Source organism: Melanostigma gelatinosum, assembly GCF_949748355.1.
Source record: "Melanostigma gelatinosum genome assembly, chromosome: 8".
In the NCBI taxonomy this organism is placed as follows: Eukaryota; Metazoa; Chordata; class Actinopteri; order Perciformes; family Zoarcidae; genus Melanostigma; species Melanostigma gelatinosum.
The window spans coordinates 25872700-25944788 of NC_136641.1; the positions used below are offsets into that span (position 1 = coordinate 25872700).

General features: G+C 44.7%; 3 protein-coding genes across 3 annotated transcripts; 2 read left to right on the top strand and 1 right to left on the bottom strand.

The window, feature by feature from the left end:
• Positions 1–542: 542 nt before the first annotated feature.
• slc9a8 (solute carrier family 9 member 8) lies at positions 543–25194 on the top strand. The gene is made up of 16 exons (XM_079273343.1): positions 543–840; positions 1403–1584; positions 3172–3252; positions 6584–6642; positions 13226–13309; positions 14665–14766; positions 14937–14971; positions 16898–17041; positions 20058–20196; positions 20382–20487; positions 20583–20699; positions 21653–21735; positions 21823–21934; positions 22681–22901; positions 23012–23158; positions 24092–25194. The coding sequence occupies exons 1-16, from the start codon at positions 626–628 to the stop codon at positions 24203–24205; spliced, it is 1941 nt and encodes a 646-aa protein (XP_079129469.1). The 5' UTR covers positions 543–625; the 3' UTR covers positions 24206–25194.
• Positions 25195–36107: 10913 nt separating this feature from the next.
• spata2 (spermatogenesis associated 2) lies at positions 36108–38700 on the bottom strand. Its single transcript, XM_079274500.1, has 2 exons — positions 38341–38700; positions 36108–37468 (listed from the first exon to the last, which is right to left on the bottom strand). Exons 1-2 carry the CDS (start codon positions 38689–38691, stop codon positions 36137–36139), a joined length of 1683 nt encoding a protein of 560 aa, XP_079130626.1. The 5' UTR covers positions 38692–38700; the 3' UTR covers positions 36108–36136.
• A 2461-nt stretch (positions 38701–41161) lies between these two features.
• Positions 41162–47451, top strand: rnf114 (ring finger protein 114). Its single transcript, XM_079272776.1, has 6 exons — positions 41162–41314; positions 42215–42365; positions 42517–42623; positions 43500–43614; positions 44831–44938; positions 45027–47451. The coding sequence occupies exons 1-6, from the start codon at positions 41175–41177 to the stop codon at positions 45090–45092; spliced, it is 687 nt and encodes a 228-aa protein (XP_079128902.1). The 5' UTR covers positions 41162–41174; the 3' UTR covers positions 45093–47451.
• The last annotated feature ends 24638 nt before the right edge of the window (positions 47452–72089 follow it).

Genomic DNA, 72089 nt, shown 5'->3' on the forward strand with positions numbered 1-72089 from the left:
CATTTATGAAGCAATATATACTGTATATGGCCACCACTGAATAGGCCTATAAGTGTATGATTTAGATTGTTAACCTCTATCTATAGGGTATACACACTTGTATTCTCCCACTAATAACTCGTATGTATGTTATTCACAAATATCTCTCTATATCCATCTCAACTTGCACCCATCTACTCATCACAGGGTGACAAGTGTTTTAGTGTTTCTTACATATGCAGGTAATTTGCAGCTAGTGCAGCCTTCATTAAAACCACAGTACACGTTAAACAGCAGGTGGACACGCGACATAACAATGGCTCATGGGAAATTGAGGCCACAAGGATTACTGCGACACATTGACACTTTATTTAAACAATTAAGAGTGAAATAATACCATCTGTGATGGACAACGTATACATTTGTTTGACAGTAGTTGCATTAACCTGCTTTCTTTTGTTTCCTTGCTGTTCTGCGTTGTCATCCGTGCAACGTAAAAGACTACAATTCCCAACAAAACTGTCTTCAACCAGGAAGTGGAAGTAGCGATGTCAACACACTACATAGCGCTGTCGACATGGAACTTCCAGTCTTGTTTTAACTACAGCGCGTCGTTTTTTTGCGTGTAAATGCACCGCTTTCGAGAATGAGAGGCGTTCACCGTAACTTGTTGTTGCTTTCCTTGTTGCTGTTGCTCCTAAACACGTGCGTCAAGCCGTTGGATCTACGTGAGAGAGACGAGGACGGAGGAGACGTCAACCATAAGGTTGCTCCACTAGAACACCAGCAAACTGTACTAAGACAGGACAAGGAAGATGGACACGATTCAATGGACCATAATAAGGAGGGACAGTCTGTCGGGTGTGTTGAGACAAATATCGATATGTGTCCAAAATATCCAAATATTTAATGTATTGCAAGCTAGCTAACTAGCAACAGGAAGACACGTTGCTAAGTGAACCTGCAACATTGCTTGAAATGGTACAAAATATGGTTTATAAGGGTAACATCTTGACTTGACATAAGTATAATAGCTGCAAGGTATATTACAATTATTCTGTGTGTATGTATAATATTTTAGGTGATTTTTTACTGATTTACTTATTTAAATCTTGTCTTTCATTTGAGTCTCTAGTGTAGTCAGGTGTTATAACCCTTAAGATTAAAGTAAGAGAGGTTCAAATGCAGGTTTTGTGACATACAACCACTATACAACTATTTTACACTATATTTACCGTAGTATTAATGTAAAAGGTTTGCGGAGTGGTTAGGTGTAAATCAGGGAATTCTGCGCTCTCCAATTTATCAAATAACTTTTGAAATAATGTGATTTGAATGATGTGGATTCAGTGATTTGTGGTGTGTATTGAAGAGCTGTATCTTTTACTTCCATGTCTCGATCGACCGCTGTCTCTCCTTGCAGCAAGTCCAACGTCACGGACACCTCGAGCAACGAGACCCTCCTCTCTACGACACCCGCCGTCAAGCCCACGACCCCGGCACCGCCGACCGCCAAGCCCATTCTGCCCGTGCAGACGGGGGTCAAGGCCCAGGAAGAAGAGCAGTCCAGCGGGCTGACCATCTTCTTCAGCCTGCTTGTTATTGGTTGGTTGGCTCTCTCTCTCTCTCTCTCTCTCTCTCTCTCTCTCTCTCTCTCTCTCTCTCTCTCTCTCTCTCTCTCTCTCTCTCTCTCTCTCTCTCTCTGCTGTGGTTCTTGCAATATGGATAAGTTAGACGTCAAACAGCGCATAATGGAGGGCAAATGCACAGCCACTCTAGTGGGTCATCAAATCTGATGTGTGGGTTCAGGAGGAGGGAAGTGGATAAAGGAAAGGATGTGGCTTCACATTAATACAGTATGTGTCGGGTCACGAAAGCTTCTTGAGACACAAAGTCCCATTATGCACTTTGGTTCACTGCAGGTTAAGTCACATGTTGAACACTGTGAGGGTTTGTACCGAGCAATCATGCATACGGTTACCAATTAGATGCATTAACCACGTTACTTCGTTTTGACCCAAATGGTTTAACGTAGCAAACATTTGATTGGTTGCAAAAAAAAGCACAACATGCAGAAAATTATAATTTTCATTTTGTGTTGATGTTGGTGGTCCCTGTGGACATAAGTGGTAGTGTCTCTGAGCACCAGAGTCCCTTCAGAAAACCTCATTTTACACGGTCTGTACACGGTGGACCGGTCTCTGCTGGAGGATCTGATTTCACCAGAATCCGACCCGGTGACACCGATGACGAACATTAAGAATAACTCTATAGAAACAGACCATCTTATCTCTGATGGTCTCGTTTACTGATGGAGGTCATGTAGAGGACCAGGACTACACTGAGACTGGTTCATATAGAGGATCAGGACTACACTGAGACTGGTTCATATAGAGGATCAGGACTACACTGAGACTGGTTCAGAACCAGCTAAAGGTTCCTCACAGTAACTTTAATACCATCTCATTGTGGTTTGGCTGAGATGGTGGAGATCAATAAACAAGAGGCCACCGCAGGGAACAATATAGAAACTACACATTAATCCTAAATTGAACTTCTGGGAAACCATATTAACATTGTGTGCTTTAATAAGTTATTTTATTAATGTCATAGCTGGCTTTAGTGTTGCCTACCCTGTGTCTGAAGACTCACCTCATTTGCTGCGTTGCATTTCTGCCGTATGTTTAAATTGCCGTTTACTTTTCTTTATTGTGGCCTTGGGCTTTGTCATCATGATTATGCTAATATGCGTATGCGCCGATTCAGCACATTGATGTACAACACGGCCTGTTGTACTGTCACAGCTGCATGCCAAGTTTTAATTGGCGGCAATTATCTTTATTCGACCGTCTCAGAAGTACAATTTTGAATGTCAGGGAGCTGCTTTGTAGTCGTATTTATGTCAAGCAAGTGTATTGTTTACTCATTTGCATAAAATACTTTCATAGACGTGTATCCAGTTCGTTCGAGGGAATGAGGTCGCAGCTGTATGGTTTCTCAGAGACATCACCATTCTGTCTCCAGTCGTTTGTGTCGAGAAACGCAGCCAGAGGAAAGATCTTAACGCTGTTTGATGTGAGGGCTATTTCTGGGCTGATCTGAGTTCATGTGACGTGATGTTTGAGATGTATTTGTCCTAAATATTCATTCAGTTTTCCTTTGCCCCCCCCCCCCCCCCCCCTCTCACCCCAGGTATCTGCATCATATTGGTGCACCTGCTCATCAAGTTCAAACTGCATTTTCTTCCGGAGAGCGTGGCGGTCGTGTCTCTTGGTGAGTTCTTCTTACGTAACGAGCTGCTCCGCACACATTTCTGTATTCAAAGGGAGACATGACAGGTTATAGGGTAAAGCATGGAGCTAATAGATATCACACATTACCAGAGAGAAATGTGAACGTTGGATGAAGCCAGGTTCAAAGTTCTTGTTTCATGTTGTGGACATATTAGAAACAAAGGTTTTTACTGAGAGAATTATGGATATCTCTTTGTGTGACTCCATACATGAATAACGTGTGAACAAACATTCAAAGGAATTTAATCCCACTGATGCAAGTACGATTACAGTTACACAATAGAGTAAATTACTCCTAAGAAATATTACAATATTAACCCACTTTGGAAAAAACTACCTCTGGTCCCAGGACGCAGCCGTCCCAGGCAACCACACGCTAGAAAGAGGCAGAAAAACACTTTCTATCTCCTGCCCTCATATCCCTTCGCAAATATCCCTGGAGACCCCTCCCCTACTCGATCCAGGGAGAGGTTCCCTATCTATCTAAACAGTGGCAAACAATTCATGCATACAGATATCATTTCAAGTATTCCTATCCGGTCTGTTTCACCCTACGCTTGCCTCTCTAACCCAAAAACCAGTCGAATCCGTTGAAGTCCACTGCCTTCCATGTCTTGGGGCTGGCAGGATCAGGAGACAGTCTGTAGAGAACACATACTGAGAAGCCTTGACTGTTCTTTTACACTTGACAAAATTACATTTCTTAATCCTTACACCCTAAAATCCCCTTATAACCCAATTAAACAAACAAATCTCAAAATACTCATCCAAAACAACCCGTCTATTTCCCAATTTATTTCCCATTTATGTTTATGACTAATTATGAATTCTTAATTATGAATTATTAAACACTTATTATATCTACTGATCACACAGTTCTTTGCTCAAATTTCTTACACATTACAGACATTTAGAGACTACAGGTGAATATTCACCACTTCATCACTCACATTAAGAGACTCTACAGGTGAATATTCACCACTTCATCACTCACATTAAGAAGACTCTACAGGTGAATATTCACCACTTCATCACTCACATTAAGAGACTCTACAGGTGAACCTTCACCACTTCATCACTCACATTTAGAGACTCTACAGGTGAACCTTCTCCACTTCATCTCTCACATTAAGAGACTCTACAGGTGAATATTCACCACTTCATCACTCACATTTAGAGACTCTACAGGTGAATATTCACCACTTCATCACTCACATTTAGAGACTCTACAGGTGAATATTCACCACTTCATCACTCACATTTAGAGACTACAGGTGAATATTCACCACTTCATCACTCACATTAAGAAGACTCTACAGGTGAATATTCACCACTTCATCACGCACATTTAGAGACTCTACAGGTGAATATTCACCACTTCATCACTCACATTTAGAGACTACAGGTGAATATTCACCACTTCATCACTCACATTAAGAAGACTCTACAGGTGAATATTCACCACTTCATCACTCACATTAAGAAGACTCTACAGGTGAATATTCACCACTTCATCACTCACATTAAGAGACTCTACAGGTGAACCTTCACCACTTCATCACTCACATTTAGAGACTCTACAGGTGAACCTTCTCCACTTCATCACTCACATTTAGAGACTCTACAGGTGAATATTCACCACTTCATCGCTCACATTAAGAGACTACAGGTGAATATTCACCACTTCATCACTCACATTAAGAAGAGTCTACAGGTGAACCTTCACCACTTCATCACTCACATTAAGAAGACTCTACAGGTGAATATTCACCATTTCATCACTCACATTAAGATACTCTACAGGTGAATATTCACCACTTCATCACTCACATTAAGAAGACTCTACAGGTGAATATTCACCACTTCATCACTCACATTAAGAAGACTACAGGTGAATATTCACCACTTCATCACTCACATTAAGAAGACTACAGGTGAATATTCACCACTTCATCACTCACATTTAGAGACTCTACAGGTGAATATTCACCACTTCATCACTCACATTAAGAAGACTACAGGTGAATATTCACCACTTCATCACTCACATTAAGACGACTACAGGTGAATATTCACCACTTCATCACTCACATTAAGAGACTCTACAGGTGAATAGGGTCACAACATGACCTCATAGATATCGCCATGAAACTTCATCACTCACATTACGAGGAGTATTTATTGTATTACAAGTTTACTGAAATGTTATGTTTAAATATGCAAATGAGGCATTATGTGAAGGTAACTTTTGGTGAATTTAGTAGAAATCTACAGACGCAAACAGACAAAGTAGTGAAATAAACACCTGAATGTGTGTTTAGGATGTTTTCTTCCACTCGTCTGAAAGAAGACGTGTTATTGAAGCTAAATAAACCAAACGTGTAAGAAAGAGCGTTCTAGGAAATCCTGTTTCTTTTTAAAGGCACAGACTGTCTGAGTACAGGAAGCAACTGTTGAGACTGATTGGTGAGTTTGTCAGAGCTCTTATGAGTGCTGAACTTGATGCCTGTTCTCATGAGTTCACATCTTTAGCTTGGGCTTCTCTCACTTGTGTTTCAGAACTTTTTAACATGATTTCCAATGTGTGTCCAGCAGTGAATTAAACATATAGATCTCTGTAAGTTTACAGAACGAAGAATTAAGTCAAATATGTGTCCGGTATCAATGGCAGCTGAGTCCAAGAGTGCTTCTTGTGTGAGGTCACTTCAGGTTAATTCTACTTCCTCTCCTGTGAGGTCACTTTAGGTTAATTCTACTTCCTCTCCTTCCATTGCCTCCTCTTTGTGTGCTTCCATTCTGTCAAACCTGTCTCGACCCCGAAGGCCTTGTTCCTCAGGCTGCATGTGAGACACGGCTCGTCTCAGTGTTTGGACACTCTGCTGAGGAGAGATAACGCTCTGCTTACGGATCAGGAAGGACCGCTCTTCCTTCCTCGTCGCTTCCTCTCTCTTTGTGTGTTGTTTTTACTCTATGCTATCCCCTCTCTATCTTACGCTTCTGCTTGATTTATTTTTCCCGTCTTATCTCCGTCTTTCTCTGCCCTTTTACACGTCTTTTGTGTTTTCCTCGCCGTTCTAATGAGTGTTCTGCTGAGTGTTCTGCTGAGTGTTCTGCTGAGTGTTCTGCTGAGCTGTGGAACAAGAGAGCCGAAGGCCAATGTCTCAAAGACAAAACCAAGACAACACCCAGTGTACACTCTTCCTATGGACATTTGCCAGGCCACCAAAATAGCTCTTTGAACTCCATCTGTCTTCTGGCTGTAACATATTTAAACCGAGGTAGTGTTTCTGGTTTCTGCTTGCTCTCTCCAGGGATTCTAATGGGAGGCTTTATAAAGATCATCGAGTTCCAGGAACTGGCCAACTGGAAGGTATAGTATGACTCCGTGTTCACACCCTGCCTCACTGCTCTTTGTGTCCACAATAAGAGGCCGCAGGGTTGACGTATGTTTGTGAGCCAACCGGAAGTACGACGCACTAGTTCCCTCCACATAAAGCCAGTGGGATTGTTCTGTTAGATTTCGGATTAATCCAGAAAATAACCTCAGTGGCTACAAGCGTTTATGACACTTAAACGTTTCGTTCATCAAGATTATCTCCACAAATGAACTCCACTTTTCTGATGTTTGAAGTGTATAAAGGAACACGGTCACATGACCTCACGTCTCCTCCACTAAGCTAAAGGAGCACGAGTGGTCTAGGGAGGACGCTTCGTCTCATTTACACGCGTAGAAGCTTTTAAACTCATCAGACGTATTTCATATCGAAGAAAAAATGGTTTAAATCTCTTCAGCTCGTGTTGAACACAGACCTGATTTCAGGCATCTCACCAAAAACCCATCGAGGGAGCGGAAAGATGCAAAAATGCTAATTTGTGGGTATTTGGACTCCTTCCCGCGGCACTCTATTAACACACAGTTAATGCTGCTTAGTTTGCTTTCATTGGTTTAGCACGAGGCAACGCAGCCACATTCCTCCACACATCTCACACACGCAGACAAAACACAGAACATGTGCAATACGTGACGCACGAGTCACATCCAAGCTGCACCCACTGCATTCGTCATGTCAACTGCAATTTACAGGATGGGCACACACGTGTTTTTGCTTATAGAAAACATGATGCAGAGAGAGAATATCACCGCCTCCCCTGGTTCTAATGTGATGCAACGTCCCACTTCATACGGGAACTCCCACCCCCAACCCAATAACCCTCTACCGTCTCTGTGCTGTAGAATTCCATCTCTTTTTTTTCTGAGTCATTTCCTTGCCTCTGTTTTTTGTCACAAATATCATCTCCCCTCTCCACGCTGTTACCGACCCATAATGACTGTCTCTCCTTCCCCCCTGTGTCCCTATGAGCCCCCCTGTTTCCTCTCCTCTCGGTTCTCACAGCCTTTAATTCACATTCCTTGTTCTCCGCCAGCGAGTGAGAGAACGAATGAACAAGAGATGTAGATGCAGAGTGAGAGGGAGGGAGGGAGGGAGGGCAGAAAAGAGGACAGGTTGTGTCAATGTTTCTTGCACACTGGCGGCCATTGTTTTTTATCCTGGGGGCCCCCCGGGTGTTGCTGAGTCATCGGCCCGACTAGTAACCGGAGCCCCTCTCCCTTCTGTCCTGTGACTCTCTAGATCACCCCCCCTCTCTGTGTGTGCACACCAGGTAGACCTGCTAACCTGGTCACATAGTGTATCCCTGTTATCACCGCTGTTAAAGGAGCCCAGTCGACTACTTCACGCTACTGATCACCACTCGTTCCCAGGAGTGACCCGGATGACGTGCTGGTTTTAAGCCTGTACCGTACGTTACCATTTGCTGTGCGCATCTGCAAAAACCTTCTTCGTTTTTAGAATGACAATGCTTTTATCTGATGCCGTGCAGAAACACTGAACCATGTGCATTTGCTTCCAGGGACAGTCAAACGCACCACTCCCTCCTGCAAAAACGCGAGGCGCATAGAGCGGGATGTCTTAAAGCTGCATTCTCTCTAGTGTCCACCAGGGGGCGACTCCTCTGGTTGTATAGAAGTCTATGAGAAAATGACTCTACTTCTCTCTTGATTTATTACCTCAGTAAACATTGTAAACATGAGTTTATGTCTCAATCTCTAGTTTCAAGTCTTCTTCAATACAGCATGATGTTCATTTAGTACATTATGGTCCATTTAGAGTCACACAGACCATAAAGCAGGGGATGCTTTAGGGCGGGGCTACACGCTGATTGACAGGTCTCTACCAGAGACGTATACGAAGTCTCTACGTCACTCCTCCTCAGTCCAGATATGGCCGCTTCCCTTCACTGGTTGCAGAAAGCCAAGATGGTGACGGCCAAAACGCCGAACTCAAACCTTCAAATTTGCAGTCCACGAACCAATGGGTGACGTCACGGAGACTACATCCACTTCTTATGTACAGTCTGTGGTTCAAACACGAGACTCTCCACAACGAACAGCAGAGCGCAAAAACGCTTCACTCATTGAAAACGAATACAAAAACAACCAGCGCGCTCAGTCCGCTCAGGGCCTGATGAAGGCCCACCGTGATGTGCAGCAGCTTCTTTCTGCAGGAGCGTGGATATGCTAAGTGCTCAGGCCGGTGGAGACTACAAAAAGACCCCGGCCCGTGATGCAAACCCATTATGTCTGACCTATTTGTTTTGGAGAGAGAGAGCCCCGAAGAGCAGGATGCACCGCGTCACCTGTTGAGTTGGTAACAGCCGTCGGCAACACTGAGATTCTGTCAGCATCAGTTTCTTTCACCTCTTTTGATCTTGTGCATGCAGTGCACTTACTCTCAGCTCCATGGTTTGCCACCACAATCACGAGCTCATTTGGCGCTCGTAGCAGACCTCTAATGCTGGTGCCATCCTCCTCCTAGAACTTGGTTAATATAGCAAGGTCTCCGGGAACGGGCCCCCGAATACCACCACGGCTCGTAACAAACGACCCCCTCGGGCAGCAGCAGCGTCCTGTCTTCACTGCCGCCTTTCACTACCAATCTGCCGACTTTGCTTTTTTTTTTTTTCCTTGCTTACCAGCCCCTCTATATCTCCGGTCCTCTGCCTACAAATCCAGCAACATGAGAAGAAGAAGCTTTTCTGGTGCTGTTCACTGCTCTTCCTCTCATCTGACCATCTCTCCCCTGTGCTCTGACACGCATTGAAGAAGAAATGGCATGCTGGTTATGAAGTAACACGCTAGCAGCAAGAGAGAGACACATAGGTGGACATATTGGCATCTGCGGCGTGCGGAATATCGTAATTTGGTTTTCTCTCTGTACTGTATGACGTCGCCTCGTTTGTCCTCGCCGGCTGCGGCGGTGTGTTTTAAGCCCCAAAGGGCAGCACATGCTTTTAATAGATGTCTCCCTTCGCCGTGGAGAGAGTGACGCAAGGAGAAGAGCTTTAATTGTGGTTTCAGGGGCCTCTTTTCTCTCTCCCATGTGGGGACGTCGCTGTGTGTCAAAGCCGAGCCTCCAGGGAGCTCGTACTCTGAGCGAAGGTCTCTCCGTCGTTTCCCGCTCGTGTATTTATTTCCCCCTCTGGCTCGCGGCCCTCTTTTTAACCGCGGCTTCCTTCATCTTTTCTCATTCAGTTCAAGCACTGTCTCATCACTCCCCCCCCCCCCATGGTGTGCCCGTCCTCTGCTCTCCAGTTTTTTTTAATCTGTTTTATCTTTGCTGCTCGTACAACATATGTATTTCTCTGCTGTCTATCAATCTCAAGTGTTTCTCAAATGTCTTCGCGCCTCCGTAGGCCGCATCTTTCCTCGCGGTTTCGGGATGAGGTCAATCCAGTGGATTCTGGTCTAAAATCTAGTCGGCAATAAACACCGGTAATTAAATCAACCAACCATTTTGATATTTGATTCATAATTTGAGTCATCTATCGAGCAAAGATCCCAAATATATGCTGCTTTCAACGTCTGAAATGGTTTTCTCTCGTTGTAAATTGAATATCTTTGGGGTTCGAACCTTAAAGACGTCACCTCGGGGCTCTGGGAAATAGTATCGGACGTTTTAATAACTGAATGATTCATCAGTTAATCAAAGAAGTGATTGACAGCTGCGTTTACAATCATTCGAACCCTTAATTAGAGCCCTACTCGGCACATAATGCAAAGCACGAGCTTGCTGGCATTTTGCTTAGTGTTGATGTGCATATATGCAAAGTGCGTGTGTGCACGCTCGGTCGCTCCAGCAGACGTCCTCGTATGTGGAAGGGAAACATCGGCGTGCATGCAGGAGCACGGCTGTAGATTCTAGTGCTCGCACGGAATTCCTTCCTGTGTCTCGGGTGTTAATTCTCATTTCACCTGCCCTGAAGGGTGGAAGTGTGCCGGAGAGAAATGTCAAAGAAAGAAAGTGGTAGTGTCCTTGCCGGCCTACTTTTCCTGAAATTTGAATGCATAATAGGACAAAGTAAACAGGAGCATAGCCTTATTACCCCAGCATGCATGCTGTATAGGCTATCCACTATACCTGGCATGTTTACCTTTATTTATCCATCCTAATCCATGGAGGTTTTACATCTGTTTTGCAAGTGGTCAAGATGGCGGCGTACATAAAAACCACAGCAAACAGACTTAAAAATCGAACAGAGGAAAAGTTAAGAACAACATAGAAACATAAAGATCTCACACGGGTTCTAAGAAAAAACGCAGATTGCATAAATCAAAGAATTGTCCTCCCATGTTAGGACAAGTGCGTTCAATGATCCTTAATGCTGTTTTTACATTGTTGGATGCTTTTGAAATGATCTAGTTAATAATGTCTCTGTAGCTCTCACCAAGATCACCGTCCAGAAACTTACAATCGCGCGTTCATCAAAAAACGGTGTGGATTCTAGGGACCACGAACATCATTCGTCTGCTTCTGAGAACATGGATAAGGGGGCGGTTTGTGTAACGTGGCCCGAGACATAACTGCTGTTCATAAGGAGGACAAACCAGCTCGGACACAATGCAATGACGTGTGAAAGACCTGGATCAGAGACAAATCGTTTACTTGACACTGAACAGTTTCAAAGAAGACGTATTTGCATGCTTCTTTAAAATATCACCACAATCAAGTGCTGATAAAAGTGTGACTAGTGAGAATAGTGTTGGTTGGTTGGTGTCAACAAAATGTGTCATTAAAGGCAAAGTTATTGTCTTGACAGCCGGAAGTGGGGTATATCGTCTTTGATTAGAAACGTGCTATGGTGTTGTCTCATTAATTTACCAATCGCATCGTGCTGCTTTGAGTCGTAGCCCTGAATGAGAGAGAACATTATAAATGCAGAAGATTACGAAGCTCGTCATGTGATCATGTGTTTGATAAGTCACGCTGTGTCGTCAAATATTGGGCATTCAATGTGAAATAATGGAGGATTGCAGATTAAAACTCTAACTTGCAGCTAAACATATCTCTGAAGTATTTACAGAAATATATGGATATTTTTTAGGATGTAATTTAACAATCAGCGCCACAATATGAGATTAGATTTCAGCATGTCAAAGGATTATTTTAGCACCGTGTGTCTACTAACTAAAAGGACGATGGTATGGGCCAAATTAGCTGTTAGCGAGCTAATGCTAGCTGTGTGTTAGCAAGCTGCTGTAGTTAGCTAGAGCGCTTACGAACGTAATACTTAAAGCTTTCTTATTTATCCACATTCCACGATAACACAAGTTGCATACTGTCAAAATGCTTTAGCTTAACTTCCAGGAATACAGTGAGCCTAAAACTGACATTTGGACAGCAGCTTTTAGGGTGTATTTTTCAGACAAATGTTGTGTTCTAGCAGACGAAAGTGACAAAGAGGCACCAATACAAAGTCAATGGAGAGCGCGTGGGGGCGGGACTTCATTGCGCTCCGTGTCTCTACGTCAATCAGCCTGTGGTGGAGAGTCGGGCTCCACCAGCTGTCAGAACCGGCCCTCACAACACAATGAGGGAGACTGTTGACCGGATGCAGTAAATATTGACTTTTCCTCTTCCATGTTCCAGACGGACATCGATGCAGCGTCATCATGGCCCGGAAATAGATCTCTGTGTACATCCACGAATGCATGCCGTATACTGACTTTTACATTGCTGCCGTGGCTTATGCACAGAACACACACACACACACACACACACACACACATGACTTGTAGAAGAACACATGGGTGCATCGTGCACAATGACAGCCGGAGCGTAAAGCATGGGCACATGATGCCTACGCCTGATCTTAGAGGCTGGCCCATTTAGCTGAGAAGCAACAATGATTTCATTCTATCGCTGAAATAATCAGAGAGCTATGGTCACTGGGATACATACGTGTGTGTGTGTGTGTGTGTGTGAATGAAAGACTCAGGGATAATAAAAAAAAAGCATATATATCCACGTGTCCTGTGACTGTGTTTGAATGCATGAATGGCTGGCAGGCGGGCATTCCCCCTGATGAGCACCCGATGACTGTGTGTCTGTGTGTGTTTGGCATCCTGAAGTCAGCATCCACATCAGTGTTGTCAGATGAAGGGCCGTCAGTAACCGCTCACGGCCTCCCTCGGCACCTCCTCCCCATCTCCCATGACCAAGTATGAAGTCAGCTGACGGTCACTGACCCGGCCTTCAGCAGTCGGACGAGTAGAAGGGAATATTCGCTGAGGATTGCGTAATAATCACGAGCGCGTGGGGTTTTTTTTTTTTTACATCATTCAGTCACACGCACATAATTTGCTCATATGTAACGGTGCTGATTAGCATTAGCATCGTGGGCTCGTTGCCAGATGGCAAAACACGATGGAATGTGTGAAAGAAATGATTGTAATTCGTTGAATCACAATGTTTCCTGTTGTCTGTACTTTGTAATGACATGTTGCTACTGTAAGTCACAGTGCAGCGCCAAGCCAAGATTAGAATCACATGACTGTTAGCTTAGCACCGCTACATGTTTGGATTGTTTGTAACTTTGTCTCCGTCTCTAATAAGGAGGAGGAAATGTTCCGACCCAACATGTTCTTCCTTCTGCTCCTGCCGCCCATCATCTTTGAATCTGGATACTCTTTACACAAGGTACGGCTCACTGTGTGTGTGTGTGTGTGTGTGTGCGTGTGTGCGTGTGCATGAAGCTGAATGTTAGCCACAATATGAAATAAAAAATGAATAATATGCCTAAACTTTTTTTCATTTTTTTCATTGTTTTGACGGTAGATTAAGACATGAAAGCATAAAAGCTAAAGGGGCTGTTGAGATGTTGCGTTCTGAAAACATGCGGAAAAGTTGCAGCAAATTAAACAAAACAAACTGAAACGAAACAGTCAAAAACAAAAATAAATGGATGACCGGCACCGGTGAGTTCATCACGGTGGCTTTACTGCTCGATTCGTCACCTTTAGGTCGGCTGACCTTTCACCCGGATGTTGTGACGTCATCGAGCAGAGAGAGCGGGACGGATCGTAACGCTCTGTGTAGCGCTGCACTAAATCCATTAACGTCCCCATCTGTTTACCGTAGACTTACATTAACGGGAGAAAGTAAAAGATATCTGCCAGCTGTGATTGGTTGTTCCCCGTCACTTGACATGCACTGCGAGCTGCAGTCGCTCTCGCTTTTGAGCACGTTCTACAACGACAATGGGTTTGAGGATTCTGAAAAGTGAAGCCAAAGCTTCACGTGTTAAAGCTGCATTCTCTCTAGTGTCCACCAGGGGGCGACTCCTCTGGTTGTATAGAAGTCTATAGAAAATGACTCTACTTCTCTCTTGATTTATTCCCTCAGTAAACATTGTAAACATGAGTTTATGTCTCAATCTCTAGTTTCAAGTCTTCTTCAATACAGCATGATGTTCATTTAGTACATTATGGTCCATTTAGAGTCACACAGACCATAAAGCAGGGGATGCTTTAGGGCGGGGCTACACAGTGATTGACAGGTCTCTACCAGAGACTTATACCGCGTCTCTACGTCACTCCTCTGTCGTCAAAAAACGGTCTCTTCCGTGCACTGGTTGCAAAAAATCCAATATGATGACGGCCAAAACGCCGAACTCGAGGCTTCATAACATCAGTCCACAAACCAATGGGAGGCGTCCCGATGACTACGTCCACTTCTTACATACAGTCTGTGGTTTGAGGGCGAACGTCCCCGAAGCAGCTCTGCTCTGTCAGTCATGCTTTCCCTGTGCGATCACATATTATCACAACTGAGGTTTAAAATGAATAGGCTTGTAACATTTTGTATTATTTATAGATTCATTCTGCTCCACTGCTCGCAGTGAAATGATGAATAATTTCTCCGTACCTGCACCGTGCTCTGCTCTCCGTCGACGTTCTCGCCACCTAATGTTACGTAACACAGTGCAAGCTTCACACGTCGCGCTGCTAAACCCTCCGTGAGCGCTCACAGGCCGTGCGTTCATGTGTGTTCAGGGGAACTTCTTCCAGAACATCGGCTCCATTACCCTCTTCGCTGTGATCGGCACGACCATCTCCGCCTTCATAGTGGGAGGAGGTATCTATTTCCTGGGGCAGGTGAGGATCGTAACGGCAACCGCCAGGGCCTGTTCAGAGAGAGAGTGTCAACTTGATCCAACATTTTCAGAGTTTTCCTGGAACAGCTTGTTAAGACGGAGCGTGGTGGCAAATGGCATTTGTTGCGGCTCCTAACAGCGTAACACAGTGTGTGTTTTTATGTCCCTCAGGCTGATGTGATCTATAAGATGTCTATGACTGACAGGTGAGTATTAGTGTTCCACTCTAACTAGCATTAAAAACAATCTTTTATCCAAAATGACTTCAAGTGGAAACAAATGTCAGTATTCATAACATCATGACCCACTGGAGCCAAAGTTAAGAGTTGAACTGATAACGAGTTCCAGACAATCGGATGATCCGGCTGCCAGAGATGAAACCCGATGATTTTTTACAGAGAAGCTTTGGGTTATTGTTCACGTGTGCGTGTGCGTGTGTGTGTGTGTGGGGGTGTCTTTTATACAAGCCAAGCCTGTTCATTTCCACTCACAGATGAGGATGCGTTTCCCGTCCCGTCTCCGTTTGTGTTTGGTTAGCAGGATATCTTGGAAGCTGCTCAACATATTTTATTGACATTCAGGCGTTGAGTCAACAGAGAGCGAGTTGATTCGATTTTGGTGGGGGAAGTCCCAAAACGTAGCTGTTTTTGTCTTTCTTTCTTGGAACTACCACTGTATTTAGATTTTAATCCAAAAATTCCCAAACGATTCTTATTTTCAACTGACTATACACTAAAATAAACCTAGTTATTTATAGATCTCCCTAAATGCTGCTTTAACCCTTTGATACACAAGCTATTCCCCTTCTGAGGCACATGGGTCAAAAATGACCCGTATTGACCTACAATGTTATTTCATGCACGGCTGAGGGTTTCTTTGCTATATTTTTGGAAATCAATGTATTTCATCATTTGATATTCAAAGTATTCATTAAATATCTTGTTTTTGATTGCCATAAATCCTTATTTAAATTTGTCCTTTCTTAATTTATGAAGTAAAATAGTTTTTGTATTACTACATCAACTTTGTGATACAAACTTAAATAAGACAAATTATAAGAATGATTTTGTTTAAAATGATTATTTTAGCAGTGATTTGGACCAAAGAATTACACATTTAACATATGAAATGTTTACTTTGTCACACTCACACAGAACATACACCATACAACCGATAACACTGATATTGAACTTAAACCACACCCTCTCACACACACCTAAACCACGCCCCTCACACACTTAAACCAAGCCCCCATCAGCCACTTAAACCACGCCCCCAACCACACATTTAAACCACGCCCCCAATCACACACACACCTAAACCACGCCCCTCACACACTTAAACCAAGCCCCCATCAGCCACTTAAACCACGCCCCCAATCACACATTTAAACCTCACCCCATCACACACTTAAACCACGCCCCCACTCACACACTTAAACCACACCCCCTCACACCTTAAACCACGCCCCTCACACCTTAAACCAAGCCCCCAATCACACACTTAAACCACACCCCCAATCACACACACTTAAACCACGCCCACACCACACTTAAACCACGGCCCAAATCACACACTTAAACCACACCCATCACACAGGCCACGCCCCTAATCAACCACTTAAACTACGCCCCCACCACACACTTAAGCCGCACCCCCAATCACACACTTAAACCACGCCCCTCACACGCAAACCACGCCCCTCACACACATAAGCCACACACATCACACGTAAACCACGCCCCCACCACACTCAAGCCACACCCCAATCACACACTTAAACCACGCCCACACCACACGTAAACCACGCCCCCAACCACACACTTAAACCACACCCATCACACGTAAGCCACGCCCCCAGTCAACCACTTAAGCCACGCCCCCAATCACACTTAAACCACGCCCCCAATCACACACTTAATGAAAACTTCGTCGGGTCACTTTTGACCCATGTTGTGTATCAAAGGGTTAAACTAGCAATGCTTCCTTGTTTGTGACTCATTTCCTGTCTGCCTCCCTCTGACCAATTAGCTGTGTTGTGTCCCTTTTGTTGGTCAGATTATTGTTAAGTATGTTAGTGGTGTACCGGGGTCTCCCGACTACTCTAACTCGTATTCTCTCCCGTGCTGTAGCTTCGCCTTTGGCTCTCTGATCTCGGCGGTGGACCCCGTGGCCACCATCGCCATCTTCAACGCCCTCAACGTGGACCCGGTCCTCAACATGCTGGTGTTCGGTGAGAGCATCCTCAACGACGCCGTGTCCATCGTCCTCACCAAGTAAGACGTCCTGCGCCTCTATGGAAACAGAACAACCAGGGCTAGAAGTAGAGAGAACTCAAACATCTCTTTTGTGCAGTTAAACAGTTATAATGCCAAAAATCATAAATATGAACAAGAAAATGGAGGCGCCACGTGATTCACATGTTTCCAGCCTCTCCGCTCCTCTCTGCTCTGTGTTCAGCAGCCTGCAGCTCAGTCAAAGTTTCACAGATTTGTTGTCACATGACTGTTGGTCTCAGATGAATCAATCATGACTTCATAGTTGCGTTGAAGAGCTCAGAATTTTATCTTTTTTACAGAATCTGGTTAAAGCAAAAGGTTTTTTCGGGGCGAGAATTTAAATGAGACATGTTGAAAAACAACATGTTTGATGAAATATCACAATTTTAAACTTCGTTTTGGTGTCTTTTTTCTGATGGAAGCGTTCGTCGCACATGATGTGTTCAAGGGCCGTTGGAAAGATGAAAATCCGATAATAATGACGGGTTTCACAGCTTGTGGCTCTGATAAACGGTGTAGTTTTGGCGGTTGTTTAAATAAAACATGGTTTTCACTCCCGCCGCCGGGTTTAGGGGTTCATTTTTAAATTCACCTTGTGCTTTAATTGCCCACACACACACACACACACACACACACAGTGACACATCGGCTCCTCAGCATTGAAAATGTCAGGCATGGGTGAAGTGCGGCATCTTCCAACCTTTGAACCCCCACCTGCTTGTTGTGCAAGAAGTGAGTAGGAGTCGACAACCAGTGACCTATTTCCTCATCTCAGACTTGCACTTGGCGGCAAAGCCGAGGTTTGTAAAGCAGAGGATGTGGGAACATGTTAAGCAGAATCGGCTGAATGTGAAACCTAAAAGCTGCAACTCAAAATAGTCCATCTGAAAAATGTGGATGTCATTAACAGCGGAGGAATACATCTTTATTCATTTTATTTCTCAATGCATTTCATTTATTTATTCTCTGATCAACAGCCCTGTAAATGTGTCGGAAGTTGATTTGTGTTTCACCTCGAGGCAACAAATACAACACAAAACATACAATTAGAGCCGTAGAAAGCAACAAAAAACATGAACATCACAGTGTCTAGTACACTATGTTCACAGTATCTGTGTCAGTAATGAGAGGGTGTGACAAAACGTACTGTATGGTCTATGGGGAGTGTCACTCCTTTAGAATTGTTTCTCAAGATTGTCCTCTATCAACAAACGGCCACACACACGCACACACGCACACACACACACACACACACACACGCTAGATCTCGACGGACGAGTTTGACGGACACGGAGAAGTTGGCAGGTTGCCCTTGTTTGTCTGCAGCAGCGCCACCCTATCTGCTGCCTCTGTGCTCACCGTAGCGCCGCCTTATCTCTCTCCCACTCACAACCAGCCAAATGTGCAAAGTGTTCTCGAGCGTCTGCGCTTGGACCCCGTGGAGTAAAGCGGCCGCGTGAATAATGGAGCGGCGCCGGCAGCTCGCTTGTTGTTAGCACCTCACAGGCGGGCTTTTCTTGGAAAGCTGCTCCACGGTTGTTTGGAACAGCCACGCAGCTAATGCCTTCGGGAGCTTGTTTATCGGATTCAAATCAGATCATTAGCTCCATTGTTGTTTGTCTGGATGACTGTTATTATAAAAAGTGGTTAACCCGCAGGATTCGGCCTTTAAGAGGCTGCAGTGGGCTCGGTCTTAAAGCTACAGTGACGATACTGGGGTCAAATGGAGCAAGGCGACCCAATGGATCCGTTGGCACCAGTCGTGTCACGCTAGTTGGGAAGGAGGCTGGATGACTTTATTTTGGCGAGGTAAAACTAACGTGGCAAGTTGTCTGAAGGGTCCTTTGACCTCTCACCTCAAGATGTGTGAATGAAAACAGGCTCTGCAGAAACCCACGAGTCAGCCCTTTACAGACACGCTTTACTTCATACGTCACATGCAGTTTAAAGGTGTTCTTTTTCTCCTGTTCTCCTCTTCTGCATGTCCTGGTCCCCAAACAGTCGTGTAATTGCATAGATGCGGTGTGACTGTAGAGCTGAGCCCGGTGGTATGAATGTGTGATGGTGTGAGTTCACATAGTAGTCGTTTTATTGTGGCGAGACCATGTTTTGTCGCTGTATGAAACAACCTGTTGGGACTTCTGGCATAATCACATGAAACTCAACAACAGAACACGAGAGGCCGAGGGCGTTCAGAGGGATTTTATTCATTTTAATACATTTCTGAGTGATAACAAATGGTTAACTTTAGCACTAAAACTGTGCAACAAACGGTCTCAACCAAAGAATTGCTTCAACAACTTAAGAAACACACGTGAGCATGAGGATAGCATCACATACTTCCATCGTTAATTGATTGATGAAAAGATCTTTATTTGTGATTTACTACTGAGCTGAATCTTAAATTCATCTTCATGTTCCCAGCTTTCAGTTGACGTTCACACTTCTATGTGGCGTCTACTGTGGACCTGCGATCGCCCCCTAAAGGCCCCCTGCCCCCCCTACAGCAGGTCTATGTGGGTCTCTGAAACCTGAATAGATTGTCTGCGTTCTTTCTACATCAATAACTATAAAACAAGCTTTCTTTTGGGGATGCAAACATGACGACAAATCATTTTCACGTAAATACGTTAAAGTCAGAAGAAGGAATCGAGTGAGACGACTTGGTCGCTCGTCATTGAGCATGAATGACGCTGCGATTTTAAGATGTGCATTTAACTTTCAAAGAGTAATAATTCTTGTCCCGGAGAGTTTAAATGAGAGCCGTGTGTGGCCACATGTCACAGTAAACTGCGTCATGGCACGTTTCCTGTTCAGTCACTGCAGCCGACCTCTGGTTAGCAGCAGTTTGATGGCAGGATAACGAACCCTGCACACACACACACACACACGCACATACGAAGCCTGGGTTCACTGGGTTCGTTGGATTCTGTGGTGGAGTGTTTCTGCCCTCTAGGGTCAGATGGAGGTATTACAACACCGGGCATGTAACTTATTTGTTTTTGTCTTTCAGCACAGCGGAGGGCTTTTCCCGCGCAGACAACTCCATGGTAACAGGCTGGCAGACGTTCCTGCAAGCGATGGGCTATTTCCTGAAGATGTTTTTCGGTTCTGCCGCCCTGGGAACCCTCACTGGACTCATCTCAGCGCTTGTATCCTGTGTGTGTGTGTGTGTGTGTGTGTGTGTGTGTGTGTGTGTGTGTGTGTGTGTGTGTGTGTGTGTGTGTGTGTGTGTGTGTGTGTGTGTGTGTGTGTGTGTGTGTGTGTGTGTGTGTGTGAGTTAAACTCATGTCTGTGTGTATTCATCTCATTTAAAGCTCCCTAACTCACTGATTAGTTTCTAAAACACTTTGATCTGAGGAAGACTCCTTCGCTGGAGTTTGGGATGATGATTATCTTTGCGTACCTTCCATATGGCCTGGCAGAGGGCCTCAAACTGTCTGGTGGGTGCACACACACACACACACACACACATTCTTCCATGATGTTTGACTTCCTAGCACCTGTTTTTAATGCCATGCTTTCTCTCCACCTCCAGGAATAATGTCCATCCTGTTTGCGGGCATCGTGATGTCTCACTACACCCATCACAACCTGTCCCCCGTCACACAGATCCTCATGCAGCAGACGCTGCGCACGATGGCCTTCATGTGTGGTCAGTGAATCATTACGTCTTCCACCTCATCAGCCCTGTTTTTTCCGGTCGTCCGTCCTGTGAACGCGATAGCTCAGGAATGTTCTTCATATTTGGCACAAATGTCCAAAGAAACAGATTTGAGTGTTGAGAAGCTCGCTGTGACCTCACAAAAAACACGCTTATGTTCTGAATTTAAGAATCCGTCGCACAGCAGCTTCTCACGACGTTGCACCAGAATTGCGGGAAATCGCACGGAAAATCCATCAAGGGGTGTGGTTTAAGTGTGTGAGGGGCGTGGCACAAGTGTGTGTGTGTGATGGGGGCGTGGTGTAATGGGGTGATGTGGGCGTGGCTTGTGTGTGTGATGGGGGTGTGGCGTAATGGGGTGATGTGGGCGTGGCTTGTGTGTGTGATGGTGGCAGGGTTTATATGTGTGATAGGGGCGTGGTTTACGTGTGCGCGTGTGATGGGGGCGTGGCTTAATTACGTGTGTGGTATGGGGCGTGGTTTATGTGTGCTTGGGGCGGGGTTTAAGTGGGTGGTGGGCGTGGCTTAATTATGTGTGTGATATGGGGCGTGGTTTAACTGTGTGTGTGTTGGGGGCGTGGTTTAAGTGTGATATGGGCGTGGTTTAAGTGTGTCAGTTATACCAGAACTTGAACTTCTCCCGACTGGCTTCGATTAGAGTTTGATTGACAGGTGGTTCGTCCAATCACCTGTCAAGTATTTTTTTTAAAGTGCATGCTTTTTTACAAACAGTTTCCAATGCTTCTGAGAAGGTTCAGTGTAACAAACCGTGGAAGGTCAGATTATAAATAATGTGCTAATCATCACAATTTCACACAAATGTCGAATAGGACAACATGTTGCGACATCTTCAACCGACACAGATGTAAAGTGCAACTTGAGGCATTAAACCGTGTGACGCCAGTTGTAGTTCTCAACACTGTTTTTCTAAATTCCCTCTCCAGAGACTTGTGTGTTTGCCTTCCTTGGTCTCTCCATCTTCAGCTTCCCTCATAAATTTGAATTATCGTTCGTCATCTGGTGCATAGTAAGTGCTCTTGCATTTCTTTACCTGTTATCTGAATGTCGATTCACCTCGTGGCGATCGTTCCCGTGACTGTGTTCTCTCTCGTAGGTCCTGGTTCTTCTGGGCCGAGCGGTGAACATCTTCCCGCTGACGTTCCTGCTGAACTTCTTCAGAGACCACAAGATCACGCCCAAAATGATGTTCGTCATGTGGTTTAGTGGTGAGACGGCACAGTCGACCTTTTGTCTGATGCGTCCGTGCTTTTAAACCCCGAACACAGCGAGCGCGTCTCTGGGTGTCAGTGAAAGCAGTAACCACTCGAGCGAAACACGTAGTCCATGAATTGATGGATATTCATTCATTAAAGTCGATCAACAGCACATTTCTCCAGCTTCTCCAGTCTGAAAAGTTGTTGCTTTTCTATTTCATAGGATATGTACACCTGTCATGAAATCTGCGATAAAAGATATTGTCGTTATGTGAAGACCATAATGATAATATAATAGCATATACATGCAGGTACCTTCAAAGATCAGTTCACTTTTACATTTTTTAACATATTCCGACATTGAAAAGTGAAAAGAAATATTAAAATAATCTAAATACAATAAGAAACGAAGACAATAAAACGTAAATAAAATGTCCATATATCGTACGATAAGTCGGTAACGTTATTATTGCGACAGTCTGAGTCGTATGATGGCAAAATGAAAATTTGGGGAAAATTGGTAAACGTTTTATGGACAAAATTATTAATGAATCAACAGAAAAAACAATCATCAGATTAATCGACAATATAAGTAATAGCTGATTGCAATTCGTTGCAAAAATATACATTTAAAACGAACTCGTGTCCAGATTTGCGTTTCCATTATCGACATGTATTCTACATGAATGTACAGAACGATGTTTCCGAGGATGAGCGCGCAGACGTCTCACGGTCCTCTCGTCTCCTTTGTCTCGCAGGTTTGCGAGGCGCCATCCCCTACGCCTTGAGCCTCCATCTGGGCCTGGAGCCCGTCGAGAAGCGGCAGCTGATCGGCACCACCACCATCATCATCGTCCTCTTCACCATCCTCCTCATGGGGGGCGGGACCATGCCGCTCGTCCGCCTCATGGACATCGAGGAAAGCCAGTCGCGGCGCAAGAGCAAGAAAGACATCAATCTCAGCAAGACGCAGAAAATGGTGACGGCTCAAACGCAACAAACCACTCTCACCGAGTAACAGTTCGTTTATTTCTGTGTACTCATCTGACTCCCCCTCCCTCTCTGCTCCTCCTCCTCCTCTCTCTCCAGGGTAACACCATCGAGGCGGAGCACCTATCGGAGCTGACGGAGGAGGAGTACGAGGCTCACATCTACCACAGACAAGATCTGAAGGGCTTCATGTGGCTCGATGCTAAATACCTGAACCCCTTCTTCACCCGCCGGCTCACCCAAGAGGTAAGGGAGACACCCGGGAGGCCCACATGGTTGAAGCCGTACAGGAGCTGTCTTTAGGGGGTGGCTAAGATGGTTTTAATTTACTGCATGGTATGACGACTGCAAACACAACATTTTAGGAATGTTACGACATGGCAGCTGGAAATACCAACGCGTCACCAGTGTTTAGTTGCTACAGGACCTTTTTATTCAGTTTTTATATTTTTATTCGACTGGTGTCTTCTTCTTCTGCTCCTTCTCCTCCTCTTCCTTCTTCTTCTTCTCCTCCTCTTCCTGCTTATTGTTCTGCGCCTTCTTCTTCTCCTCCGGCTTCTTTTTCTTCTGGTCCTCCCCCCCTTCTGCTCTCCCTTCTTCTTCTTTTACTTCGTCTTCTTCTCCTCATCATTATTCCCGTGCCGTGGCTCAATCAGCACAGTAACAACAATACACTTTACGAGTACCAGACTCCTTTAAAAACACAGTTTTGTGAGTTCTTGAGACGTTATAAACATTAAATATACATATCTGGTCGATTTAGTTGTTGTTGCTGCGTAGCGCCACTCACTTGGTGACACACGCGTCGCATTTCCTACAACTCCTTCACAATAAAAGCATGGTGGCACATTGTGGTGGTGATCCAAATGTTGTTAAAGTAACAATAATATCCCGCCATCATTCTATTGGTTTGCATATCTAGCATAAATATCCTGTCAAAAAGGTCAAAAGTTCACCTGTAAAACGTATGATTATCACGGGAACATACTTTAAACTTCATACATCAGTTTAATATCACGTCTTTGTAAAGCAGCCTTTGTAATTATGATTCACAGACACAGATAGTGACACATTATAAAACTGCCCCGACAAACCCTCAGCAAGACATGCCATGTACAGAAACAGAACATTAAGAGCTCAATGCGTGCGTGTGTGTGTGTGCGTGTGCGTGTGTCACAGGACTTGTTGCATGGCCGGATCCAGATGAAGACCCTGACCAACAAGTGGTACGAGGAAGTTCGGCAGGGACCGTCCGGCTCTGAGAATGACGAGGATGAAGCAGAACTTCTGTGAACTGAAGGAAACTCTTTCAGTTCATCAGAAGAGAACAATGAGTGGACATTGTGTGCCCAGAGTCACATGCACTTCTTGTTTGTTCATCTGCCACCAACTCAATGTGGGCACAAAGTCAGCTGGAATGTGTCAAATCAAAGTGAAACTCCAGTAAATCTAGATTTGAAAGCTGTACCACTGACTGAGGCATCGGTGAACGTGATGTTCTCGTCTAAATGCCGTACGGTGACTTGCTGCAGACACTCAGGAGGTCTTGTGGATCCTCGTTGTCCCAGGTGTTTCTCTTCCAAAGGTTCGGGTCTGAGTTAAAGGTGTCGTGGGAAGCTGTCTACGTAAAGCAATACCGCAGCACCGTTTCACGTTTCCATCCTGGTCTGTGTGGCGCCAGCTTATCTAAAGTCTGCTGGAGGTTTTACTTCAGCACAACAATCGCTCCCAGGTTAATTGTCTTTTAAAGTGGGATTTGTGAGGTTGCTGCTTCCAATAACTTCCTGACATTGAATTGTCTCCGAGGCGCCACGTTTGTTTGCATTGGTGTCTCTGAGTGAACACGTGTGTGTATATATATTCATACGTATGAAATGAAGATTAAATAAGAGGAGCGACCGCTGCTCCCTGCAGCGAAGAAGAAATGCAGTTCGTGAAACGCGTCGGGTGAAAGGAACACGTTTCATCCTGAAACACCTCCAGCGTCCAGAAGAATGATTACGCTGCAGCTGTTATTTCTCCTCGTGTTTCCCCCTAAATGAACTTTTCTGTGTTTATTTCGGTCTCTGGCGAGGCTCGTGCCGCTGCGTTGTGTAAGTGGAACTTGAAATGTGATTTATTTTATTTCCTGTTGAAGATAAGCAGCGATGAATGTGTGGGTAACTGGGGAGTGTTGATCTATTTATTGATGTGTTTGTGGGATTAAAGGCTTTTATACGAGCTCTGTGAGCGCTGCAGAACTATAGAACACAAAACCTGGAATAAAACAGATCGACATCTGACATGTTTCATCCAATTCCACTTTCATGAAGAGCTCCGCCTCCTAAAGAGTTTGTCGTTTGCCAAATTTTTTCAAATACCTTGAGAATCCTGACGTACTGACAAAATTAGATGATTTGATTTTTATAGGCAATTTGAATAAGCAAACTTTTAAGAAGACTTTTATACCAATACAATGAATAAACTTTCGTTCATTTAAGACTTAAAATGTCCACCATATATAGCGTGTCGAAAAATGTCATAGTACAGCGTGTCAAAAAAAAGTTTAAAAAACCGAACCGCAATGCTAGTAGGTATAGCATGTCGAAAAACGTTTTTAAAAACTCAGTATAGCATGTCGAAAAAAAGTGAGTCATAATATAGTGTGTCGAAAAAAGTAAAAAAAACAGTCATAGTATAGCATGTCTAAAAAAAGTGAAAGTCATAATATAGTGTCGGAAAAAGTAAAAAAACAGTCATAGTATAGCATGTCTAAAAAAAGTGAAAGTCATAATATAGTGTCGGAAAAGTAAAAAAAACAGTCATAGTATAGCGTGTCGAAAAAAAGTTTTTAAAAAGTCATAGTATAGCATGTCGAAAAAAAGTGAGTCATAATATAGTGTGTCGAAAAAAGTAAAAAAACAGTCATAGTATAGCATGTCGAAAGAAAGTTTTTAAAAAGTCATAGTATAGCATGTCTAAAAAAAGTGAGTCATAATATAGTGTCGAAAAAAGTTTTAAAAAAAGTCATAGTATAGCGTGTCAAAAAAAAGTTTTTAAAAAGTCATAGTATAGCATGTCTAAAAAAAGTGAAAGTCATAATATAGTGTCGGAAAAAGTAAAAAAACAGTCATAGTATAGCATGTCGAAAAAAAGTGAGTCATAATATAGTGTGTCTAAAAAAGTAAAAAAACAGTCATAGTATAGTGTGTCGAAAAAAGTAAAAAAACAGTCATAGTATAGCATGTCGAAAAAAAGTAAAAGTCATAATATAGTGTCGGAAAAAGTAAAAAAACAGTCATAGTATAGCGTGTCGAAAAAAAGTTTTTAAAAAGTCATAGTATAGCATGTCGAAAAAAAGTGAAAGTCATAATATAGTGTCGAAAAAAGTAAAAAAAAAGTCATAGTATAGCGTGTCAAAAAAAAGTTTTTAAAAAGTCATAGTATAGCATGTCTAAAAAAAGTGAAAGTCATGATATAGTGTGTCGAAAAAAGTAAAAAAACAGTCATAGTATAGCATGTCGAAAAAAAGTAAAAGTCATAATATAGTGTGTCGAAAAAAGTAAAAAAACAGTCATAGTATAGCGTGTCGAAAAAAAGTTTTTAAAAAGTCATAGTATAGCATGTCTAAAAAAAGTGAAAGTCATAATATAGTGTGTCGAAAAAAGTAAAAAAACAGTCATAGTATAGCGTGTCGAAAAAAAGTGAGTCATAATATAGTGTGTCGAAAAAAGTAAAAAAACAGTCATAGTATGGCGTGTCGAAAAAACGTTTTTAAAAAGTCATAGTATAGCATGTCTAAAAAAAGTGAGTCATAGTATAGCGTGTCGAAAAAAGTAAAAACTGTCAAAGTACAGCGTGTCGAAAAAAGAAAAAAAAACTCAGTATAGCATGTCGAAAAAAGTGAAAAAAAGTCATAGTACAGCGTGTCAAAAAAAAGTTTTTAAAAAGTCATATATAGCGTGTCGAAAAATGTCATAGTACAGCGACACGTTGCCAACGTGTCCATGGTAAGGGCAATTTGTTGATGATGCAATTTCCAAGGTTGCGTTACCTCTCTGGACGCTTGTCAGAGGACATTTTGCTTTTTTTAAACTGGGACATTGTTCTGGGGAAAAGCCAAGAATGCATGTGTCTCTTTAATTAATTCATATTCCAGTAATGCTACACGGTTACACACGCATCCTGCGCTGTGCTGAGGACGTGCCGGTCGACATGCAATCCCCAGCATTGTGATGTCAGGGGTAATGAAGTTCGACATGTAAATTGGGTTTGTATGCGTGATTGTGAGTCTGTGCTGCAGTGTTTATGTGCAACCATGTAAGCTGTTTCAGCTTATGGCCATGGATATGGGGCACTGACGGCAGGAACGACCGTGCATGCCAACCGTGGACAACGCTGCTGCCTCGTCTTTTGGGTTTTTCTCCTCTGATTTAAGACACCATCATCGATCTGTTGTTTTCTCACCACTAACTGCTCTGTTCGGTCATGCTGAGAGTGGAGAGTGTGTTTATCTGCATCTCAGTTGATGATGCATGTTAATAAGGGCACCAGATGTAGGAGGAGGCGAGGGGCCCATCGTAACACGGTCTCTAGTTCTGTTCGTGTGCTCTCTGTTCAAACTATTCATCCTGAAGGTTCAGGGAGTCAGGTTTCATGAAACAACAAGTGAAGTGGACGAGTTGGATTAGAGCCATTGTGGGTAAAGAAATTATAATAATGACGGAGCCGGGGTTGGGGGGGGAATATTCTGAGAAAAGAATCCAAGATTAAAGTTGGAAATTTCCAAAAAAAAAACTCTGAAAAAACAGTTGTGCAAAACCGTAACGCCAGCCGTCTGAATGGAGCTCCTCCTGAAGTCGTGTTATTACGGTAAGAACATGATTTTATTCATTTAACATCAATAAATACTGACATTGTAGAAGTTACAGGAAAATAAAAAACAAACATCTATCTTTGACTACATGAAGGCGTGTCTCTTCAGCACAACTAATGTAAACACGGAGAACAAAGAGATCAGAGGACTAATGTAAACACGCAGAACAAAGAGATCAGAGGACTAATGTAAACACGCAGAACAAAGAGATCAGAGGACTAATGGAAACACTGCAGAACAAAGAGATCAGAGGACTAATGGAAACACACTGCAGAACAAAGAGATCAGAGGACTAATGGAAACACACTGCAGAACAAAGAGATCAGAGGACTAATGTAAACACACTGCAGAACAAAGAGATCAGAGGACTAATGTGAACACGGAGAACAAAGAGATCAGAGGAATAATGTAAACACACTGCAGAACAAAGAGATCAGAGGACTAATGGAAACACTGGAGAACAAAGAGATCAGAGGACTAATGGAAACACACTGCAGAACAAAGAGATCAGAGGACTAATGTAAACACAGAGAACAAAGAGATCAGAGGACTAATGTAAACACAGAGAACAAAGAGATCAGAGGAATAATGTAAACACACTGCAGAACAAAGAGATCAGAGGACTAATGTGAACACGGAGAACAAAGAGATCAGAGGAATAATGTAAACACACTGCAGAACAAAGAGATCAGAGGACTAATGGAAACACTGGAGAACAAAGAGATCAGAGGACTAATGGAAACACTGGAGAACAAAGAGATCAGAGGACTAATGGAAACACTGGAGAACAAAGAGATCAGAGGACTAATGTAAACACGGAGAACAAAGAGATCAGAGGACTAATGTAAACACAGAGAACAAAGAGATCAGAGGACTAATGTAAACACTGGAGAACAAAGAGATCAGAGGACTAATGTAAACACGGAGAACAAAGAGATCAGAGGACTAATGTAAACACAGAGAACAAAGAGATCAGAGGACTAATGTAAACACTGGAGAACAAAGAGATCAGAGGACTAATGGAAACACTGGAGAACAAAGAGATCAGAGGACTAATGTAAACACGGAGAACAAAGAGATCAGAGGACTAATGTAAACACAGAGAACAAAGAGATCAGAGGACTAATGTAAACACGGAGAACAAAGAGATCAGAGGACTAATGGAAACACTGGAGAACAAAGAGATCAGAGGACTAATGGAAACACTGGAGAACAAAGAGATCAGAGGACTAATGTAAACACGGAGAACAAAGAGATCAGAGGACTAATGTAAACACAGAGAACAAAGAGATCAGAGGACTAATGTAAACACTGGAGAACAAAGAGATCAGAGGACTAATGTAAACACGGGGAACAAAGAGATCAGAGGACTAACGTAAACACGGGGAACAAAGAGATCAGAGGACTAATGTAAACACGGGGAACAAAGAGATCAGAGGACTAACGTAAACACGGGGAACAAAGAGATCAGAGGACTAATGTAAACACGGAGAACAAAGAGATCAGAGGACTAATGGAAACACTGGAGAACAAAGAGATCAGAGGACTAATGTAAACACGGAGAACAAAGAGATCAGAGGACTAATGTAAACACGGAGAACAAAGAGATCAGAGGAATAATGTAAACATGGAGAACAAAGAGATCAGAGGAATAATGTAAACACACTGCAGAACAAAGAGATCAGAGGACTAACGTAAACATGGAGAACAAAGAGATCAGAGGACTAATGTAAACACACTGCAGAACAAAGAGATCAGAGGACTAACGTAAACACGGAGAACAAAGAGATCAGAGGACTAATGTAAACACTGGAGAACAAAGAGATCAGAGGACTAACGTAAACACGGGGAACAAAGAGATCAGAGGACTAACGTAAACACGGAGAACAAAGAGATCAGAGGACTAACGTAAACACGGGGAACAAAGAGATCAGAGGACTAACGTAAACACGGGGAACAAAGAGATCAGAGGACTAACGTAAACACGGAGAACAAAGAGATCAGAGGACTAACGTAAACACGGAGAACAAAGAGATCAGAGGACTAATGTAAACACACTGCAGAACAAAGAGATGACTTCAGTCAGTTACCAGGTGAACTCCAGACTTCTCAATCAAGAATGAAAGAACGACAATTCAGTCTGAGCACCGAGACATTACTACCTTGATGCTTAATAATTGACCCTTCACTGAAAGCTTGGACATTTTGGAAGAATAGGCTTATTTTGGGGAGCGCTGGTGAGCTCAGCTCGGGCACAGAGACGCTGGCTCTGCCCAACGGTAACGAAACATAAGAAATACTTTGACACGTGGATGAAGTAAAATGGCAAATTGTTGTTTTTACACTTTGGTCTGGTAGAGATTAAACAAATCAAACATGAAGTGTTCACTGAGCTTTAGAGGTGCTGGAAGTGGATTTTGTTGCAGAGCTAGCGTTTCCCTCCTATTTCTATTCTTTGTGCTAAGCTAACAGGCTAGTCGTGGTAACTTTATATTTACCAAGAGACATAAAAAGTGGTATCAATCCCAAAATGTTGAACTGTTCCTTTAAATATATTAGAGTTCTACTTGTGGCTTTAGAGCGTAGACTGAATGCTACTTACCCACGGTGACGTCACCCATTGGTTTGTAGAGTGACGTTTTGAAGACTTGAGTTCCGCATTTTGGCCGTCGCCATCTTGGTTTTTTTACAACCAGAAGTGACACAAGAGGGTGGTGCTAACGTTCATGAAGTAAAAACACAGTGAAAGGGTTAAAGTTGAACGATGAAAATACAGACAACTCCCAGACCAGATAACAAGACCTGTCAATCACTGCGTAGCCCCGCCCTAAAGCATCCCCTGCTTTATGGTCTGTGTGACTCTAAATGGACCATAATGTACTAAATGAACATCATGCTGTATTGAAGAAGACTTGAAACTAGAGATTGAGACATAAACTCATGTTTACAATGTTTACTGAGGTAATAAATCAAGAGAGAAGTAGAGTCATTTTCTCATAGACTTCTATACAACCAGAGGAGTCGCCCCCTGGTGGTCAGTAGAGAGAATGCAGCTTTAAGACATGAAGCTTTGACTTCACTTTTCAGACCTGAAGGTTGCCTCCTGGTCCAGACACTGATCCAAGTATTATACCCAATATGGAAGCTTATTTTAAAACTAAAATAAAACATTTAAAGAAAGGCAGCAACTAAAGATGGATAATCAAAACTCTTACTTTGTATCTTATGAAGTTACAAATATTTAGTGCTTGTCAGGTGGTCATTTAAAATCCTGTAATTTCCTCACAAATATTGTTCCATGTCTCTGGAACTTTGACTTTGTTCTGTCGATGCAGAAGATAATCATTGAATAACTTCTCTGCTCACTCTCTAACTGCGTCCTGTTTTACTGCAGTCACACATTACACAGACATCTCGTCTCCTCATAGAATGAATCACGAATACTTAAAACCACTGACTTCTGAACTCGTATTTTACTTTGAAGAAATATTTGATCTGTGTCTCCGTCTCTCCCTGATGAGCACACGTATTTGCTTCGACTCGAAGTGATTTTAGTTCGCTGTGATGCAGTAGCCAGTGTCAAAAGCCAGAAGAGGAAACAGGCTGCTTCTAGTTTATCATCTATAGAGTCCCAGAAAGAAACATTCAGTCAAAACATATCGCAAAACCTACACAGCTGCTCATTGAAAGAAATTCAGATTCATGCAGCCTCAGTCTCTCCATTCATGGGTATTTGTCACCATCTACTGGTCACATAGGGAACAAGATGACACCTCTGAGCTGGGCTGCACGGAGACTCAGGTTGGAGGGAAGATGCACGTGTCAGTGAACACACATCTGGAACAGCAAACAGCAGCCTGGAGGTTAGCAGGCTGCTGGTAAGTTAGTACAAAAGCAGAGGCGTCACCGTCAGTGGAGAGATTAGTCAGAGAACTGAACTATCACGGCGTTGGATGCATTTTTAAACCTGTAGAGTCAAAAGAATGTTTTAAAGTGCCTGTCGTTGGTTCAAAAACAGACAATAATGATAAATATAAAGTTTCAAATCACCAAAGAATCAAAGGCGAAAAACATGTTTTTTTCAGAATTTTATTCTTTAAATTATTTTATAAAATCTCATTTACGTTTCAATATATATATATATTTATTTTTTTCACCAATTAACAATTTTGGCTGTTTTCCCTTTCCACCCCCCACCCCCTCCCATGTATGCCCACATTTTGATCTTAAGGTCCAGACTCCTTCATATTGTGCAATGATCCTCAGTGCCACAGTGGATAGAGGGAGGGGGGAGAGAGGGGGGTGTAGGGGGGAGGCAGAAAGAGGTATGGGGGGGGGGGGGGGCTGGTACAGTACAGAGCATGCTGAGGGAGTACTGACTTCCACAATGAGTGAGTTCAACCAACCGTGTTCAGATGGCTCAATGCATTCCATGACTCTGAACGAAAATCTCTCTTTTATCCCCCCCCCCCCAACCGACGGAGGTAAAGTGAGCCCCACATCATCAGATGTTCACCCAAACTGTTAGCAGCAGCCCTGAAGACTGTTGAGCCCTTTTTGTAGCGACCTACCGACCGATCAGAGTCCCGGTGGGTCAGTGTTCTTCTTCTAAGCTTTAAAAAGGTCAACATCTACAGCAACAAAAAACACAGATTTACGTCACGTCGACTGTACATCCGGGCGAGCAACGGGGTTTTCTAAGGGGGGGGTGGGGGGGGTGGGGGGGTGGGGTTCTTCTCCAATAAGGTGTTTGTTCTTCATTTGGCAGTACGATCGCTCTTCCGACATGGCTCAATACTTGTGAAAGTCGTCTTTGTTGCTGGTATGATTTGCCCATGAACCGACTCGAAAACACGTCTGTGATAAATATTTCAAACAAAAGACAAACGGTCGCTCCAGACTTCGTGATACACCACATCTGTGAGCCACAGGTGAACGTATCAAACGCTCCCTTCTTTGTGTTTCACACCATAAAAGACACTAAACTCAGTTTTAAAAGGGAAGGAATGATAGGTGATATCGGTACGCAAAACAAAAAATATTTGCAGGAAAACATGGTTATTGTTGCAGACAGCAACCCCTTAAAGCACATAGTATTCAGTGTTAATATTGGTTCAATCTGCTCCGTCTCCACATCTTTGGGCTGGTTGCTGCATACATGTGCGTGTTTGGGTTCCTTTAAGCTGTGACATGTAGCGGCGTAAAACCGTGTCAATGTTGGCGGTAAAACAAAAACAATGGCAACTCTAAACACAGGACAGACGGCTGAACGAGCTGAAGGCATTTAGAGGCTATTCCTGACAGAACACTGAGGCTGAGGTCGCCCAAACGGCCTGCCAAAATAACACAGTCTCTAAAATGAAGTGGGACGTAGAATCAGCCCTTGGTGACTCAGCAACCACAGAAACACAGCGTTAGCCTGTCCTCCAACACGGTGAATCAAAGCCCGATCACTGAGCGGTACCGTCCGGACACTTCACAGACTGTCGGCAGAGTTCTTTCCCGTGTTCGATGAAATGTCCGCAGCAGACCGCTGGAGGAAACTCCCGCTGACCTCGTGCCCCAAATCACCCCAAAAATCTCAGCGAGGTGCTGTGCAGAATAAAAACACAATACGACACGTACAGCCAAGCAGACACATGAACTCCTGTAATAATAATAATAATAATAATAATAATAATAATAATAATAATAATACAGTGCTAAAACCATGTGACGAATTATATCTTCTGCAAAGCTAAAATGTTAAGTTATTTTCTCTGTCGGAAAAAGTGGCGTCATTTTAGAGCCCGTAGTTGGCGGTGATACTCTGTAACACAGTACTGCAGAGTGAGTACTTTCCCCAGTAACGAGTAGTGTTGTATTACAGCCATTAATCCAGCTAATGCGCCGGTAGCAGAAGATCTGATTCTTGTGCCAGGTGAGCTGATGTCACGCCGACGTCAACGCAGGTCGGTCTAAATCCAGTCGTAGCTTTTGGTTTAACGTTCAGGCGACCGTCGCCTCGGGTGCATGTGTGACCGTGCAGGTCTGGTTCTACCGGGCCGCCTCAGCTGGAATTTTAGGCGCGGTAGGCTCACGTCTCCTTCGTAGACGAGCAGAACGTGGAGTTATAATAACCGGAGCAGAGGTCTGTATGGTTGTAGCAGCCTGGCGTCGTCCTCGGCTCATTTCTAATGATGGTAAACTCAGTCAACATGTCAACATGTGTGTCGTGCTGCCTTCAGGTGCTGCAGGGATTTCATGGAGTGAAGGAGAAGCAGATACTGTGAGAAGCAACTCATTCATGATCAAGTTTCTGTGTTTCGTCTCTGGGGGAACAACAACTTGGAGTTCAATGTGATCCAGAACACGACAAACGTAGTTTATACTCGCTGCAGAAAATGACGTGAACGCGGCCGGTGCACCTCTGAATTTATGCAACTTGGCGCGATCACGTGACCGTCACAAATAGTTCACTGATAAAAGCATTTACACGTTTAAGGGTTGTACAGAGAAGGCCAGTTCATTTTGAGAAGCTTTAGAAACACGAGGATTTAAAAATCTACATTTGAGTAAATATTTAGCAGCCAAATCAAACTGTTTACAGGATATTAAACCTGTTTCTTTATAATACTTTTAATACTTGACTTGTTTCTTTACAGGGCTTCTATGAAGGTCATAAAGCAGTCCATGAATATGAGATATGAGTTCATAGATAATAACAATCCCTCCTGGTCATGGTGGAGGTTTATGGTGTTTTAGACCTACAGTCTATGTTCATGTCTCTGAGTTACGCTCGTTGTCTTTTTGACTCCTCACAGCTCTCACAGTTTGTTCTCCCTCTGTGTGCTGTTTGTTGCATTATTCTCTGAAACACCAGCGGATCAGCGCCTCCGTTCATGCTCTGAGGTCACGTACCGTCTGCGGAGGCTCACGCTACGGCACCACGCGAGTACAAAACACAACTTCAACCAGCGCCTTTCTGACCGTTTCAGCTTTTACGATGGAACTACTTGTTGCGGGACTATTGTGTTGAATTGCATCGTGTCCACTCCCCGTGCACACAACAACAATGCAGCCCTGTAAACGTGATTACACCAGCTGATTCTAAGAGGAGATGTTCTGTATCCGGCTAAGAAGACCCCAGACGGGCTGGTTAGAAAGCACACTGTCACACAGGGTGAATACAAGCAGAGGACATTTGAGGTAGACAGAAACCGCGTCGAGCGTTCGCTGTCGTGCCGTCTGAAAGCAGCCCGGTGGGCTCACACGCCCCCAGAGATCACATGATTTCTGTCCCAGCGCGAGACTTCCTGTGACTCCACCTGAGACCGACATGACTGATCTGGTGAGGGGGGGCACTACATGGACCATGGCGGCTGAAGGAGTGTAATGAAGAGGAATGGGGGGCGGAGTGTGTGTGTGTGTGGGGGGGGGGGGGGGGCTCGGGACCGACACAACTAAACAGGCTATTTACCAGACAGAAGTCACCGCCACACATCTCCCACGTCTCAAGTCAACAGCAGCATTTAAACCTCAGTCACATGACCGGAAACCATCGAGGGTTATTTTACAAGGCATAATCATTTTAAATAGAATATATGGCATCTGACCATTGGCTCAATACGTCTCCCGCCCCACAGACAAGTTTACAACCCCCCCACGAAGAAAGTCCCAATGCCAGACCTCATGCCCATTGAACAGTCTCACATTGTTCTCGAGAATAGAGATTAAAAATATATACTATTGACTTATTGACTTCCAGTGTATGTTTTCTCTGTTTTTTTCTCTATTGTTTTTCAAGTTTAAAAAGACCTCCTGTGTCACAATGCAAGCTAGGAGGTCTTTTCTACACACACTCTCACATTTATACTATATATATATATATATATATATATATATATATATATATATATATATATATATATATATATATATATATATATATTCATTTGGACTGAATTCATTCAGAATGAGAAGGAATTAAAACTCCCTTTTCTCCAGTTTTCCCTTTTTGAGGACACAATTCGAGGAAGTGGGGAAGCACTACAACATCACATGACTACTCAAGAGCCGGTAGCGAGGAAAAAGGAAGAAGCAAGAGATTAAAAAGGCCTGAACTTGTACAAGGCAGAGAGATGGGCGGGCGATATGGCTCTCTGTGGCATGATGTGCATTCCAGGGCCCCGCCGACAGCGAGGGACAATGTACAGAGTTCGGGGTTAGAGAGCAAAACGGCCGTCAGATAAGGGGGGGAGGGGGGAGGGGGGAGGGAGGGGAGCGAATGAGCTGTTTTAAACGGCAACAGAGCTGAAGCAATAGTGCGAGACTACGCAGCGGGGTGGGGGGCGGACGAGAGGGGAGAAACAAATATTCGTCGCCCTGACTCATCGGTACACCAGGTGAGATATGGTGCCGGATTTGAAGTTGAGCTGATGGTTGGGCACAAAGCTGTGCTGGGGGTTCTTCCGCGTGCAAATATCCTTGGCGTACAAGCCCATGCACGAGTCACATGACACCTTGGAGCAGTTGACGCAGGTGTGCGACGCCCCCGGCTTGTTGCAAAAGCCGCACCGCGACCCGCCTATGCTCAGCCGCTCCCCACCGCCGCCCTTCGGCGTCGTGAGGGCGACGGACTTGCTCGCGAACAGCTTCGCGGACATGAGGGGCTTCTCCACCATCTGGGGGTGCGGGTGAGAGTGCGAGTGGGTCAGCGTGAGCGGGTGCGGGTGGGAGTGAGTGTTGGAGTAGACGGAGAGCTTTTCCTTGCCGGGGATGTACCCGTCCAGGGGCCGCGGGGATTTAGGGTGGTAGTCCTGCAGGCCGCAGCAAGGGGAGGGGTCCACGTCGTGACAGGAAGCACAGAGGATCATGTCACACCTCTGGCAGGAGGCCATGGAGGAGCAGCCCAGCCCGCAGCCCTGACACTTCACACTGCCGTGGGCTTTGAGCAGCCACGCGTCCCGCACATCCCGGGGCTCTCTGGACGGAGGCCGAGAGGGGGTCTGCCTTCCTGTCCCGACACCCCGCTCTGTGTACAAGTCGATCTCATCCAAAGAGGACAGGTGGTAGGATGTGTAAGCATCTGCCGGGGGAGGCGACTGGATTGGGAAGAAATCCGCAACGGGGCTGTAGGAAGGCGGAGCAGCCACGGAGAAGAGGGACGCCGAGGTGCAGGGCCTGATGATCTCATCCTTCGTGTCCTCCTCTGCATCCACAAACAGAGTTTCCTTCCTCAGACTCAGCGAGGCCTTCAGGACGGGCTTGCTCACTGCCGCGTGCCAGTGGCCGGCCCCATCTGTGACGTCCACGGACTTAGACGGTCGGCTGCCTCGCCTCAGGTGGTGGGCGTGAGGCCTCTCGATGTCCAGCGGCCGCACGGTCAGCCGAGCCATGTCCGCCCCGAGGCTGTCGCGTCTGCGGAGCACCTCGGCGCAGCCGGCCGCGTCGTCTCTGCAGCCTCTGCGGAGCTCCAGGGCCTCCAGCTCCGAGGCCGAACCGCGGGCCAGAGCCACGACCTCCCCCAGCAGACGGCACTCTGCCTGGGCCAGGAAGAGCTCGAACGCCAGCTGCCGGAGATGATTCGCGCCTCCCGGGTGCTCCTGCAGGTGGAACTGCGAATCGTGGTCACAGGTGTAGCCGATGGTGCGCATTAGAGTTCGGAGTTCGGCATCAGAAATTGCGGACTGCAGATGGTACACATATGGGCCGGTGAAGGTCTAAAAGAGAAAAGGGTTAATTAGCATGACGGTCAGTCAATAAAAACAGCTCCACACAATGACGCTATTCCTTATATATTCAAATAACTCAAAGTATAAGTTGGTTTTTCGATTGTGTTTAACCAAAAGCACAAATAAACATTCAAGAGCTTCAGAAAACATCACCTCACATACAGATGAAGAAGAAAGTAATAAAGGTTTCAATCCTACATTTCAACTTTTGGTTCTCATATAAATACTGTACGGGGTTTTAGACGATAAACACCAATGAACTACATGCTAACTTAGTGGAGAACTAAAAAGGAGTATTTGTATGTTAACTACATTGTAAGATGCACATTCTGTTGTCAGGGGTCAATGTTAGTGTATTCTTTATAGCAGTTAATAAAGTACAGGATACACTTCGGAGACAAAGCGCTGACATTGTATCTGAACAAAAGTATATGGATCACTGCCGTCTCTGCGACCAGTGGCACAGCTTCTACAACGGAGGCTCTTTGGGGAAGATGTGTTCTAGATCTTGTTTCCACATAGAGCTCATATGAAATAGAAATGTTTGCACAGACTGGTGTGGAGACCACCAGATGGACCTTTGAAGTGATAACTCCCAGTGGGATCATCTGCATCTCTCTTTCTGCACTAGTTTTATTCAACTCTAAAAGATGCACTTTAAACGATTACAAATTAAATCAGATGAAGAAATTATATTGCATTCCTTTGCAAGGGGCCGTATTTCAGGTGTTCACTTGAATTGTCTATTTTGGGACTTTTCATACAATGATATGGAAATCTACAAACTCCAAGAACATTGACATGTTTCTGAGTATTTGTTTTCATCTTTAAGTGAGAATAATATGACAAACTGAACTCACCTTGATACATCTGAACTCCTTCTTCCAGGGGAAGAGCAGGAGGTTGGTGCATATGGTCTCCAGCGTGTAGAAGGCTCTCTCCAGGCTCCTGATGTTGCCCCCTCTCTGACAGCGGAGGGAATTCTCCACCACTTCATAGTAACGCACCATCCGGAAGCGCTGTCCCGGGTCCGGTTGGTAGGCCCCCAGCAGAGCCGTCGCAGTGGAGAGCAGCGCCTCGCTGTCCTTGTGCCTCCCTCTGTCCCCCTCTGGTGCACTTCCAACCCCCACGTACTCCCCTCCACCCTCCAGACGCCTCTCCAGCAGCGTCACATACCTTCGAAACAGGTCCTCTTTTAACTTTGCATCCATTGTCGGCAGCGGACTGTCAGTCGGCCGTTCGGCTACTTTTCTGAGAGAGCCTCACCCCTCTTAGCATACTCTGCACCAGGGTGCCACATTCAAGCACCATGTTTTGGACACCATGATTCACTGCGAATGCTTTGGCACACGCTCGACATTAATAACGTTTTGGAGAGGTGGAAGAGGAGTGAGATTTTGCATCCAATCAGCAGCACATCCTTTAAACAACAGATGCAGTTGTTGTGGTGCTTTCAGTTGGCGTAGCTAGGCTGCAGCCTGTAGGGACGCCTTCTTACGGGCATCTCTGGCATCGGCTCAAAGCCCGACTCATTCCAGGACACACGGGCCTATGTCGTGCAAGATGAGGTCAGGAGGCGCTGTAGCTTCACACTCTGTTAACCCAGCGCTGCGTCTATTCCAGTCCTCGGTTTCGGCGTCTGCAGAGCTCAAGGTCACTCATCGTGGAGCCACATTCGTGATCGTGGGATTCTTCTGAGCCGGCTCCAAGCTGTAGAGACACAGGAGAGCTTCATGAAAATGGAAATCTCTCATTCCTGATACACACAGAAGGAAACATATCTTTCTGCTGACTCAGTCCGTGTTAAAATTGGTCCAAAAGAAAAAGCATTTGTAACAATGATCATCCAGAGTATTCTCTGTTCTCTAATGGCTCTAACATGAGGTGTGTGTGTGTGCATCACTATTTTGAGAAACTATGTGCTCTGATGGATGCACCGTGCGGGTATTTTTATGTCTGTCGTATAGCCAATAGGTTGGACTGATAGATTATCATCACGATGTACACAACATAGTCAAATACTAGAGGAACTGTTGTGTACATCAGGGCTCACTGTTGACAGACACTATGTTGTCTTGCCAGTGGATATGTGAGCCAGCAGTACAAACATATGTGTAAACACATGACAATGTAGTATAAGAGTCACCTGAATGATGATACTACTTATATTAATAGTACCACGTCTTTCTGCACACATTGTAAAAGGGTCAATATTGCATAACTTCGTCAATTGAATCTTATATTCTGTTTTTATAGGTTTACTGTGTAACATCTGCCTCTTGGGTCTGCAGATGAAAAACAGCCTCTTGGGTCTGCAGATGAAAAACAGCCTCTTGTCTAGTAACTCTAGCGCATTTACAGCAATGTTATTATTAATGTGCACTGTCCCTTATCCAATAAATACATTTAAAAACCCATGATAGCCTGCACCTAGCATAGTTAGCTCAAATTAAGAGCACTATATTAGGCATACGGATGTGGATATATAACGTCATGTAAGTTTACCTACCTACCTCAAACCAACCTACCTTTCCCCACTGCGGGACTAATAAAGGATTATCTTATTTTACCTAACAAACCTACCTACACACATCAACCTTAACGGGCATCCGTCTAACAGTTAGCGAGCTAGCACGCAACATGCCTTGGCTAACACATCCAGCATGCGTTACTAATGCGCATCACACAGCAACAGAGTCGCTCCTTCACGACCAGTGATGATGATAATAATAATAAAGGTAGACACCACAAAAAAACCCGATTATTCTGGCAGTGAACGCCCATTTCAGCAGCGCAGCTGGCTAGCGAAACAATTGCTTTAGCTTAGCTAGCAGGGCGGTCTATCGTTGGATAGAAACGATTTTTAAGTAATTATTTAAACATGTACCGTCACTGTGACGTGACTCTTGTGCGAACAAGTGTACTTTTGAGCTTAAGCTCAAATACAACACCGCTTTTGTTAAAGCCACCACGAACACATCTTACCTTTAACGAGTGCTAGCCGTGTGGCTAGCTACGCCTCCTCCTCAGCTGTTGGAAATTCCCATCGTCCCAACGCGCATGCGCCGCCAGTTCTGACAGTTCTCGTCAGCAGCGGAGGGCCCACGTGCTGTTTGAGCTAAAAATGGGGAGGGGCTACAGAGACCAGCTGCCAACTACATCCGAGTATACAGGAAAATAAATCTATTTATTTAAAATGTCGATATTGTGTTTAGCTGCTTTTCAATTTATTTATGCTAAAATAAATAATGCAATAATGTCAAACATTCTCCAATTCCAACTCATTATTGTTAATATCTGAGTATCACCTTGAAATTGACAAATATTTTGTATATTAATCGAGAACAGAGACAGAAAGAGAGAGAAACAGACATACAGAGAGGAAGAGAGAGAGACAAACAGACAGACATACAGAGAGGAAGAGAGAGAGACAAACAGACAGAGATACAGTCAGAAAGAGAGAGAAACAGACAGACAGACAGACAGAGAGATGTTTTTCGTTTTTATTTTTTTATAAATAACATCATTGTTGTGTCGATGACTGTCATAAAGTCATGATGTGTTACACATTCTGGTCCAATAGGTGGCGGTAATGCGCCTTAAACGTTGGTTTGTAGTCCAGCCAATAAACTGAAAGAAGTAGAAGAAGAAGAGGAGGAGTGGGGGTGAGAACTGTCTCAGCAAAGAAAAAGAAATGGCGACGCTCGGAGGGTTTAGTGCAGCACAGCACAAGAAAAACGTCTCCGACGGGACCACCGGCGACATGTCGGAGTTCGTCTGTCCGGTTTGTCTCGAGATCTTCGACAGTCCCGTGACGACCCAATGCAGCCACACGTGAGTGTATTTCTGCCATTTTATTTTACATCAATCGTACAAAAACCTCATTTAACCCACCTCTCTCTGATAGTTCCGTGGGACAAATAATGGGGGAGGAGGAGGGAGAGAAAGGATCGTCATTTGAACGTGTCGTAACGTCAGAGTCGCAAAAACATCGACCACGCGCGAGCCTGTTGTTATTGTTGTTGTGACCCCGTATTTCTATTTTGGATATTTGGTTGAAGAAAACCCAATGTCAGCTTGCTAAAATCAGTTTCAGTTTTGTTTACATCAAAGAGGCGGCCTCACCTGGGAGTTGTAGTTCAGACAGCCGTAGCTTGGACTCATCAACCCGCTTTGAAGGACTACAAGTCCCAGCGCCCTCCCGAGGGGGGACTTTCCATCGGATTTGCAGGAAGCTTTACCGGGATCTTCCAGAGAATGACAGCACCAGTTTTTATCTATTAATATACAGTTCATTAGTAAGAATACTTTGTAAACAGACTTTTATTTCCTCCTGGTCACCAGAAGACACATTATATATTGTTTTATATCAAATTATACTTGTTTTTTCATCCTTATTTGTTTGTTTATCATATTTATTTTTAATTTTTTCATATTTTCAATTTTTTTAATTATCTCTTTTACTATTGCGACACAAAGCCAAATCCCTTGTACATGTTACATACTTGGCGATAAGCCGTTTTTATTAAATTCTGATTAAAATTGATTTCTTTTATTTTCTTTGTTTGTATTCATCGTATCGACTGTCTCACTAATCTTTCTGTTATTGTTATTATTGTCTTGCAACATTTGCTGCTTTGTCTGTCAAAGCACTTTGTAAACACTGTTTTTAAAGGTGCTATATGAATAAAGTTATGATCATTCATATTTCTTCTTCTCCCATCTCTTGCCCAGGTTCTGCCACAGTTGTTTGCAGGAGTGTTTGCGTCCACAGAAGCCCGTCTGCGCCGTGTGCCGGGCCGGCCTGGGCCCCTGGACTAAAGCTGCGGAGCTGGAGCTCAAGATTCAATCGTCTGTGGCCGCTTGCAAAGGATGTGGAACACAGGTAGGTGCTGTGGCGTCTGAAAAATGGCGTCTCAAAAACTGCTGATTTGGATAACATGCAAAGGGGGGGGGGGGTTAGACGGATCGCTTTAGCGTCATAACTACATTTGAGACGGTCGCAGTGTTTTAAATTGCGTTCTCTCGCTATTCAGGTCCGTCTTTCTCAGATGAGAGGCCACACAGCTACCTGCTCAAAATTCCAGGAATACATCGAGGAGGGAGTGAGGACCACTGCCCAGAGCCAGCCCGCCATCATCAGGTGGAACTCAATGTTACCTACATGATAAACACCCAAGAGTTAACTCTGTAGCTGAGCAGTAGAGAGAGCTTTTTCAGTCCTGCATGAGTGCAACGCATCCATGAAAGAAGCATTGTTTTGTGGGAACAAACACCTTGAAGAATGCTGAACAATCCAGTCTGATGTGGCCTTAAACCGGTTCTGTGAGCGACAACAAGAAGTCGGTGCGCTCATTTAAACCATCTGCATCACTCGGTTGATTGGGTTAGGGTTAGTATGTCCCACATTCTTTGTGAACAGATCATTGGACCTGCAGGGTGAAACACATGAGAAAGTAGTAGTAAAGGATCGCTGTGGGGAAACCTTTTAACGGTTGCGTCATGAAGCTTTCTTTGTGCTTGTTGCCGTAACTCGAGCCTCCGAGCGGTAACGAAGGAGTTTATACTCAATGCGCTGCATTATTCTCTGAAACACCAGAGGATGTACAAACAAAATGAAGTGTGAAGAATCCAAAAAATGACGACAATCCTTTTTATGACCCTGACACGTTTTGTTCAGCAGGAGTAAGAAGACAACGTTCTAAAGGAACCGCACAGCGGCATGTACGCTGATGAAGCTTCATTGTTTTCGACTCTTACAATTCCTGTCGTTAAATTGGCCGAAAAGTACAAAAACAAAGAGACTCGGGTTCTAAGAAGTGGAACTGCTGTTTCTATGGTGACATTTTAGCTTCTTAGAGACGATTACAAACAAGAGAAGTTTGAGAAACAGTCATTTTAACGCGGATATGACGACTAATCAAAGTAGTGGCCAGTTGAACAGAAGTCAATATGATATCGATATGAAAGAGAAAGGAATCTCGTTAACATGTTGTTATCGTCTGTTTCTTTCCCACAGTCCAGTACCAAATCGCTTCACCTTCACCTGCCCGTACTGCAACTGCCAGAACCTGGACCAGGACGGACTGGTCGAACACTGCACTTCCCAGCATGCTCGTGATGCACGACAAGTGGTAGGAATTAAAAGAACAAAAACAATGTCCCCGATCCCATCTTCCTCCGCCCGTTTGTGTCACACTCACTGCTGCATGAAGCAAAGTATGTACGTGACGTTATTAAACGTCCACCTCGTGAATGTTTGTTGTTTACATTCGTGCGGAGCATTTCACGTGACAAACACAAAGCGGCGCTGTGCGTCCGGGCTGCGCAGCAAATATTAATCGTGGTTTAAGATTTTATCTTTGGCAAAACATGATCGACTGATAAGGGCTTTTAAAATGGGAGCTCCTCTCATAGAGAACTCTGCTGTGTGTCAAATGTAGCTTTAACTCAACGAACATCAAAGCTGGACACAAATGTGAAGAACGGTCAGAATTTAGTGAACTGAGCTATGACTTTATAAAAAAGCATTTTTGGCCCATAACTCAATAATTCATATGCTAATTATGGCGATTTCACACAAATGTCTAATGGGAGAAGAAATTGTGAAGTGTTGACATTATGGACAGACGTGGATGTTGTAGTTTTAACTCTTATTATGACATCAGCAGGAGTTTAACGCCACATCTGGAAGTGAATGCAGAGAGCTGTTGCTGTAGATTTCTTTTGTCCATAAACTCGCTGGATACTCTTGATAAATCATCTTTCTGGCTGTAATCCTGCAGCTGTACTGTACGTGGTCAGTAAGGTCAGCGAGTGGAGTCACTGTTGGGTTTTATAAATCACGTCACGGTTATTGCCACTAAGGGGCTTTTCACAAGTTTCATCCTTTCATCGGAGGCGCTCGGGAGGTTGCACACTGCGATGATGATGATGATGATGATGATGAAGCTGCGGTACTACAGCAGTGAGCCTCACTCGCTGAACTCAACAAACTAAGATAAAAGGATTTCCAGCACTGCGAATCCCGCACAGCAGCTCTGCTGCTCCATCTGTCGTCTTCAGTCTTTGGACTCGACCCAGTCCGTGGGACGGGTCGCACAGCTCCACGCAGTCCTTATTTACTGTCCACTGATATTCATCTGCCGGCTGTGATTGGTTGTTTCTCGTCAACTTTTTAAATCTTTGGACGCAGCGTCTCTTTGTTGCGGCGTGTGAACGGATTGGAAGAGGGCGGGGAGAGGGTGTGAGGGCGGGGAGAGGGTGTGAGGGCCGGATGTGAATCTGGCCATGGCTCAGATTTCCTCTGTTCACAGACTCATTGTCGCTTTTCACTCTGCGCCCGTCCAGGTGTGTCCCATCTGTGCCTCGATGCCTTGGGGGGACCCGAACTACAGGAGTGCAGACTTTTTCCAGCACCTGAAGATCAGACACACGTTCTCCTACGACACCTTTGTTGTAAGTCGAAGCCCAGAAAACGCACGCACCTGTTCTACGTTAATAATGATCAGTTCGCTTCTATATTGGCTCTATTTTCTCTGTGCAGGATTACTCCACAGACGAGCACACGATGATCCAGGAGGCTCTACAGCGCTCCCTCTTGGACAACTGACGTGCGAAGAACAATCCGGAAGAGGAGGGAATCCACCCAAGTGAAGTGAAGTGAAGGGGAGACGTGAAGTCTCCCGAAGAAGACGCACTGTAACACCATTCATCCGTCAGGAGGATGGTGGTACTGTACCGCTATGGGTAACCAGCTTCACAGGGAAATTGTTATTGTCGTTACGGATCTATAGGTTTATTATTCCGAAAATAAATCCTGCAATATGGTTTAAAAAAAAGCAAAAAAAAAAGCATCTTGTACCGTCTGATTTAGGAGTGATACTGTGTTTCTGCTCTCTTATCCCCCCCCCCCCCCCAAAAAAACCGTTGAGTCTGTTGACTTGATAGTCTGTCGAATACCTACTAAACTATGTACGTCCCAGCTGTTTGTTTGTTTATGACACTATGGCGTCATAGAGCCAAAAACTTCCAAAGTTGTGATTAAATCTCCCCCGTCGTCAATACTTGATGTAATGCGAGGGTTCGACCACTAGGTGGCTAAACGACGGACTCGTCGAGTTGTTCTCGTAACGATCATCTACATTAACTCGAGAGCGACTCTGCATGTTCACTCTCAAACAAGTGGAGAGGGTTGTTTTACTAAGTCTTCTGTTCCTGGGTGAAGTGTGCGAGAGAGCCGAGTGTGTGCTCATTCTGTTTTCTCAGAGATCTACTGGAAAGAATAAATGGTAAGAGGGTGAAACAGAAGCCAGATTGTTGGCCGTTTGCTTTATTGTAACGTTTCTCCCTTCCGTCTCTGTGCCTGCTGGTAGATCTTGTTCCTGACTTCCAAAACTCCTCATAGGGCTAATAGTTCAGTTGGGTGAAAACCAAACGATGCAAGTAGGAGAGCATCAGTGTGTCGTCGTGGTGGGTCGTTCTGTGATTTACTTTCGGTTCTTGTTGTCACTTAGAGGTTTTACCTGCATGCTTCTGGCCAGAGGGGGGCAGCAGAGCTCCACCTGCTCTCTGGTCGTCCTGTTGCAAAGACATAATTCAGCATTCTGTTCATGTCACTGTGTCCTTCTCCAGCTGGAGGTTCGTCACATGCAGCACAGGGAAAGGGTTTGGTGGAGGGGATGCATACTCGTTTCATGAGTAACCATAACGTCATGGTGTGACACGACTTTTAAGATTTTTAAATGTAACTTACTGTTGCGTGTTTTTCTTTTTGCTTTCATCACGAAAGAAACAAACTCCAGTTTGTTTTGATGGCGTTTGTAGTGTGAACATCTCTGACCAGAGTTCTGTAAAGAGAAGAGGGGAACATGGTTATTATGTGTGTGTGCCTCATAATCAGAAAGCATGTGAAGAAACAACAATATTCACTTTGACTTTGCCTGATTTTCTTTTCTTTCTGTTGGTTTGCACTCCTGTGGACTGTGTCTCTTACTTCCCGCCAGTGTTGTGTCCCAATGACTTGTAACTGTCACAAATCAACCACACACAGCGAGGCTGCATTGCATTTTGTCTTTTCACCAACAGGTCAATAAAACGTAACGCACCCCGATCAAGTAGCTCCAGAGCACAACCGTAATGCCTTTTCACGTAGTCTGGTGCCGCCTAGACGTTCGGTTTGTTTGTTTCTTCCTCTCCGGTAAAATGTAATAATTTTGTACGTGTTTCTCAATGTATGATGACCTTTTTCTTTCTCAATATATATATCTCTCATTCTCTCTCTCTCTTGTCAGCGGGTCTAAATCCTGATAAATTAAAGCTCTTTAATTATTTAAACCCTGAACTCCAGAAATCAGGCGCAGTGATTTATACGTGTGTGTGTGTGGGGGGGGGGGGGAAACAACACTCGCTGCTCTGATGGATGACCACAGTGTGTGTGTGTGTGTGTGAGAGAGAGTTAAAGGGAAGGCAATGTGCATCAATGGTAACTGGATTTGCTCAGTTGTCACAATAGTCGAGCACGGGGCAAACGAACAGTAGGAATGAACCTCTTGTTGGAGATCAGGGCAGTGCTAAATCACACCAACGATGATATTGCAATGTGTATTTATTTATTTTTTTGCATGTACTTGTATATCTGTGCTGAGTTTTCTGATGAAACTTAAGCCCTTCGGTGTACATTGTCCACAGGGAGAGAAACCCTCTCATCTCGTTTCCTTTGTGTAACTACTGTAGCGAAGTGATATTACAGTGACTCACCTAGCTCCACGGAGAAGCTCACCCACCAAACTTCTTGATGTCCCCCCCCTTTCTCCCTTCCCTCCCTCCTCGATCAGGTTTTGCTCCTGGCAGATGGAGGAGAGATGTTCGCTGTGAGAGAACTAACGAGATACTCCAGTGCTTCTGGGCAGGAAGGAAGTGGAGCCGTAAAAACACGGCAGAGAGAAGTCTTTCTTGTCTGTTTGGTGGCGGAGATGTAAAAAAGAAAGAAGAGAGGGGGAGGCCGAGGTGGGGAATAGGAAAGGGGGGGGGGGGAGAAGTGAACACATTGAATAAAAATTTCATAAAGTTCAGCGTGTGGTTTTCTTTGATGCGAGCAATAGATCTGCAGGCCCTGTGGAGGCAGCAATTAATGCTACATGTTGCCCGCGGGCGAGCGAGGACGGTGGCTCGGTTTCTTTCTTTTTTCTAGAAGTGTGTCGCACCATCACGCCGCCCGAGACGCCCTCTCACCAGACGCTTTGTTTTTCCTCTCTGTGTATCGTAAACCTGCTTTTGAAACTCTGCGTCTCCTGAACTTTGAGGCTGCACCGCCCCCTCGGATGATGTCACTCCACGTTCGAATTATCAAAAGGCGAACGCACGATAAGTTCAGACGATGTTTTAGTGACATCGTTGAAATCGAACACTTTGGAGTCACGAGTTGGGACTCAAAATAAAACAGCCCAGGACTCCTCTGTGTGTTCTGATACTCGTACTGTTTAGTGCGCCAGGAAAAGATGTAGTCTGTCCAAATACGTAGTATGTGAAGACTCAACAGTCTCACGGCAGCTGGTGAAATGGTCACGAAATACAATCTATTGGTTTCATTTACAGGGATACAAATTGTCTTTTTTCATGCCCCTCAGAACGACATTAGTTTAAAGATGAAAGTTAGGTTTAGGAAACTAAACCAACAGTTAGGTTTAGGCAACTAAACCAACAGTTAGGTTTAAGCAACTAAACCAACAGTTGGGTTTAGGCAACTAAACCAACAGTTAGGTTTAGGCAACTAAACCAACAGTTGGGTTTAAACAACTGAACCGACAATTGGGTTTAGGCAACTAAACCAACAGATAGGTTTAAGCAACTAAACCGACAGTTGGGTTTAGGCAACTAAACCAACAGTTGGGTTTAAACAACAGAACCAACAGTTGGGTTCAAACAACTGAACCGACAGTTGAGTTTAAACAACTAAACCAACAGTTGGGTTTAAACAACAGAACCAACAGTTGGGTTCAAACAACTAAACCGACAGTTGGGTTTAAGCAACTAAACCGACAGTTGGGTTTAAGCAACTAAACCGACAGTTGGGTTTAAACAACTAAACCAACAGTTGGGTTTAAACAGAACCAACAGTTGGGTTCAAACAACTAAACCGACAGTTGAGTTTAAACAACTAAACCAACAGTTGGGTTCAAACAACTGAACCGACAGTTGGGTTTAAACAACTAAACCAACAGTTGGGTTTCAACAACTAAACCGACAGTTGAGTTTAAACAACTAAACCAACAGTTGGGTTCAAACAACTGAACCGACAGTTGGGTTTAAACAACTAAACCAACAGTTGGGTTTAAGCAACTAAACCGACAGTTGGGTTTAGGCAACTAAACCAACAGTTGGGTTTAGGCAACTAAACCAACAGTTAGGTTTAGGCAACTAAACCAACAGTTGGGTTTAAACAACTGAACCGACAATTGGGTTTAGGCAACTAAACCAACAGATAGGTTTAAGCAACTAAACCGACAGTTGGGTTTAGGCAACTAAACCAACAGTTAGGTTTAGGCAACTAAACCAACAGTTAGGTTTAAGCAACTAAACCAACAGTTGGGTTTAAACAACAGAACCAACAGTTGGGTTCAAACAACTGAACCGACAGTTGAGTTTAAACAACTAAACCAACAGTTGGGTTTAAACAACAGAACCAACAGTTGGGTTCAAACAACTAAACCGACAGTTGGGTTTAAGCAACTAAACCGACAGTTGGGTTTAAGCAACTAAACCGACAGTTGGGTTTAAACAACTAAACCAACAGTTGGGTTTAAACAGAACCAACAGTTGGGTTCAAACAACTAAACCGACAGTTGAGTTTAAACAACTAAACCAACAGTTGGGTTCAAACAACTGAACCGACAGTTGGGTTTAAACAACTAAACCAACAGTTGGGTTTCAACAACTAAACCGACAGTTGGGTTTAAACAACTGAACCAACAGTTTGGTTCAAACAACTAAACCAACAGTTGGGTTTAAACAACTAAACCGACAGTTGGGTTTAACCAACTAAACCGACAGTTGGGTTTAAACAACTAAACCGACAGTTGGGTTTAACCAACTAAAACAGTTAGGTTTAAACAATAAGACCAACAGTTAGGTTGAGGAAAGGTGTCACGAACAGTTTGGAAACTACTACCATAGAACGACAATGCGGTGCAGAACACTGGTCTTCTGGTTGAACGTACTGTTCGTTGGACCCGTCCACCTCCCAAACAGTCGTCTTTTTGGATATTATAAAGTACGTCACTCGCTCTGACTGTTGTCACCTGGATGCTTTTAATTTGCGTGTCCTCCATTAAAAAAAGGCTCCTAATTAACTTTCCATTGACATGATGAGAGGGTCAAAGTTCAGCAGTGTTATGAGGAAGTAGTACGTCCCAATTTGAATGCGTACTGCATGCAGAAGTACGTACTGTGTTAAGGCAGCTGTAGGAAAGAAAAAGTATGCAGTTTGGAAAGCAGTCTTGGTTCTGGACCCGGGTTTAAAAGGATGGATTTCCTCCTGGTTAACACCCAGTACGCTTTGCATTCTGCCCAAATGTTCGGTCAGAGAGACAGAAGTGTTCTATAGTCAGGAATCAGGACGACTGACTCATCCTTCACCTGCTGCTTTCAGCTGAAAGAATAAAAAGAGTGAAAATCTCATCTGTGATAATAAAGAGTGGTGCGATACACTGAAGAGATAGAAAACTCCTCAAATGCCTGGAAAGTTCTCTCTCTCTCTTCGTTTTGCTGAGGCAGGTGTCTGTGGTGAGGTGAACAGGAGCGCTGGGAGTTCGTTCACATTTCCTCAAAGTCAGGAGAAACAGGAAGCGAGCGGGGATTCCTGCCACCCGCGCGCCGCGCCGGCTCGCGCAGGTCGGCCCTCTCCGGTGTTTGAACAGAAAGCGCCGCTGGGCTTCCCCGACATCATTACTGGTTCTACACCGACTCCTCTTCCGCTTTTAAACTCTTTAACAACCCCCCCCCACACACACACACACACACACATTCTGCTTGTGTTGCTGTAGCCTAAGAGCAACAAGACTTAACTTTGATTTAATAATGCCTGCAACCAGCTTGGCCCCTTATCAGCTCAGTGAAACTTGCACATCTCGTGTGTGTGTGTGTGTGTGTGTGTGTGTGTGTGTGTGTGTGTGTGTGTGTGTGTGTGTGTGTGCCCTCTAATAGCTGCCAACATTATGCCAGCGGTACTCAGAACTGACGTTTATCTGTACTGCTGTCTATAAAAGCATAATATGTACTTTGTTACAGTAAATTATATATCTTTTTCATCTGTTCTGTAAATCCAAGCAAGGAGGTTTGATTTCCTGTTAAGGCTACTCTATATGATATATATATATATTACAAATAAAACTCCTCACACCAGGTTTTAAGAGTCCCACTAAAAAGCTTGGAAAGTTCTCAGAATCACTGTTTCTGCAGAAATATTCTCCTGGAAGTGAAGATGAATATGAAACACGTCGGTGCAACTATCAGGAGGATCGCTAATCATCGCTTCCCTCGTTTATTTATTTATTTATTTGAAATCCGCTCAGCCGCTGTACTAATATTTGAAAGTTAAGCCCTCTAAGGTGTAAACGAAGGGGAGGCAATGTCCCTAGTGTGTGTGTGTGTGCGTGCGAGTGTGTCACAATGGAACGGCAGGCCGAGTGGGGCGGAGGGATCTAAATTTGACTCCCCCTCTCTTTTGCCCCTGCAGACCAACTCAGATGTGTGTGTGTGTGTGTGTGTGTGTGTGTGTGTGTGTGTGAGCGCGTGTGTGTGTGTGGAAGAGAGCAAGGCCCAAGGCTATTATTCTCCCATTAATTTTTCCATTTGAAATCAAACCTCAGCGGGCGTGCATGAGGGAATCAGAGGGGGGGGGATAACCTTATCAGGGTGGGGGGGACACAAATGTTGGTTGTAGCAACGTTTATGTCCAATAGGGGAGGCAATTTCACTTTCTAAGGAATGCTGGTGATTTGTCTCTCCTCTCCGTCCTCCGTCAGACCATCGGGAGGAAATCGGACCGCTGTAAATAAAACTGACAAATCACCCCGAAATGTAAGGAAACACATTTTCTTCCTCTCACATGTGGCGCTATGTAGACAGCTGCATAGTTTTGGTGTGAGTTGCCGAGTGTTGGAGATGTCTTGTGGAGCTCAAAGCGTAAATTAAAAAGTACTTTCTAGAAATCATGACCCGGTTACTCACGATAATCCATCATCACATGTAAATAAATCTTTCTTTTTGTTTTGTTTACAGAACACTTGACTTGTTTGTGGACGTTTTACTTCTCATGCCATTGTTGGTCATCGGTATATAGATTTATATAACATTTATATTCACACCTATTGTTCACTGTCCTGTCTATTCTTTCCCCTTTGTCCAGCTTTGTCCTTGTCTTGTTTCTTTTTCTGTGTATACATTGAAAGAGATGCAACTTGTGTACGTGTACTCGGTCAATGAAGTTGATTCTGATTATTGCGAGCAGGTTCCTGAAGGAACTTCAGCTGATACTCAGTGAGAGCAGCATGTTGGTCCTTTTGAAGAAGTTTCCTGAACTATTTTCTTTCAACAATGGTTCCTACAGGAAACTTCTCACAAGGTCTGTGGATTATCTTCAATAAACCGGGTCATGATTTCTGGATGTTGCCGATGAGTTTTTTTATGAACATTATTTTGGTGCTTTGAGCATCACAAGTGTCCTATAGTGCCGTTATATCGGAGTGAAGCCAGACATCTATACGGGTGATGTCTCCAACACAACAACAGTCTAGATTGATAGACAGCACTCCAGGTAAGAGGAGAAGTATGTGCTTTTGATTTTGGGGTTGAACTCTCTCTTTAATAAACAGTTTTAGTCTTTTCACAGGATTTGTTGGACGGCGTTTTATGGCTAATTTAGAAATTACAAAATGAAACATTACAAAGCAGGGTAACATTCAGAGAAAAAACAGATTTTTTTTACCTTATAAACTCAAAAATGTGTTTTTTTCTCGTAAATTTGAGGCTCTAATCTATGATTAGAATGTATGACTTTGAAATCTCTGAAATGTTTGATTTTCTAAAATATTTTTTGGTCGTATCGTCCTACATGATGTGTTTTGACTGGTGAGACACTCTGATGATTTTTTAATCTGCCCATCTAACTCTCGCTGACACTCGCGTCTGCACATTCCTGCAAACGCTCTAATTTTACCTGTCGACTCCACTTTCCACTGCGAAAAAACTTTCCGTCCATGCAGAACCCTGTTACATCTTCATATTCCTCAGCACGCACACACACGCACACACACACACACACACACACACACACACACGCACACACACACACACACACAGAGGACCATCATTCCTTCCACCCCACACAAACACCTCACGCTTCCTCTTCCAGTCTCCTTCAATCACCACTCTCCGGCCTCTTTCTTAGAAGAAGAAAAAAGCGCCGGTGCTTGCTAATCTGTCAATCACATGTTGTCCTGTTGTGTCGGCGACGGGGGTCCGTGGCGGAGGGCTGTGCACCTCCAGCGGCTTCACAGCTCGATGATTAACCAGGCAGGTAGTGAGTTAAACTGCTGACAGCAGAAACACACTGACAGCTGATTTGGAAGACAATGGTCCCGCTCCCTCTACTTAACTTGTCACGGCAGTCAAAGCACCTTTCTCCATTCACTTGTGACGCATCTGGAAAGATGGAGGAGAAAACACACTCATTCACATCCGTAGATACGTGGATATGTTCACATGCAGGCAGGAATAAACTTCAGCAGATCTATTTTGGAAGATGAACATCAATGAGTCATTAGCTGTAAATATAAAGCGTGTGAAAACAATGTGGCCCCAAAATGCAGAGATGGAATTGATTAGAAACTTGAGAAAGTTTATTCTAAGGAGATGGGATTGATGGCTTCTGTCTTTCATTGGAGGACCAACAGAGCTCAGTGAATAACAGTGTATTGGCGTTATTGAAGTAAGTCGTTACGGCGGTTGTGATATTACTGTGACTGGCTTATGGGAAACATCTTGAGATCCTTCAAAGGTCCCATAAAAAGTCAGATTTTCATGTCTTTTTTTCACATTAAGTGCTTTATAAATACTGTGAAAGTATTAAAACGCTCAAACCACTGAGAAATACACAGCCCGCTTTCAGAAGCCGTGTATTCAAACCGGCCCTCACGGCTGTGACGTTTAAATTATACAATATATGAACCACAGAAATAAAACAGGAGCAGGACGGACATTCAAAGCAACGTAGGAGGACGGTCAGAGCGGTGGAGGTTTTTACGAGTACAGCTGTGTGTAGCGGGCAAACTACCAAACCTTACGGCAAGTCACGGACTCACTGAGGTGAGGTTTTTGGAGTAACGACTAAAACGAGCAGTGGAGTAGTAACGTTATGACACGTAGAGAGCCAGAGTAAATGAGTAAATGAGTGAACTTTAACAACCTCATCCACACACTCCTGTTACAGCGCAGGAAAACACTGCTCTCAAAAGATGAGCGACAACTTTGTTCGGCTCATTTTCTGTATCCAGTGTAACATTAAAGCATGGTGGAGTTAGCAAGCTAGTTCGCTCGCTAAATAGTGGACAGTTAGCTAGTTAGCTGGCTTGCTAATTGCGCCATGCTTCAATGCTACGCTGGATACAGAAGAGGAGCCAAAGTGGGCTGGTGTCCAGCAGTTAGCTGGGTCTAACGTTCCTTCCGCCTCGAGAAGGACACGCTAACTAGCCAGCCAGCCGTCTTTGGAGCTTCGTCAGCTTTCTTCTCCCGACGAGCTGCGACCACACGTGTGTCGTCACCATTAAACTAGCAACAAACGTCATTTTCTTTCTTTCTCCAGTCAAGTGACCACGGCAAACAATTCAATGTCCGTTCTACTCCTGTTCTGTGTCACGTAATTCCAATTAAACAGACAAATCGGATCATTTCAGACTTGAGGTTGAATATATTCAGACGGACGATACGAGAAAAATTAAGTGTTTTTTACATAAAAGCATGTCAACATGTTCTAGTAGAAACCCCCAAAAAACACAAGTCTGAACCTGAAACGAGCATCATATGTCTCTTTAGATGAACAGTCCCAACGCTTCCCAATTATTAACCGCCCCTGCAGTGTACCATTCATATTCAGAGCTATTTACCTCCCTTCACTTCCTGTGCTTTGTGTCTTCTGTCTTTACAGGAGGGGAGTGGACGACGCAGGCAGATCTGTCAATCAAGTGCCCCCCCCCCCCGCTCCCTCCGAAACCACCAGTGGCTGCCCATAGACACCCATCCATACACCTCCATCAGCTCCAGTCGCCTCCTCAGCTCAATGAGTAACTAACCTGCAGGTATTGAATCAAACTGCTGACAAGAGTGTGGAGGGGGAGTTGAGAGGGGTGGGTGGGGTGGAGACGGGGGGGGGGGCTGTGTAGGTGGATGGATGAGAGAGTTGGAAAGGGAAGGGGGAGGATGGAAATGACAATAGCATCATTTTATAGCCCACCTTGGTGACGTAACCTTTAGAAAGACGGGTTTTTTCTTCGCCGTCCGTTCAGCCCTCTTCGCTCTCTAAGTGGCATCCTTTGATGGGCCGTGCCTCTCTCTCTCTCTCTCTCGCTCTCTCATCCTGTCTTCTTAGACAGATGAGTGCTGTCAGCGCCGCCATCACTGCCCAGCTAAACATTAATGACTCTCTTGCCTGACAAGTGTCGGCGGGGCAGGGTAGAGGTGAAAGGGGGTTGTGGGGCTGACGCCTCTGGACAAAAAAAACCCAGAGATGAAAAGGAGAAGTGATGGCTTTATCTGCATGACAGATTCTCTTTTGTCTCTCTGAACTTGCGTATATATGTATCTGTGCCATCAGCAGATTCTTGGCTTGACGGTTTTATTGCCCTGTTTTTCCTCCTCGGAGAGAGAGAGATGGACCTCTTTGTATTCACATTGCCCCTCATCCTTCCTCCTGGCATTGCTGACATTCCTTCAAGTATCTGTGCATGTGTGTGTGTGTGTGTGTGTGTGTGTGTGTGTGTGTCTTTGCAGGCTCGTGTAGGTCCAACGTGTGTTTCCTTCATATGTCCTCACGTGCCGGTTTCTTGGAGAGAGAGAGAGCATCCTGGACTTTGATGTTGTTGCTGTACAGCGATGGTCGTGATGACAAGATCAACGGCGAGGAATCATCGCAGAGGGACGGGTAGCGGAGAGGAGAAGAGGAGGGAGAGGAAGGAAAGAGGAACGATGAACGGAGGGAGAGTTTCTCTGCCGGTGGAAGAGTCGCTCGGTCAGTTTAGATGTTAAGAATACGCGACTACGTGTCACGTTAACATCACCATGTTTTATTTGCTCCTAATCATTATTTAATCTTTGCAGATTTGTGAAGTTTTTTTCTCGTAACTTTACATTTTTTATAACGTCAATTCTTATTTTTTTCTGAGTATATTTACCCCCTCCTCCCTCGGCTCCATAATACAGGTATTTATAATTTCTTAACCTACAATGGACATAATATACATCGTAGAAAGGAAAAGACAAAAAAAAGCCTCTTAAAGGCACAGCTCACCCCCAAACACATATACTTCCTCTCACCTGTAGTGCTATTTATCAATCTAGGTGTGGGTGTGTTTTGGGTGTGAGATATCGGCCGTGTGGCACTCGGCTTGCGGTTTCATGTCGGAACTATTTTATTTCAAACACAGTTCCTACATGAAGCTGCTCACATTAAGTTCAGGATTTCTGTGAAGAGACGATGCTGTTGAATGTACTTTTTTGGCACTTTAAGCACCACTTTGTATAAAACAACGTGGACGTAGTCAGCGTGACGTCACCCATTGGTCTGCGGACTGACGATTTGAAGCCTCCAGTTCGGCCTTTTGGTCGTCGCCATCTTGGTTGTTTTTTTTGCAACCAGCGCTTTGTCAAACATCGGCTTCTAACATACTGGTTCGCCCATCGCACGGTGGCACGGTGACTTTAGGCAACAAAATGATTTAGTTTGGTTCAGGAGAAACATCATGGTTGGGTTTTAAAACAAGTACATAAACCCTAAAAGTGGACGTAGTTACCGTGACGTCACCAGTTGGTTTCTGGACTATAGTTTTGAAGCCTCGAGTTCGACATTTTGGCCATCGCCATCTTGTTTTTTGCAACCAGAAGTGACACAAGAGGGTGGAGCTAAGTACAACTGAACGCTGAATAAGACATTATTAGGCAACCAAAAATGTTGCAATTTACTTTCATGAACACTCTGAGAAAGACTTAAAGTTAAAACGAAAACACGGACAACTCCCAGACCGGACAACGCCGTGGTAGAGACCTGTCAATCACCGTGTAGCCCCGCCCCTAAAGCATCCCCTGCTTTATGGTCTGTGTGACTCTAAATGGACCATAATGTACTAAATGAACATCATGCTGTATTGAAGAAGACTTGAAACTAGAGATTGAGACATAAACTCATGTTTACATTTTTTGGGGTGAACTTTTCTCCACAGTTAATGAATGTTGCCCTCTGGAATATTTCTTTCTCCTATTATTTCATCACGGTTCTTCTCATCCCTCCTTCCCGACAGTGGTCTTCCTTATTCCATACTGGTCTCTGTCCCCCCCCCCCCCCTTCCTCTAGATCTCCACGTTGTCACTCAGGCCTTGTGGCCTCTTTCCCCATCTCTCTCTCTTGAATTATTAACAGCTCAGGGGAGTGAATGGCTACTGCTGAGTGGACTCAGCACAGATCCGGCTTCACATTGCCCACTTTTTTGTACGTCCGTCCATTGAAGGGGATTACGCTTGCTGCTCCATCAGACCCCCCCCCCCCCGCAAACACACACACACACACACACAAACACACATCTAAGCATGCAAACCTTGTGTTGAACCTCTCGTTCATATCGTTATGAACAGCTGATAGTTGGACAGTGAGACAAACAGACAGCGTTATGTCCTCCTGACAACATTCCTTTACTGCAGAGCCGCCGGGGGCCTCCTGTGGTGAAGGCCGCCCACTCTCCTGGCTTACTTCTCCCCGGGCAGCCTCCAGCCTCCTCTGGGTTTCCCGGAGCAATGATTAACCCCGGTTCTGATCAATGCTTTATGCTGACTCTGATACATCACTGGAGCCTTGCAGCTGCCATGTAAAAGGAAGCGTCAACTCTGCGCTGCTCATGACAGAGCATGCCCACTCCGTCACTTACGCCGGGGCACACACACACACACAAGGGTGGTCAAAATACTGGGAACACCTGACAACACCATGCAATCCAGTTTTAAAGTCCTGCTATTAAGCTTTTGACTGTCAGTGCTCCTGTTATTTTGTCCACCCTCTGCATATGTGTAATATATTTTGCTATCCATTTATTTACATATAAGAGTAGGAAAATTACTTTTTGTTGTCATTTAAGATCAGTTCCTCTACTGTGTCCGATAATCTGGACAGATATTTGATATTTTTACTAAAAATCTATATATATATTTTGTGCGTCAGCAGTTTTTATAGAGAGGCAAAGAGAATGAGATAAACACAGGAAGAGAGGAACAAAATAAGAAAAGGAGGAACGAGGAGCATCGCTCGTCACCCGGCGGCGCTTTACCTCGACAGCGGGGGGAAGCCCCGGTTTCCTGAAGATGACAGGAAGCACAATAGCAGAGTGTTCTGTCAGCACATCCCGCTCACACAGAGCCAGGTTAATGATTCTGTAGGCACAGCTGAGCGGGAGAGAGGGGACGAGAGGAGGGAGGACCGGAGAGAGAGAGAGAGAGAGAGAGGGAGAGAGGGGGAAACAGGTGGAGGGGGAGGCTGGCAACGCGTGCTAGGCCGTCATTACTGCTGCATTAGGAGCGATGGTGGTGTTTTTGTCATTTTAATTACCTTTAATCTGATCTCTTCGTACTCGGGCCGCTCGTTAATGAGGCAGAACAAAAAGTACATGTCAAACATGTTTAGCACGCATGTACGCTATCAGTCACACGGATAACATGGCAGAGCTGGAACGACGAAGGAAAAAGCTGCAGAGAAAAAAGAGATAAAAGATGAAATAATACGGTGGAGGACAACACTGTGCTTTTTATACTTTATAAAATATAAATTTGAAAGGCAGCGTTCTAGAGTGCGAGTCCATTAGAGGCAAATATTACAACGAGACAATTACATTTAATATGAAAGTTTATCATTAATGTTATGATCCTAAACAGTTTGAGATGTTTGTCTGTCTTCAGTACCTGTAGTTATATTTCACATTCCATCACTTATTTTATTTCATGGCTTTCTTGTTTACTTCTATAATTTGATATTTTATCTTTTCCTTTGTATTTGTTCATATTTGTTTATTTTACGATCCTTCAATACTTTAAAATACAACGAATAGTGAGACACTGTCAACTTTGCTTCCATAACATGACTTCTTAAAGACTTGTGGAAAGCAAACATCTTCGATAAACATTCAGGTTTTTATTTCACTATTTTATTTATTTGCGTCTGGAGATTTCTACTAACTTCACCAAAAGTTACCTTCACATAACGCCTCATTTGCATATTTAAACATAACATTTCAGAAAACTTGTAATACAATAAATACTCCTCTTAATGTGAGTGATGAAGTTATGACGTTTCATGGTGATATCGATGAGGTCATGTTGTGAATATTCACCTGTAGAGTCTCTAAATGTCTGTAATGTAACTAAACGTCTCTTTAAAGGACGTCAGCAGTTCTTACATTCACCAAACTTCACTCGTTCATTCCTCTCTGTGTGCTGAAGGTTCACACAGAGGGGTTTGTTCACGCATCCTCCAGAGACTCATTTATATGACATTTATTAATAAAACATGGAGAAAATGGATTTCCTGTTGACAGTATTTTGTGATTTATGACGTGATATAAAGAGATATCTATAATCCTCTCTGTAAAAACCTTTGATTCTAACATGTCAACAACATGAACCAAGGATTTTGAACCTGGCTTCATCCAAAGTTCACATTTATGTTCTGGAAAATTATGCAAATAAGCACATATTTGATAAGATAATTACCATTTGCATAATTTAACGCACATTGTCAGAAAATGTGTGGCACAAAAAAAGAATTGTCTTCGAGTAAGTGATCAACTGGGGGAGTTTCATGCCGATATCTTGTAGCTGTATATTTATTACCCTATTCACCCTAATTAGGAATTCTAGAAATATCAAGATAAACTACTGCCCAGATAGAGGGAGCGGAGGGGGGGGGGGGGGGGGGGGGGGTCCTCCTCCTCCATCCATCTCCATACCAGGACCCGGTTGAAGTATTAACCAACTGCTGCTTAACAATATTGCTGACTGGTGTGAGGAAACAGGAGGGATCAAAGTTATCATGTCGAGGAGAAAGGCTCCTTTCACCGGGTCCATTCAGCCTGTCCTCTCCATCTCACCGGCCCATTCAGAGCAGCAGCCACTCAAGACCCTCCCATCCTCCCACTCCTCACCTCCCTCATCCTACTCTCATTTTTTATTCCAACCCTTCCTCTACTTTCTTCTACTTTCCCCGCACTCATCACTCCTCCGCCGCCGCCGCCGCACGTGATATGAAATAATTATTTATTTTCCGCCGGAGATGCGCGTCTGCATCTTCTCGTCTGTCCATCCATCTCTACATCTGCCACCTGGCGAAAGTAATCACATCCACATTTGATAAGGCTGGTTAGGTGGCTCATAAAAAGTTTATGCTTGTGATGCCGGAGACTCATTTATTATCCCTGCTAATGTAGCAGTAGTGGGGAGGGAGGAGAGGGGAGACAGAAAGAGAGAGAGAGAGAGAGGCCACCACATTAAGGGATCATTACTCCCCTATAGGCTCTGTCCCTAGCTTTCAGCGCTGGATAAGTCCTCTTTATGCTTTATGGCCTTGATGAAGCCAGTGCTCTCTGTATTTAAGTGTTCCACGGCCACTAAGAGTTCAGGAGGTAGTTACTGTTCTCTGACCACACAACTATTGGCTTAAGCCTAATGCGTGCATCTATTTCCTCTGCATTTACTCCACCAGCAGATGTGAAAATGTAGCCGGACTTTCTAGTAGTGTAAACCGGCCCAGTATCATGGTGGGTTTTAGTTACATAGTTACATAATTTAATAATTTATAATTTAGTTACATAATTTTAGTTACATAGTTTTAGTTAGATAGTTTGTTACAGTGTTCCTCAACCTGACAGTCGTCTTTTTGCCTAAACCTAACATTTGTTAGTTGCCTGAACCTAACATTTGTTTAGTTGCTTAAACCTAATATTTGTTAGTTGCCTGAAGCTAACATTTGTTTGTTGCTTAAACCTAACTTTAGGTAGTTATTTGAAGCCATACCATGATGGTTTTCCTAAGCCTAACTACGTGTTTTTTTTAACTTAACATTTTTGAACTTAACATTTGTTTAGTTGCCTGAACTCTACTTTACGTTGCCTCAACCTAACATTCGTTTTGTTTCCGAAACCAAACTGTGGGAAGTTATTTGAGCCCAACCATGATGGTTTTCCTAAACCTAAGATTTAAGTAAGTGGTTTTGTGGCCTCAAACTAACTTTAATTTTGTAAAGTAATGATGTCCAGAAAAAAGATGTTCAGAGCGACAAGAAAGAGATGTTGGCTACAATTTGTGTCCCTGTACACAACCAATATATTGCATGTTTTTGATTTTCTGGTGTTCTGTCTCTTTAAGAGACTGTTTAAGTCTTTCCATTGGATTTCTTCGACTGCGTGTTCGGTCTTTTCTAGGTAAAAAAAAAAGAATAACTACGAAGCCAGGGGAGGGGGAGTAATGTTCCAAGAAAAAACTTTTGCGTTCATAATTACATTTTTTTTTTTACCTACAATGACCCAAATTTAACATCTTGAGACCAACAGAAATGTAGAATATTGCCAGACTTTATCATTTAAAGATCAATAAACTTGCTTTAATGTGGAAATACTGTTTAACTTCGAATGGATTTCTTCTGTGTGCTACAACATTCAAACTGTAGAGATAGAAACGTATAGTTTTGTAAAACAATCAAAAAAAAAAGCAGAAGAGCATGATGGGAACCGTGCAGATGGGACGGCGAGGGAGTACGAGCATGTATGAGTGTGTTAGTGTTGGGGGTGAGAGAGGGAGGGTGGGGGGATACCCAGAGGCATAGATAGTGATAGATTGGCCGGGGAGAACTGTGATGCAGATCCACTCATCAAGATTGATGTTCTGCCATTCTGCTTTAAGTGCAATTAAATTGGCCCCTGTGTTAAAAAGCTCAGCCGATAACGTGGCTGGAGCCGAGATTACGCTACATTTCCCCGGTGCTTTCCTCCACCTGCAACCCTGCAGCAGCCACTCAGAGATGTACTTCACATTCTCAAGCCTCTATTGGACGGGAACCTTTTCCCGGCATCCTGACCCCGATCGTAACCCCCCCCCCCCCCTCTCTGATTTACAACATCACGTATGTTTTATTTTTTTATTTTTCCACGCAGCCCGCAAAGTAGTTTTTAAATCAATGCTCCCTAAAAGTTTTTAATCACTTTCTGGTTGTCGTCTCACCGCGGTATTGATGACTTGCACATTAGTGCATGTTTAATGTGTAATAATGCACGGTGATGACTGAGGAGAGGAAGGGAAGTTTTAACGTCTGCATGAACAATCCCGACATAACTCATCTCTGGCGGCCATGTTTGACAAGCTAAGTCTATTTAGGCCTCAAGCAATAAGGACGAGGTCATCGTTTGTTTTTTACTTCTGCTGCACTGAGCAATCACAGAAAACAGCTTTCGATCGAAGCCTTTTTTCCATCTCTCAATGTGCTCAATTTTTCTGCTAAATGGAAATGTTTGCGAATAATAATTCAAATTGAACGTCGATCACGATCCAATCCATCTCTCTCGCTGTCCGCGGGGCCCTCGCCCACCTCCGTCAGTGTCAAGTTGTTAACCCCGTGTCAACAGTGGCGCAGGGCGTATTTGGACCCGGTTGATGGATGGGTCTTGGTGGACTTGTCCCACGCAAACATATTCTCAGAGTCAGCTGAGAGAGGCGCAGCACGCGTGTGTGTGTGTGTGTGTGACACCCACACACACCCACACACACGCACACATGTCCATCCGTGATCAAGCCACCTTACTGACACCCGACTGCTCTCGTTTGGACCCGGATGGGCGGAGCTCTGACCTCGCTGTCACGGGACGAAGGAAAACAGATTCAAGATTTATTTTTCTTCCTTCAAATGGTAAACTTGACCCATGTCCTTCGCATCATTACATTTCCTCGTGAGGGCTTGACATCCCGGTCCCTTAACAAACCAGGAAAAATGAACTGTGCCATGCTCCCCCCCCCCCCTCGGGTAAACGTGTACTAATCATTGGGAGCACCGCTACAAATGAGCATGATTTTCCTTCTTTCTTTCTTTGACTTTTAACTCTGTGGATATTAAAGCCATTATCAAGTTTTTTCTTCATTTAATAGGTTACTTTGAGATTTAAATGCTGACATCTTTGCTGCTTTTGTTGACGACGTCGTCGATGAATTCAAAACGTACTCACCGATTACAAAGATTTCTTCTGCTTGGAAAGCAAACCTGGTGAAGTGGAGAGAAATAAAGTTGTTTAATTGTCATCACGAGGACAAATAATATGAATTAATATGAATGAACTCAGATTAAAAACTGTGTCGATTGAATAAAATCCACTTCGTCTTCTTACGCACATCACAACACGCTGTGCAAGTGAACACGCGGTTCGGGGGCCGAGACGGCATCATGACTGATCACTCGTCAATATCGCGAGTTCATCCGCCGCCATTAGTCATCCGAGCCGCTCGCTGTCACTCCACACAGCTGCTCGCCGTCTCTCTCCTCCACCTCTCATTTCTCTCTCTCTCTCTGCCCAACTTTTGGCTGTTCTTTTTGTACTCTGCAGCTTCTGAGGCATTCCTGTTGTTGTGTATGGGGACTGGGAGGGAGGGGAGGGTGAAAATAGGCTGAATCCCAAGAAATAAAAAAGATATGTAGGCGGGCAAGTTTGGTTACATGCCATGTGCTCTCTTTTTGGAGGAGGGGGGGGGGGGTTGTCATAATGTGTTGTCCACTCTGGCTTAGAGGGTCAGATTAACAAGGAGTCCGGGTCCCCTCTTTTGCAGCGGTCCCCACAATGACAGCAGCGATCCATCACTTCTGTCCACAACAGGGTGGGGGTCAGTGGGAGGAAGGGAGGGGGGGGTCCTCTGCTCTGGTCTGGCTGACGGGGAACCAGGACGGGGCTGGTTAAACTTTAACCAGCTCCCTTCCTACACACTGAAGACCGCATTCACACAACATTCTCCTCTGTGGGACATTCTGATGCTTCGTCAACCCGAGGGGGGGGGAAACCCGTGACCCGCCGCCCACTGGGACCCCCTTTTCCTCGCCCACTCACGCCCCCCCCCCCCCCCCTCCTCTGCGCCCACCTGCTTCCATATGGATCGCTGAAGCAAACTTTTTTTTGGTGGCGGTATAGCGTGGGAAGAAATTGACTCGGAGGTCTGCTCTCCATCTGTGCAGTCGCTGTATTAACCCCCGGCCCTCTGCACGCGCCACTCACTCCTCTGGTACACTCACCTTCACATTCAAAAATACCCCCCCCCCCCCCACCCCCCCTTCTGCACCCGCTGTTGAAACATTTTTACAGCAGATCAATAGCAACAGCCACTTTTTGTGTGCGTGTGTGACTGCAGAAGGGTTAGTCCGAGGGCACGCCATGGTTACGCCATGAAAAACGATGGCCGGCCTTTTGATACTCATTTAATACACAGTTGCACACTTTGATAGAATTTGGCAAAAGCCCTCTCCCCGGTGAGTTAACAATGCGTACTGGAAATCATATTTCCATGGCGGCCCCATTCAATCTTGTGTCCCCCCCCCCCCCCTGTGGTGACAGATGGGATGTGAGCGTAAACGCTGTGGTGGCTGTGGGTCACATCAGGTGCAGAGCAGGTTGGAGGTGTTAACCCAATGTGTTCCTGTTCACTGGTCCAATCATCTTCATTGATTGAGCCGGTGATGGAGAGGGTCCTACCTTCTTCTCTACGATGGAGGGGGGGGGGGGGGGGGTAAACCATAAAGGGAAAAGGCCTCCACACGCTCCACAATACACATATTTTAACAGATGTTTTTTTTGTCACGAGTACTTTCACAGCGAAGAAGCGACAATTTTTTTCCGGTTGATTTTTCGGAACTTTTCCCACCACAAATACGACCATCACCACCATCGTTGTGCAGGTATTCAAACCCCACACTTTAGTGTGAAACACAGAGGCTCCGTAGTCCAAACCCAAGATGCTCTATGACAACAAATGACACGTTACACGCTCCGCCGATGGTCTGAACTGGTACACACTTCCTGTCTCCTCAGTGGGTGTGGCTGTGACTTGTTTCCCCCCCCACACACACGACTTATCAGCAAACTGTATTTATATTTTCCTTTGCCAACATTAGATATTTACACAGCTACAGCTCATATTTAGCATTATAAAAATATGAGGGCTTTCGCCAACACTGGCTGACAGATCTCGCGTGTCGCTGAGACGGAGAAAGGTCTCCAACACGTTCATTTTCTCCTGATTTGTGTCTTCTGCAGATATGTGGTTTTGTAAAAAATGGGTCAGATTTTGACTTTGGCGATGGAACGATGGAATTGGTGATAATCTGTGTTCATGTTCACTTCTCCCGATGGAGTTAATAGCCGCTAGTTTCTTAAACTATCCACGTACCCTCTCTGAACTATCTCCGTCCGAACCAAGACGACAAACTTTATCAGTCCTTTCAACCAGATGCGCTCCCTCCGTTCTTACCTTTCACAATAAAAGCCCTGGACAAGTGTTTACCAAAGGGAACTCAAATTCACTCAGAGCATTTCTCTAAAAGGAAGCTCAATAACATATCTTACAGTATCTTAGACTGTACAACAGTTCACCTCAGACAGACTTCCAGACGCTGATCTGGATCAATAGAGGATCCTGCTAGTTGGGCCTCTGTCTACTTTAATCTATTCAAACCTTTTATACGCCCCCGGTGTGTAAAGGCCTGAGTGGCAAATCAAGAAAAAGCAATAATTTGCTCTGTTTATGTTCATCTGTTCAAATGTTACTCTAGACTGATTGTTCAACGTCTATAATATTATAAAATAAGGAGGCAGAAACAGGTCGTTTAAGACTCCATATTTATGCATCGTGTCTGTAGGAGTCATGCGACAGCCGGATTAAATTAGATTTGATGACTCGACCCTCCTCGCACACTTAATAATGCAGTAATTTCTGCCCATTTGCCACGAGGTGAGTGAGGGAGTGACACAGTGGGGGGGGAAACGGGTGAGGGCAGGACATTTAGAGAGTGGCTGAGTGAGGTGGGGGGGGGGGGACTACGGTGCATAGGTGGCAGCGAGAGGAGGTGAGAGGTTTTTCAAGTGTGGGGGGGGGGCAGAGCTGTCCATTTGTACAAACCTAAGAATCTGTCATGTGTCGGCTCGTGTTTTCTTCGAGGTGGTTTTGACAGCCAGGACTTTCTCTCCTTCATCCGCGCTGCAAATGACATTACGGAAATTGTGTTTGCGGCGTTGCCTATGGGCCGGGTGGGGGGGGGGGGGACTCCTGGGAAACCGAGGGTCACGGGGGGTCGGGGTTGAGAGAGGGAAGGAGAGCGAGAGGGGAAAACAAAGACAGAATAAACAACAGGCTTCATTTAAAAGCCTCAGAAAGCCTAACTGGAACATAATAATCATATAAAAGCTGAATAACAACGATGTTTTATACTAAACCAACATGCGCCGATATTTAAATCATTCCGAGAAGCAGCAGGGCAGCTGTTTGTTTTAACACGTCTCACCTGGGAAGAGCAGGGATTACACCTCCCAGCACACACACACACAGGACTTTGTCTAATACTTGCTGCTTCTAGTCTCTCGGGGGCTTCCTCAGACTCCTAAATATTTCAGCAGCATAAATGAACTGCTCTCTCAGGGGGGCAATCCCGTGCCTGATTGCCCCGGCCCCGGCGTTTGACAGCCAAGGGTATAGGTGCGGGTCAACCTGGGCCAGAACGTGGTCCCCCCCACAAGCATGCAAGACCTGTACATCCCTAGCACTTCACTAACAAGGACCAGGGGAGCAGCAGAACCAAAGCTCCTCCGTAAAGCACAATTACACGTGAAAAAGGAAGGATTTTGCGCTCTCATATGTGTGTGATCCCCCCCCCCCCCCCCCCCCCCATCCTTTTTACAGCTCGCAATCAATCTTTAATGAGCCATTGAATATTAACTGGATTTGTAGGGAGCTGAGTGTCAACTCCCATGAGCGTGAGCCGGAGTCCCGAGGTTTAGCAGACAGTGAAGATGGAGGGGGAACCGGGAGCATTTGCGAGGTGGGGGGATGAGTGTTTTACATGGGGTTTGTATGCAAAAAGTGGTTATAGTCAATTACAATTACAATCATTCACCACGGGAAGGACAACCAGGGTAATTGTAGTCCCAGTGCCCCCCCCCCCTTGAAGCCCTACAGTAGCTGTATCACAATGGAGCGAACACCGGTGCGAGAAGGACGAGGACCAACGGGGATCACAGATCTTTGAAAAGTTCTGATAAACCTGTAAAAAATGACAACTAATTGTTGATTAATACGTTTGACAACAACAGAGTCCTTTGTCCGGTCCTTCGTTCAGACCCCCCCCCCCCACACACACACAGGCCTTGGAGCGTAGCCCCCCGGACCCTGCAGCAGAACCCGGGTGACTCCCGGGGACTCTGACCCCCCTGCCGGGCGATCTCTTTGTCGCCGCGCTGCCTGCTCACTGATTAATGGACGTAGTCTCGTGATCAGAGGGCTCGGACGTGGCCGAGGTCCTGATCTCTCCCGGCGTCTGAGCGCCACAGATCTGGACCTGGCGGACTGAGACGGATTAGGGCCTTGATGCTGACCTCCTGTGGAGGGACCTCTGGGGTGGAGGAGAGCAGGCCAGGGGGGCCCCGGGGATAATGGGAACCCCTCTCGCACCTTTTAAAAGAGAACATGTTTATGGCTACTTAGAGGAAATTGATTTGATTGTGCCAGAAACGCATGTGTGAACACCTCTGGCACTTTTATTGGCTATTTGTCTTTTAAGTCACAGCTGGAGGAAATTTATGCCCACGTTGGGGTTTGGGGGAGTGTGTGTGTGTGTTTAAGAGAGTAAATATTAATTTGTGTGTGTGCACATACAGGCGTGTGTGTGTGTGTGTGCACGAGAGCAGGTCATGATAAGCGATGCACTGAAGGTGCACTTTAACTCTGTGTCAATCATTAAGTATCGGCCCTAATGACTAAAAGCGCATAATGGAAGGAAATAAAACAACAAGATTTGTTGGCACACATTAATTCTCCGAATTGATGTCAACAGGCAGCTACTTCCAACCCCCGCTTGTGTTTTCTTGCTCCCATGCATCTCGACTCTGTTAACACGACAAATGTTTGAACATGAATTTCAGCTCATGATTTCTTCGGGGCCGTCGGAAGAAAACATTTACCTTATAGAATCCGTAGTTTATAGTTTAAAAATGTCAGTTAATAGTCATAAAAGACAAAGTATCGGTGAAACCGTGAGGGTTCATGTCATCATAGAACCCGTTCACACTCCCAATGTGTTAAATAACTCAGCACCCACCCCGCGGCATTATGGGTGAGAGAGTCCACACAAGGCAGTGTGGGAGTTGAGGTGGACGGGTCAAACAAACACAGGAACTTTCATCAAATAAATAGAACTGAATCGAGGAGACGGCTGTTTGTGTGTCGTTTGTCACGTGACTCGTTTAACACTCGCTAGTAACGTGAGTCGGTCGTCGGCGACGTTAACGTGTGTTGAGCGATTGCTTTACAGAACAGTACCTGTGAACTATAGTGGAGCTACGGATCATAAAACTCACGCTTCAGATCGGATCAGTACAAAATAAAAAAGGGAGCAAATATCATTTTTAGAGATCCCCGATCACGTTTGTTTTGCCGCTGATACTAATTGACGATCATTCATATTGTTGTTTGATTGTAGCAGCTGGTCTACAATGTTCCAGACAATCATTTCAACCACTCTGAAGTCTGTAAACCATCAGAAACACAAAATGTTTTCCTTTTACTTTGTTATAGTAATTTATCGAATTAAAATTCAAATGAGCAGAGCCTGAAGGCATCATAATGTAACTGAAGTGAACCTCCGTTGGTTAGCCGTTAGCGGTGCTGCTAACGCTACTAGCTCTCCTCCTGTTGATTAGCCGTTAGCGGTGCTGCTAACGCTACTAGCTCTCCTCCTGTTGGTTAGCCATTAGCGGTGCTGCTAACGCTACTAGCTCTCCTCCTGTTGGTTAGCCGTTAGCGGTGCTGCTAACGTTACTAGCTCTCCTGTTGGTTTAAACACTGATTGGTTGTTTATAAAGTAACATGATCAGAGACTAGAAACACATGTTCTACTGAGTATTGGAGGAGAACCATCGTCAGTAAAACTTTATTTACACTGTGTTGATTCACGTGAAACTGTTTAATTAATCCGCGGTTCACATGCGTGAAGAACCGTGAGGGGGATCAGTACGGATCACAGATCCACAACGCTGCACAATAACCATTGCTTTACTGAGCCTATTTAATCTAAACTTGATAATTTAGTAGATTAAGTTAATCAACTTTTGCTCCCACTGTTGATCAGCCTGGAAAAGGAAACAGCAGTTTATCTCAACTTTCAACATTCAGAATGAAGAACAACACGACGGACTGTTGACTTTGTATTCTTTTGTAAGCAATGTCACGTCAGAGTGAAGACGAAGGTGAAGAGACGGAAGAAACAAGACAAGGAGGAAGGGAGGGAGGCTCAAAACAGTCTGATTTATGCAAATTGGAGAATCTTATCGATTGGTAATTGATTTACTTTGATACATGCAGTCGCGGCTGTAGCAGCTAACGCTCTGATGTCGGGCCCCGCCACCATCGCAGCCCGCCTGCATTAAGACAAATCAAATTCATCCGTCCATCCTGTCTCTCTGCGGCCGCCATCCATCAGCCTCATCGCATCACTGCTGACAAAATCAACACACATTTATGTGTGTGTGTGTGCGCGTGTGTGTTTAGAATGTGCAAACTTGACCTCGTATCACGTATCCTGGAGCGCACCGATCTCTGCAACGGGCGGCAAATAAACTCAAACAGAAAAAACTAAAGGAAAGACAAAGAGCAACGCAGACGGTGTAACAAACCGGGAGGAAGTCGAAAGTCTTTCAGCAACTTTATCACAGATCTATTCAGCTGTTCATTTCATTCACATGTCGTATTGATTCTATTATCCTGCTGGTAAAAAGGGGTTCATAGAAGCTTGTGTTCATCTCGGTGATGGAGCGTGTTTGTGTTTGTGTGTCTGCACGCTGAAAATCTATTTAAGCCACAGAGTGTATGTTAATGGTTTGTGTGTGTGCGAGAGAGAGAGTGAGAGTTATTTGGCCAATCCCCAGGGGGGACAGGGCTTCTGCTCCTCTCTCTTAGGTAATGGAGGCAATGTGTCCATAATCCCAGTGAATGACTAATAAAAGAGAGTAGCGCCTTGGGCCTGTTCCCTCAGCAATATTATGGCTGGGTATTAAACTGAGTGCCTGTGTAATACTGTCAAGTCACTGTTTTCCACACACACATTCCACACACACACGCACGCTTTATTTTTATTTATTCTTCTCGCATATCTCCGCAAATGAAATCGAAAGGCGCTCTTTATGAGGGAGAGATTGTTCTCATCTGCGTGAGAGCCGTTTTATAAAAGTCCCGGTCGCGTGAATCGTCACCGTTCGCCAGGCGCACGATCCATGGAGACACCTGAGGCACTCGTGAACACCCGCCCGCCCTTAATGGAGACCAAATGCTGCTTGAATACTAATAAGCCATGACACCATCACCCGCAGCCCTCCACCCGATACCCCTGTACTCTCTTTAAACGCTCTTTTATGGCCGTGTCAGTGTTATACAAGACTCTCATTAGATGCCTTAATTGGTTTGGCCGGTGTCGGCGACGGCGTGGATTGGCCGAGCCGGGCTACGGAGTTGGCGTGGTGGTTTTTGTGGGGGTCAGTGGTGGCGTGCTGTCGGTCACTAATGTAGTCGTAGTGGACCAAGGGTCCGGGCTGAGGAGCTGATTAGGACATGAGGTCATACTGTCCCGCTCCTAGTGAGGTCGGGGAAAATCAAGGCCAGGAGTAGCCGCCGGGGTGCACTAATTACAGGACAGCTACGTATTGATCACACCAGGTTTTGTGGGGATGATGTCACTTTGCCGAGATCTGTTGTCATGGCCGATATTGGTGATCAGAGAGAGGTGTGCTGCTGCTCTCCGACATCAGTGCATCTGTTTCTCTTGTGGCTCACGGACAAAAGTTAAATGCAAACTCACATCAAAGTCTGTTTACAGCTTTTGGGAAGTACAACTGCACGCATGATTAAAGTTGTATAAAGCCTTTAGTGGCCGCAGATCGAGCCGCACGAAGTCAGATACATTGGCAACGTTGACTGGGGCTGAAGAAGACGTCGTCATTGTGATGTCATCCATTGGTTTGTGGGCTACCGTTTTGAAGCCTGGAGTTCAGCATTTGATGCTTTGTTTGCAACCAGAAGTACCACGAGAGGGTGGAGCTACGCACAACTGAACGCTGAATAAGACAGTTTTAAAGCGACCGAAATGTTGGAGGATGTTTTTGGTAGAAATGGCACCAAATATCACACAAAAAATCCATCTTGTCCGGCTTGAAGTAATGCGAAGAAACATCGTCCTATGAGGAGCCACTGGCAATTAGGGGCGTAGCTTAGATGTGTGCGTGAAGACACCGAAAGGCGACTGATTGTTCAAAACAACAATGGCGGCTCCTGAAGCGGTGACCGTCAATGCTGCAATAGCATCAGAACGGGAGAGTATTTCTTCATTGAAAGAAGAACACAATGAAGGATTTACTCCATGGAAAACCTGAGTCAAGCCTTGTACATTGGTGTGAGAATGGGAGAATTTGGAGGATTTATTGGCAGAAATGGAATATAATTGGAATATGAATGCCGGATGAGTCCAGCCGGAGTCCAGTCCCCCCCCCCCCCCCCCCCCCCTCTGTCCACTCTCTGCACTGTCCCAGCCTGGCCCTCCTGTAATTATGATTGATTTGGGTCTGGGTCTCGGCGGGTCTATTCTGACTGTACTTCATCACCGGACTCGGCTACATGCTTTAAAAGCATTGATTTGCCTGAATTATAATGTGGCCTCAGACCTCTCACCTGTCTGTGGGAGGCTCTGTGAGTGTGAGTTAGTGAATATGCGAGAGAGAGGGGGGGGGGGGTTAAAGACAGATCTCACCTCCACATATCATAACACTCGGCTCTGCTCTCCCTTCAACCCCTCATCATCCTCCTCCTCCTCCCCCCCACCCATCATCTCCGTCCCATCGATTTGCCCCATAAAAGGTGTTTAATTCAATCAAGAGGAAAGTGAGTGCCTGTTTTTCTGGGCCTGTGTCGATAGCGGTATAATCAATTAGAGTGGGCCTAGACCTCCCTCCCTGTCTCTCTCTCACACACACACACACACACACACACACTCACACACACACTCATACACCTACACACGCAC

Excerpts from the sequence above, each read along its gene's own strand:
- rnf114 (XM_079272776.1), top strand. The coding sequence starts at position 41,175 with ATGGCGACGCTCGGAGGGTTTAGTGCAGCACAGCACAAGAAAAACGTC. Across the intron at positions 42,624-43,499 it reads AGCCAGCCCGCCATCATCAG|TCCAGTACCAAATCGCTTCA; the intron begins GTGGAACTCAAT and ends TCTTTCCCACAG. Across the intron at positions 44,939-45,026 it reads TCTCCTACGACACCTTTGTT|GATTACTCCACAGACGAGCA; the intron begins GTAAGTCGAAGC and ends TTCTCTGTGCAG.
- slc9a8 (XM_079273343.1), top strand. The coding sequence starts at position 626 with ATGAGAGGCGTTCACCGTAACTTGTTGTTGCTTTCCTTGTTGCTGTTG. Across the intron at positions 20,197-20,381 it reads CTGGACTCATCTCAGCGCTT|TTTCTAAAACACTTTGATCT; the intron begins GTATCCTGTGTG and ends CTCACTGATTAG. Across the intron at positions 20,700-21,652 it reads CACGATGGCCTTCATGTGTG|AGACTTGTGTGTTTGCCTTC; the intron begins GTCAGTGAATCA and ends TTCCCTCTCCAG.
- spata2 (XM_079274500.1), bottom strand. The coding sequence starts at position 38,691 with ATGGATGCAAAGTTAAAAGAGGACCTGTTTCGAAGGTATGTGACGCTG. Across the intron at positions 37,469-38,340 it reads AGGAGTTCAGATGTATCAAG|ACCTTCACCGGCCCATATGT; the intron begins GTGAGTTCAGTT and ends TTTCTCTTTTAG.